Source organism: Paroedura picta, chromosome 1, assembly GCF_049243985.1.
Source record: "Paroedura picta isolate Pp20150507F chromosome 1, Ppicta_v3.0, whole genome shotgun sequence".
In the NCBI taxonomy this organism is placed as follows: domain Eukaryota; kingdom Metazoa; phylum Chordata; class Lepidosauria; order Squamata; family Gekkonidae; genus Paroedura; species Paroedura picta.
In genome coordinates this window covers 86,626,437-86,696,967 of record NC_135369.1, presented here as the reverse complement: position 1 = coordinate 86,696,967, position 70,531 = coordinate 86,626,437, and the positions used below count along the sequence as shown (strand labels likewise).

The 70,531-nt window shown below is 43.4% G+C and overlaps 2 protein-coding genes across 7 annotated transcripts; one reads left to right on the top strand and one right to left on the bottom strand.

Moving 5' to 3' along the window:
• The first annotated feature begins 9,827 nt into the window (after positions 1 to 9,827).
• On the top strand, positions 9,828 to 19,688 carry CCSAP (centriole, cilia and spindle associated protein). Of its 5 annotated transcripts, none has more exons than XR_013232800.1 (4): positions 9,828 to 10,729; positions 14,329 to 14,615; positions 16,348 to 18,108; positions 18,566 to 18,706. XR_013232800.1 is itself a non-coding variant. In XM_077346408.1 (3 exons), exons 1-3 carry the CDS (start codon positions 10,384 to 10,386, stop codon positions 18,737 to 18,739), a joined length of 804 nt encoding a protein of 267 aa, XP_077202523.1. In that variant the 5' UTR covers positions 9,839 to 10,383; the 3' UTR covers positions 18,740 to 19,688. The 5 variants fall into 5 exon arrangements, 2 of the variants coding, with proteins under 2 accessions (XP_077202523.1, XP_077202522.1); XR_013232807.1 differs by lacking the exon at positions 16,348 to 18,108 and adding an exon at positions 15,586 to 15,774 and having other exon boundaries at positions 9,836 to 10,729; positions 18,566 to 19,688; XR_013232811.1 differs by lacking the exon at positions 16,348 to 18,108 and adding an exon at positions 15,586 to 15,739 and having other exon boundaries at positions 9,836 to 10,729; positions 18,566 to 18,700.
• Positions 19,689 to 26,638: 6,950 nt separating this feature from the next.
• RAB4A (RAB4A, member RAS oncogene family) lies at positions 26,639 to 48,680 on the bottom strand. 2 transcript variants are annotated; one of them, XM_077346412.1, is made up of 8 exons: positions 48,429 to 48,679; positions 41,772 to 41,852; positions 39,477 to 39,591; positions 39,068 to 39,130; positions 37,547 to 37,701; positions 36,603 to 36,698; positions 32,488 to 32,632; positions 26,639 to 29,808 (listed from the first exon to the last, which is right to left on the bottom strand). In XM_077346412.1, exons 1-7 carry the CDS (start codon positions 48,457 to 48,459, stop codon positions 32,517 to 32,519), a joined length of 657 nt encoding a protein of 218 aa, XP_077202527.1. In that variant the 5' UTR covers positions 48,460 to 48,679; the 3' UTR covers positions 26,639 to 29,808; positions 32,488 to 32,516. The 2 variants fall into 2 exon arrangements, with proteins under 2 accessions (XP_077202527.1, XP_077202528.1); XM_077346413.1 differs by lacking the exon at positions 36,603 to 36,698 and having other exon boundaries at positions 48,429 to 48,680.
• Positions 48,681 to 70,531: the final 21,851 nt, after the last annotated feature.

The following is a 70,531-nucleotide window of genomic DNA, read 5'->3' as shown; positions in this document are numbered from 1 at the left end:
AACCTCCTGTTGTGGTGAAATATCAAGGGGCTGTAATGAACATTACACATTCATAGTTTAACTGAATGTATATCCAATTATTAAAATAACAGAATCTTAAATTTCAGGGTTCTGTGTATGGGGGGGGGGGGGAGAGAGAGCTCAAAGTTTTGCAAACCCATTATTGTGTTTGAAGGGTGTTGGGGGAGGGGGGAATTGCCTGTTTTTTGTTTTTCCAGAGGCCTGGGCACGGTGGAGGAACCGTTAAGACACACACCCTGCTTTTTCTCCGAGGGATCGCTTATCAATACTGAAACAGATACAGGGGCCTCAGCCTATTCCCACCCCATCTCCTTACACATCCGCTAAAATAACGGAATCTTATGTTCCCCCCCAACCCTACTTTGTTCTAAAGCAACCCAAAGTGCAATTGAAAAAGCATTTTTAGAAAGCACCCTGTTGTACAGAGAGCTGTCTGTCCACACCTGCTTGCACTGAACATTCCCTTAGAATATTTAAAAGGCATGAAAATTTAAAACCTATGTTGGAAACCTCTATACCAAATTGACAGACTGAGTTGCCCTAACTTTGTATATCTGAACAAACTTCTGTTCAGATTGCTGACAGGAGGTTTTCAGAACGTGTAGGAACATTGCTGTTATCGGGTATAACTTTGTTTAAACATTGTATAAAAATCCAAATAAATAAATAAAATTCTTGATTAAACACGCTGTGTTGAGAATATTTTGTGGAAGGTGGAGGGGGGGTGTCTGTGTTCTTTTACACTCTGTCTATGTTCTGGTATTTATTATTTGGTGAATTTCACCAGTATGAGATGTGGCATTAACACAAGACTATAAAACAAAAGTACACATATGGGAGGGGGGGGAGCCTGCTTTTGTGGGGAGGCAAGAGATGACCCAGGAATAGCATCTAGGAAACAGACACAGAGCAGAAAACTGAGCATGTAATTCGGCCCTAGATAGAAGTAGAGTGTGTGTGACTAGATTGGTGTTGTGGTAATGAGGAACTTTCTCCTTTCCATCCGTTATTTCCCCCATTGGAAATTTTCCTCCCTTCCCTAGGTCCATTATGTCCTGGTATAGGAAAAATACAGGAATCAGTATTATGCTCAACTCCCTCCCACACGCACACACAGGCTTGGGGAAGGCCTTTTTTTTTGTTTTAATTAGTGAAACAACTTTGGGACAAGTTTTCCACGGCTCAAGTCCACATCAGTTTCCCCCCCCCCTTTAGCAGTTTTTGAGAGCCAAATTATTGAGTTTGTGTTCCAATGACAAGACCTTCCCTAGTATGTAGATCAAATTCTTCTCAGTGAGATGGGGATCTGCCTTACCATGGCAGACAGCAAGTGAGAGCTCACACGTCTGAAGGCTTCCTTGTACATCTGTACCACATGTTTAAAAGCAGTTTGTAGATCTGAAGGAGTAACATCTTAAAGAGAAACTGTCATGGGTGAATATTTCCCCACATGTCCTTTCCTTTCTTAGCATACTTTTATATATATATTATGTATTTTCTTTATATTGTGAATCTCCTTGGGCACCCACCCTCCAAAATAAATCAGTCAACTCAGAGGCTCTCACATCGTTGACTGTATAGCAGCCAGCTGCTCTGTCTATCAGGGGGGAAAGGCCTGCCACTTTGAAATTAACAAGAATAAAAAACTTCATGTTGGTCAGTTTTAAGAGTGCACTCAGAAATTCCTATATTCTATTCCACGAATGATCAGATATCCCCCCCACAATAGAAGGAAAAAAAACATTAGTCGTACCCCACCCTTCTACTAATCACATCGAAACACACTCGCCAGACACCCAAGCTCCAGCAAGCCACAATCAACACTCCCTGATGTTTCAGGGGGGGGGGGGAGAGCCTAACCAGCCTTTTCCTTTCTGACATATGTGAGGTATTCAGTAGGCAAACTGGCTGAGCAATTCCTTAGAAAGCCAGATCATATAGGCTGAGAGCTATGCGTTTGAACTGAAATGGATGACCATGTGGCTGAGCCCGACCCCCTAACCCGAGAGGTGTGTTGCTTGCCAGGGGCAAAAATTAAAGATGTTTCAGAAAGGCTGCCCAAACTCCTCAAATCTACGGATCGCTACCCATTTGTGATGGTCCATGTGGGAACGAATGACATGTCCCTGAATACCATCGCTCCTATTAAAAAAGACTATCAAGATCTGGGGGGGGAAGCTCAAGCAAATGGGGGCACAAGTGGTATTCTCTTCAATCTTGCCTGTCAAGGGAAGAGGAATGCATTGGGAGAGGAAGATAATGGAGTTGAATCACTGGCTGCGTAATTGGTGCCGGCAGGAGAGATTTGGTTTCTGGGACCATGGGATAGGCTTTCTTGAGAAGGCCTACTAGCACCTGATGGACTGCACTTATCGAAACTGGGGAAGAATGTGTTTGGCAGGAACCTGGGAAGATTCATCAGGAGAGCTTTAAACTAAAGCCACTAGGGGAAGGAGACGATCAACATAGGGAGTGTATGGAAGGAAAACTATCGGAGGCAGCCCAACCGGCAAGGCCAGCTTATAGGGAACCAAAAGTAAAAGGATTCAGATGTCTTTATACTAACGCCCGAAGCATGGGCAATAAAAAGGAAGAGCTGGAACTTCTCATGCTGATGGAAAGGTATGATCTAGTAGGCATCACAGAAACTTGGTGGAATGATTCTCATGACTGGAATGTAATGGTGGATGGATATGAACTGTTCAGAAAAAACAGAATAGATCGAAGAGGTGGAGGAGTGGCACTGTATGTGAGGAAAGGGCTTACCTGTCAGGAAATTCTAGTGAAGGAGAACATATCTACACTGGAAAGCATCTGGGTGAAAATAAGCGAGGGGAAAACAAACAGTGTGGTGGTTGGTGTCTGCTACCGACCGCCTGACCAACGAGAGGATGTGGATGCTGCACTTTGTGAGCAGCTTGAGAAAATATCCAAGCGGCAGGACCTTGTCATCATGGGTGACTTCAATTTCCCAGATGTGTGCTGGGAAACAAACTCTGTGAAGCGTCCTCAGTCATGCAACTTTCTGACCTGCCTGGCTGACAATTTCATTTATCAAATGGTAGATGAACCCACAAGAGGTTCAGCCATACTGGACTTAATACTGACCAACAGGCAAGAGTTGGTGGATGAAGTGAAGGAGGTGGGGACCCTAGGGGGAAGTGACCATGTCCTCATAGAATTCCTTTTGAGATGGGGAGCCAAGGAAGCTTGTAGCCAGACGCAGATGTTTGATTTTCGTAGGGCAAACTTTAATAAACTCAGAGACATGATGAGTGTCATACCATGGACGAGAATGCTGGAAGGGAAGGGAGCATGTGAAGGGTGGGCGCTACTCAAACAAGAGCTATTGCATGCTCAATCAATGACTATCCCAGAAAGACGAAAACACTGCAGGAGCTCTAAGAAGCCTATTTGGATGAACAGAACTTCAAGAGGAACAAAGAAAGAAAAGGAAAATGTTCAGGAAATGGAGGGAAGGACAGAGCTCTAAAGAAGAGTACCTACAGGTTACTAGGCACTGTAGATCAATCATCAGAAAGACCAAAGCTGAGAGTGAGCTAAGATTGGCCAGGGAAGCCCATTGTAACAAGAAAAGATTTTTCAGTTATGTGAGGAGCAAACGTAAAGTAAAGGAGGCAATAGGCCCGCTGTTGAGTGCGGATGGACAAACTCTAACGAAAGATGCAGAGAAAGCAGAAAGGCTTAGTGCCTATTTTACATCTGTTTTTTCCCACAGGTCAAAGTGTTTAGGCACATCTAGAGATGGCTGTAGCCAAAGGATAGTGTCTGGGTGGCAGGTTAACATGGATAGAGAGGTTGTCGAGAGGCATTTAGCTGCACTGGATGAGTTCAAATCCCCTGGTCTGGATGAAATGCACCCGAGAGTACTCAAAGAACTTTCCAGAGAACTTGCACAGCCCTTGTCCATCATCTTTGGAACCTCTTTAAGGACTGGAGATGTCCCGGAGGACTGGAAAAGAGCAAACGTTATTCCTTCAAAAAAGGGAGGAAGGATGACCCAGGAAACTACAGGCCAGTGAGTCTGACCTCTGTTGTGGGGAAGATAATGGAGCAGATATTAAAGGGAGCGATCTGCAAACATCTGGAGGACAATTTGGTGATCCAAGGAAGTCAGCATGGATTTGTCTCCAGCAGGTCCTGCCAGACCAACCTAGTTTCCGTTTTTGACCAAGTAACAGGTTTGCTGGATCGTGGAAATTCAGTTGATGTCATTTACTTGTATTTTAGTAAAGCTTTTGACAAGGTTCCCCATGATGTTCTGATGGATAAGTTGAAGGACTGCAATCTGGATTTTCAGATAGTTAGGTGGATAGGGAATTGGTTAGAGAACTGCACTCAAAGAGTTGTTGTCAATGGTGTTTCATCAGACTGGACAGAGGTGAGTAGCGGGGTACCTCAGGGCTCGGTGCTCGGCCCGGTACTTTTTAACATATTTATTAATGATCTAGATGAGGGGGTGGAGGGACTACTCATCAAGTTTGCAGATGACACCAAATTGGGAGGACTGGCAAATACTCCGGAAGATAAAGACAGAGTTCAACGAGATCTGAACACAATGGAAAAATGGGCAAATGAGAACAAGATGCAATTTAATAAAGATAAGTGTAAAGTTCTGCATCTGGGTCAGAAAAATGAAAAGCATGCCTACTGGATGGGGGATACGCTTCTAGGTAACACTGTGTGTGAACGAGACCTTGGGGTACTTGTGGATTGTAAACTAAACATGAGCAGGCAGTGTGATGCAGCGGTAAAAAAGGCAAATGCCATTTTGGGCTGTATCAACAGGGGCATCACATCAAAATCACAAGATGTCATAGTCCCATTGTATATGGCACTGGTCAGACCACACCTGGAGTACTGTGTGCAGTTCCGGAGGCCTCACTTCAAGAAGGACGTAGATAAAATTGAAAGGGTACAGAGGAGAGCAACGAAGATGATCTGGGACCAAGGGACGAAGATGATCTGGGACCAAGGGACCTATGAAGCTAGGTTGAGGAACTTGGGAATGTTCAGCCTGGAGAAAAGGAGGTTGAGAGGGGACATGATAGCCCTCTTTAAGTATTTGAAAGGTTGTCACTTGGAGGAGAGCAGGATGCTGTTTCTGCTGGCTGCAGAGGAGAGGACACGCAGTAATGGGTTTAAACTTCAAGTACAATGATATAGGCTAGCCCCACATGCTCGTTAGCACAGTTAAATGCTTGTAGCATGCGCGCTCCTGGAGCTCCAAAAAAACCCTTCCTAGCACCCCTGGCACACTCTCTGAGACTTTTTCCAGCCACACAGAGAACCCCTTTGGAGTCCCAGAGCACTCCCTATGTGTAAAACTGTACAACAGCCCGCTCTGCAGGGCTGGCTTTTAGCGCCAAATATCCAAAATTAATTCATTTTGTTATTTTAATCAGGCCATGGTTGGATACTGAGTGTAGAAGGGAAGAAATGCACCCCCTGAGCCCCCCCAAAAACCCCACCTACCATCCCCTGCCACACTCTCTGAAACTTCTTCCAGTCACACAGAGAACCCTTTTGGAGTCCCAGAGCATTCCCTATGTATAAAACTGTACAACAGCCCGCTCTGCAGGGCTGGCTTTTAGCATCAAAGATCCAAAATTAACCTGATTATTTTAATTAAACCATAATACGGTTGAAATTAACAAGGATAAAAAACTTTGGGCTATGTCCAAGAACCAAATTGGGACATCATGATTGCTTTTCGCCCTATGTGCTTCTGCAGGGAGACTCTTCTTGTAAATCCTTACAAGGGCCCACCCTGCAGGATTGTTTTTTTAGCATCAAAGATCCAAAATTAATCTGCTTATTTTAATTAAACCATGACTCAAGCTACAACACTCCACCAACCAGCCCCTGTGGCACACTCTCTGAGACTTCTTCCAGCCACACAGAGAACCCCCTTTGGAGACCCAGGGTACTCCCTATGTGTAAAACTGTACAGCAGGCAACACTGTTGTGGGATGTTTTTGTTTTGTTTTTTAGCATCAAAGATCCAAAATTAATCTGCTTATTTTATGCAGGCTATGATACTTTTGAAATTAACAAGGATAAAAACTTTGAGCAATGTCCAAGTACCAACTATGGGACATCATGATTGCTTTTTCGCCCTATGTTCTTCTGCAGGGAAGACTCTTCTTATAAATCCTTACAAGAGCCTGCCCTGCAGGGTTGGTTTTTAGCATCAAAGATCCAAAATCATTCTGCCTATTTTTTAAGCAGGCTATGATACTTTGAAATTAACAAGGATAAAAAATACAGCACCATCTACAGGGGCATTCTGATCGGCTTTTCTCTCATGTGCTTTTGCTAGGAGACTCTGCTTGTAAAATCCTTACACCTACCTGCCCCGCAGGGGTGGTTTTTCAGTATCAAAGATTCAAAATTAATCTGCTTATTTTAATTAAACCAAGACTCAGGCTACAACAAGACATAATTCCAACCCCTCCCATTTCAGGGGGAGGGGCCAACCTGACCATGTGGGCAGGACCTTACACCCGCCTTAGTCCCGCCTCCTCTGAGCTCTCATTGGTCAGAAAATACTGCACGCTCATTGGCTGGGGCACCTGTCATGATGAATGGTGCAGTGTCTGAAATGCCTCAATGCGTGGGGCAGTTCTAGTCGAAATAGGAAACCTTAAGTATGGAGGACATGTGCGAGCAACTTCAAAATGTTTTATTGAAGCTGGTAAATGAGCAATTGAAGTGTCATTTCAGTCTAACTTCTGTTATGGTTACCTTTAAAATGCTTTATTAAAGCATTCTTGCTAATATATCTAGACGTGCTTCAACATCATTAAAGGTATAAATAAAGTATGATTTGTTGATTTTGGCTAAGTGGATTATTTCATAAAGTTGATGGAAGAGAAACAGATGCCAGACAAAGGCTGCCCAAGCAACACTAAGTACTCTTCATGCAGAGGCCATTAGAGGAAGTCCCTAGAGGACCTCATGTGGGCAACTTTGGAAATGATCTTGACAGAAATTATTCCTTCACGCTGGAAGTTTTAGGAGGCATTAAACATTTGCTTTGTGTGTAAGAAAGTCATGTAATTTCCAAAGATTCCCAGATTCTTTGTTTTTACAGTAGCAAGAAACATCAAACAAGCTTCAACTGATATTTGATAGCAGGTGAAGAAAATAACTAGCCAATCTGGCCAAACTATGGAGTCAGGTAAAATACCATGCAATCCTGAACAGAGGTACAGTCTTCTAAATCCATTGACTTCATGTGATGTCCACAACTTTTACACCAGGCAGGCAAGTCACCATGTGGTCAGAATGCCTGTCACAGACCCCACTCTTTATATTCCTAATGATCGAATCATCAACTACTAGAAGGCCATCTCCCCCCAGGCCGCCAGGTCCATCACTTCTAAAGGATCATATCCCTCCTCAGACTGACTCCCTCTGATCTTGAGCCTCTCCTCTCATCCAGAAGAGTGGGACTGTTCTGGTAAGTTCTTCAGTGTCTCTTTCCCAAACCACTCTCTCTGTCTCCACTTCTCGAGATCTGCAATTCTCCAGGGAATGAACCTGCTGCTGTCTAAGAGCCACAAGCTCCAAATAGTGATCACACACTCATGATCACCACCCAGTGGTAGTTAATCATACATGTCGCAGCCTCTGCAAAACACTGGATAGCCCCAGATCCCCTGCTGAATTCCATCTTCATACTTCGTTTTTCTTGATAGCTGGTAGCCTGATCTTAATTGCTCAGCTTTAGTATCAAACATGGCATGATGAAGCTTGAGAAATCACTTGTGGGGTGACAGGAAACAGCAGCACAGTATGCCATGTGCAAAATATTGTAGGCACCATAGAGAACAGCAAAGTGTGTGTGTGTGTGTGTGGGGGGGGAGAATGCATATTGTTCTGCTGGTTATAAGGAAAGCAGGATAGGCACAGAAAGGAAAGATGGGGGAGAGGGTTGGAGACAATGGTGGGCAGCTTTCTTTAGCCCAGATATGAATAAAACCGCACGACTTGCTGACAGCTGGACAAAGATGTGTTCATTCTCTCTGTATGAAATCAAGACCACCTTGATAGGGAGAAAGGAGGATTTTGTGGGTAAGAGAAAGCAAAATACTCATGGATGTCATAATGAATGCTCTCACATTATGATCCCAATATTTTTGGCAGCACAATACTTTAATCAGGCCCATTCCAGAAATTGCTTCTCCCCTTCCTTCCAGCTCTTGTGATCTGATGAGGGGTGACCTTCTCCCCCCCCCCAACCTTCTTCTTTGTCCTTGACAGGGTGGAGGTTTTTCTCATCACCTTGATCCAGGTTGAATATAAACCAGGTAGGATGAAGACCTCAGCACCAGGAGTAGAGTTTACAGGTAACATTGGGCTTCAAAATCCTAAATGGCCTGGGCCCAGTATGGTTAATGGGCATGCCTGTCCAAAAAGATCTTTTTCAGCGGTGCCTTATATAATTGTTGTACTAAATTACTTGTTGAATTTCCTTCTGCCTGTGCTGTACCTCCTCCAACATCAATTTCATTCAGAGCCTTGGAGTTCCAGTAGGAAAAAAGCCTCCCTCTGTCCACTTTCTCTATCCAATGCATAATTCTATAGACTACTACAATGTCCCAGACTCTTTGGCTTCCCTGGTAGGAAAAGCGCCCCATCCCCTTATCAACTTGGTTGCCCTGACATCCTTTGCATGCTCAGCATTCTTTGAACATGACCCCCAGATGTCTGAGAAAATATCCAAGCGTCAGGACTTTGTCATCATGGGTGACTTCAATTTCCCAGATGTATGCTGGGATTGTAAACTAAACATGAGTAGGCAGTGTGATGCAGCGGTAAAAAAGGCAAATGCCATTTTGGGCTGTATCAACAGGGGCATCACATCAAAATCACAAGATGTCATAGTCCCATTGTATACGGCACTGGTCAGACCACACCTGGAGTATTGTGTGCAGTTCTGGAGGCCTCACTTCAAGAAGGACGTAGATAAATTTGAAAGGGTACAGAGGAGAGCGACGAGGAGGATCTGGGGCCAAGGGACCAAGCCCTATGAAGATAGGTTGAGGGAATTGGGAATGTTCAGCCTGGAGAAAAGGAGGTTGAGAGGGGACATGATAGCCCTCTTTAAGTATTTGGAGGAGGGCAGGATGCTGTTTCCGTTGCCTGCAGAGGAGAGGACATGCAGTAATGGGTTTAAACTACAAGTACAACGATATAGGCTAGATATCAGGAAAAAAATTTTCACAGCCAGAGTAGTTCAGCAGTGGAATCGGCTGCCTAAGGAGGTGGTGAGCTCCCGCTCACTGGCAGTCTTCAAGCAAAGGCTGAATACACACTTTTCTTAGATGCTTTAGGATAGCGGTCCCCAATCTTCTTCTGGTCGGGGACCGCCTCCAGGGGTGGGGGAGAGCCAGTGGCCTGGCTGCCGCAGTTGCTCATAAACGCGCATACCCAATTGCTGCGCATGCGGTGTTTTGGCCACCAGGGGGCGCAAATGCGCATGCGCGGCAGTTCCACGCGTGCGCGTTTGCGTAGCTGCCTGCTCATGTTTAGTTTACAATCCACAAGTACCCCAAGGTCTCGTTCACACACAGTGTTACCTCTCGCTGCAGGGGGGGGAGGCAAGTGAGGCTGCTGGCGGCCCGGTAAGATGGCCTTTGCGGCCTGGTACCAGGCCGCGGACTGGCGGTTGGGGACCCCTGCTTTAGGCTGATCCTGTGTAGAGCAGGGGGTTGGACTAGATGGCCTGCATGGCCCCTTCCAACTCTATGATTCTATGATTCTATGTCTCATGGTCAGGAGTGAGGCTGCATTGTGCCTTTTTAGTTTTAAATTAAATTGCTGCTCCGCTGCTGATATGACCTATTTATTTGTTATTTTAGTCTTTGAACGAAAGGAGAACTAAGATGGAAGTGTTTTTTAAATTAAAGGCTACCAGGCTGGATAGAAGGAAATGTAGGTAGCCACGCAGAGAATCGCGCCTTCTGCGATCACGTGGAAAGGCGGTTTGCTGAGCCGCTGAGTTGGTGGGTGACAACTTTAGTGTATGACTAAGGGCTCTGCAGAAGGCGCATCACCCACGCGGAGCTTTTTGGTTTCGTTTTTTAACTAAATAAATCCCGGCTCAAACCCCACAAACACACATGACACCCAAGCAGGAAAAGGTGAGCGGGACCACTCGAGAGACGTTTTAAAGCGCTTCAAAGGCGGGCTTCTTCCGACGTCACAACGGGACCCCTTGTTCGCTCGCCGATTGGCTAGCGAGGGAGGAGGCGGCCACGGGACGTCGCTGTTTGTGTTTAAACGTTCCAGCGGGAGGGTGGGGCGCCGAGCGATCCCGGGGTTCGGGCCGCCATGGTGCCCGCGCAGTGCGTGAAGAGCGAGTACATGAAGCGCTACAAGGAGCCCCAGTGGGAGGCGTGCGGCCCCTGCTACCAGGAGCTGCTGCGCTACCGCCTGAGTCGCCGCCTGCTGGAGCAAGCGCACCGGCCCTGGTTTTGGGACGACTGGGAGCAGAGCAGCGCCAGCGCCAGCGGAGGGTCCCCGTCGCCTCCGGGCACATCCAGCCCGCCGGCTGCCCAGCAGCGGGAGGAGGAAGCGGCCGGGACAGCCGAAGTGCCCCGCGAGCCTCCGCCTGGCGGACTCCAGGGAGTCGGGGAGCCCCGCAGGGCCAGCCCGGCAGAACCGCAGCGGGGAGTCGGTACGCTCCGGGAGGGAGGGAGGGAGGGAGGGAGGGAGGGGGCCGCGGAGAGCCTGGCTGGAGGCTCCTGCTGCTGGCGTGACCTTGAGCGCGTCGCTCGCTCGCTGGCTGGCGGCACGCGGGGCGGTGGGGGAGGGGGGAGGGGGGAGGGGGGAGGCTGCGGCGTCCATCTGTCCCCGGCCTCCTCGGGCAACCGGGAACAGCTGGTCGAGGCTGCGTGGCCAGCGCGCTCCTCTCCGTCGCGAAGAAGCAGGAGGGCGCAGGGACCCGGTAGGCGCTCCGCCACCAGCCGCCGAGGGGGCTGAGTCGCTGGGACCATCTGCCAGGCAGGGAACAGGCGAGGGCGGGTCGGCCCTTATTTCCTCCACCGCCGGCAGTCGCTGGCTGCCCGAACACTCCCCCGCCCCGGAGCCTGCAAGGAAACGGGCAGCAAAACGCCCCCCCCCCCCCCCGTGGGATGCTCCGCCGCGCGCGAGGCCTGGCCCAGCGGCTGCTCCACTTCAACCCTTCCCTGCCGCTGAGCCTGACCCCGCGGCCTCAGCCACTCTCCCCAGCCTCCTGCGGGCTTTTGCCGGCCAGAAAAGCGACTCTTTCAACCTCCCCCCCCCCCCATGGCGGGTGGGTGCGCCTCAAAAGCGGGGCCTTGCTGACCAGGGACGGATCCATGGTTTGTGCTTTGGAGGGAGGGGCGGAAGAGAAGCTTCTACTAATAAATGCAGGATTAATTCAAAAGACCACTCATTCCACACAGGTTGCATGATGCATTTTCGGTGCACAAGAAGTATGTTTTCCTGTTTTGCACAGGAAAATCCAGCTGCAAAAACAGTTTGAAAGCACATTATCCAACCGGGGCAGAGTGAGATCTGTTAACATTTGTGTTCATAAACAAATGAAATTATGTGAGAGCATAACATTTGTTAGTACGACAGTCTCGAGGCCATGAAGTGGGCCATAGTAATATATGCAGCCAGCCTTGTTTTATTTTGTTAGCCATAAGCCGGCTTGGGGAAATCTAATACAATCCATTATAAAACAATATTAAAACTTTAAAAGCTCTGATTTCACCTGCTGCTTGATCAATCCGCTTCTTCCCTTGAATATTAGCAGCAGGAATGACCTGGAGATGACTGGAGGGAGCCCCCTAGGTTTCGATGGCTGTGCATGTTCTGGCCTCAACTGAAGGCCAAGCGAAGGAGTGCTGTTTTGCAGGCCCTGCAGATCTTGAGTAGATGGAGCTAGGTGTGTCAAATCCTTCATAAGACTGGGCTGCTGAATGTGTCCCTCAGGCCATCCTAGAATTTGGGGGGCGTGCAAAGTGCTGTCAAATGGCAGCCAGCTTGTGGTAGGGAGGTGTTTTTGAGGCAAGTGAGAAGCGGAGATGGGTTGCCATTGCCTTCACCTGCAGACTCTTCCCTGGTGGTCCCCCACTGGTCATTAGCTACTGAGATCTGGTGAGATCAGGCTATACCAAACCACCTTCCCTCCCATTCTAGAATTTAGCTGCCTTAAAAAGGAAGTTGAAAAGTAAGGAGTGTTTTTAGGCTGTGGAGCCTCCCCTGGTGAAGTTTTGCCCTGATGGCATAATTTGCTTTAGTTCTGTTGGCACAAGTGAGACCAGTTTTAGATAATGGTTTTTGGGACTTCAGCCAAAGTACCATGATTTTTCCTTAGCTTCGGAACACGTAATGGGAAGATGCCTCCCTCGATGTGAGCATATCAGTACCTTGAATGCGTGTCAGATCCTGGCATCATTACATGCTGAAGAATCTCGGCCTGCTCATTAGGCTTCTGAGTAGCCCTATTACAGCCAAAACAAAGTCTGAAAGACCAGTTTGCCATAAGGCCTTTTGTTTTCAATAATATCTTGAAAAAACACACCTTTAAAAATGGTGAAAATTACAGAAGTATTAAACCAATTTCGGCAAAGCTTCAGATTTTGCTTCCTTTACACCCATGGCTGCAAAATGTTGAAGGAATTTATTGACAGTATTTTATGTGGGGCAGAAAATCTAGAATATGTTTCCCACAACACAAAGTGGTAAACCTTCTATGGTCAGTGAGGAGCCATAGATCTTTGTTCTGCACATGCACACTTGAAAATGTAACGTGTAGTGATATTATAACACTGGTGGAGCCTGGTGCACCATTCACTTGTTTTGTATGTGAGGCTGGAATCTGTTCTTAATAGCTGGAGGTGCAATGCTTAGGGCACTGAGTGTGACTCACTTCCCACAAATAGTGAACATGAGCAAATGTCCGCAAATGAAAGCAACATGCAGAAGGTATGGCTGCTAAAATGTGGTGATGAAACATGGGAAAACACTACTAGACCAATTAGGATACAGTGTTTCATTTTGAAAAGTATTTGGAACAAAATGTTGACAGAAGTATGCTCCCAGTTGAGATAGCCTTTACCTCTGATGGGAAAGACATTTTTCCTGTATAAAACTTCAGTTTGTGCAGTACTGATATATATTTTTTGCCTTCTCTGTTGCTTCTCATTAGATGACAGTTGTAGTGGTATCATGTGCCATTGCCTTAAAAACGGCTGTTTGTGCAGTATGTTCAGGATTTCCTGGCAGCTCCTTAACTGTACTAGTGATTCTCACATGGATCCATAGCTGCTTATGTAAGTTGTTGCTATGGTTTCATGCATCTTAAAATCTGCATAAGCTTTTTGTTCTCCCCAGTTCCCAAAAAAAGGCATCAGGAAAGACTATTGCATGCCGGCTGCAGAACTTGCAGTACCAGCTAAATTGGTGGAAAGGGAGCTCCAGTCTTTGTACAAGTCACACCCCTGCTCTGACCTCTTGCACTGAGAAAGCAATGGACCTTGTGCTTCTCCTCTCCTGATTACCGATGTCCCTCCTTTACTGCTGTGCCCAAACCCAATCGGTTCCCTTGGTAAGGAAATGTTGCCCTTGCCAGCATTCACAGAAGATATAAAGGTAAAAGGTAAAGGTATCCCCTGTGCAAGCACCGAGTCATGTCTGACCCTTGGGGTGACGCCCTCTAGCGTTTTCATGGCAGACTCAATACGGGGTGGTTTGCCAGTGCCTTCCCCAGTCATTACCGTTTACCCCCCAGCAAGCTGGGTACTCATTTTACCGACCTCAGAAGGATGGATGGCTGAGTCAACCTTGAGCCGGCTGCTGGGATTGAACTCCCAGCCTCACGGGCAAAGCTTTCAGATGGCTGCATTACCACTCTGCGCCACAAGAGGCTCTACAGAAGATATACACCCAATCCAATGAATGCACTGGATCCTGTGTCAAGCAGCACTTAGACTCAGCTGCAGTGTGGATTGGTGAAGATAAGAGTTAAGTAACTGATAAATGTTAACTAGCTGTTCCCTGACCTGTATAGCTTGATCTTGACCAGGCTTAGTGGGGGGTGGGCCTAGTAGTCTGTAGTTGGAAGGGAGTTCACCAAGGAATACCAGGATTGTGATTCAGAGGCAGCAATGGCAAACCACCTCTGAACATCACTTGCCTTAAAAACTCCACCAGGGGCTGCCATAAACAAACAAACACCCCCCCCCCCCCATTTGCTGTCCTGTTTCATAGACTACCACTAAATCTGTTTCTGCCTCTCTCCAGAAGAAGAAGAGCATGAGAAAGCAGAAGAGAAAGTTGGAATCAAAGAAACGGAAAAGAAGCCTACAAGGAAAGAAGGGAATAATTCAACAAGTCGTCAATCCGGCAACTCTCCTAGTCACAGTGCCTTGACCAGCCAAGGGGTCAGGCGACAAGCAAAAAGCCCTCAACGGACAGAAACACCAAAGGGAACAAGACACCCATTTGCTTTGTATGGCTGGGGAGAAAAACAGACTGATACGGGCAGTCAGAAAACTCACAATGTCTGTGCATCTGCTTCAGCAAGTGAAGTAAGGCAACTTCAGCAATGTGCTTATGATTGATTTCTTGTCCAAAACCTCACCCTGATCCACATGGGTTCTCCCCACCATTCTAGGCCATTTCTAGTCTTTATATTTCCTCTCTTGGCCTGCATAGATTTTGCAGCCTAAAGCTAGAACTCCTCTTTTGTCTTTTTTTGTCATTATGATCTAGTTAAGCACATTATCTGATTGAGAACTGATTAGGCTGCTACTCTCAACTTTCATGATTTTGCTTCTGACTTCTGTCCCCTCGGCCTGCTGGTGGAGAGTCCTTCTCCTTAATTGCCTGCCGCAGCATACCCCTTATGGTCATTCTGAATTCATGTTCTACAGCTTGCTGCCATTTTTGTCATTCTCCATAATGGGATCCATGTTAGAAAGGAGCTTAGTGTTACCCACTGAGGCACTTGTATATATAAGGCCATAGCTGAATGCTGTGAAATATCATAGTTCTGCCTTTGAAATCAGAATGATGTTAGTCCATATGTAACTACACTTCTGTGTTGACCATAACTGAAGAAGCGTGCATGCACATGAAAGCTTATTCCTTGAATTTGGGAGCTTGGGATCAGCTGGAATTATAACTTGTCTCCAAACTGAAGAGATCAATTCCCCCCTGGAGAAAACAACTGCTTTGGAGAGTAGACTCTGTAGTATTATACTCCACTGAGGTCCCACTCTGCCCCAAATCCCACCCACTCCTGGGTCCACCCCCAAAATCTCCACAGGTTTCGCAAACCAGAGGTGGCAAACATAACCTTGAATAAAATTGTGTTGGTCTTAAGGGTGCCACTGGATTCAAACTTTGTTCTCTTTCATACCAACAGGGCTACCCACCTGACTAATATTGAATAAGATAAACTTAGTCTAGTCTTCTTTTTACAGATTACATTGAATTGTGTTTGCTGACACTGATTTAATGCAGGTGTTTTTTCTCTGTTTCTGGCTGCCATTTCAGTGCTGCTGTGGAAGGAAACATGGCCTATTCTTTATCTGAGGGAAAGAGTAATCTTTATAAAAACAGCAGGCAGTTAGCACCAAGTGCCCCAAGACAGAACAAGCTCGAATTTAGCAATGACCCAAAAGGTTGAAATACTGATGACTCCATCATGGTAGGCTCTTGGGACTTGAGTGACCTTGAAAAGCTGTAAGTTCTAACTAAATGCTGCTCATTTGATATGTTAGATTTGACAAAGTTTGTTCGTACACTTCTAGCAGAATTTTAGAAATCAGCTGGGCCTCTGATTAAGCCAAAGTGGATTTAGGCTGGCTTAGACCATTGAAACACTGGCCGGGATAGGTCAGGATAGCCCAACCTTTTTAGATCTCAGAGGCTGAGCAGGGTCAGCAACAGGTAATACCAGATCACTATGCAGAGGCAGGCAATGGCAAGTCACCACTGAACCTTTCTGATCACCACAGGTTGGCTGCAGCTTGATGGCAAAAAAATGACCACTAAAATATGTGACGCTAAACTTGTCCGAATAGACAATTGGTGTTCAGAGTGAACAGGGAAATAGGTGTCTGGCAATTGCTACAGAAGTCAAGAGAATGGCATCTATAATAAGGCTAGTGCAAGAGCTAGTTAATTACCCTGTCCCCCTGGAAGATTAATAGGTGAAGAAGGTTAAACATACACTTTGACGTAGCTTTTTGAGTGCTTCCAATTACCATGTGAAGTTAAGTAGAAGCACTGAAAGTTTACGATCTGCCCTCTCAGATTGCCAGTGGAGCCTCCTTCATGCTGACTTCATGCCATTGCCTGTATATGAAAGCTGCTTTGAAGCAGGCATACCAGTGACCAATACACATCACATTTGACTACTCTTCTGATCCTAGTTGACCTCAATTTGCTGATTCCTGCTGTATGCATGGGTATGGTTTCTAAATTCAAGGATACTCCCTCAGATTTTGGGTGATGACCAAATAAGTCCCTTTTGAGAAAGAGTGGAGGGAGGGGTGATTAAAGGTGATGGTTTAAATTGGTGATGGATTTTTTGTCTCACGTGATAGGGAACCAGTCTTGGTCGTATAAAAATATACATTAATGTGACTGCATGTGTTTGTTGTTGGTTATATAAGGGCAATCTGACTCCTCCCGTGCAACAAAGAATATACCCACCTGAATCTACTTGTAGTATACTAATTTTAAAATATGGGCTAAGCTTTGGTTACTGAAATGGTGTGCTTGCTAGTAACTGATCAAATCCGAGCACACTTGGCATTGTTGTTGGCTTTATTACCCTTAGCAGATGAAAGATACTGAATTTCTTTACAATCACTTAGAGTCTTGGCTTCTAAACCAGTAACCTAATGCAGTGGTCCCCAACCCCTGGTCTGCGGCCCGGTAGCGGGCTGCGAAGGCCTCGGCGCTGGGCCGCGGCTCCTGCTTCCCGCTCCCCCCCCACAGCGAGAAGCTTGCCAGGCTGTGAGCAAATCGGCTGCCGAAGCGGCCAATCAGCTTGCGGCCCAGCAAGCTTTTTGCTTTGGGAGGGGGCGGGAAGAGAAGCTTGCCGGGCCGCAAGCTAATCGGCCGCTTCGGCGGCCGATTTCCTTGCGGCCTGGAGGGGCAGGGAGAGGGAGCTGCGGCCGCCAGCATGCCGGCGGTGCAAACGCGCACGCGCAGACTTGCCGCGCGTGCGCGTTTGTGTCCGGGGGCACAAACACGCACGCACGGCAAGTCCGCGCATGCGAGTTTGCGCCGGGGCTGCCGTGAACACGCGGGGCCCCGGGTCGCCCTCTCCCCGCACCCCAGCGCAGCGGTCCGCAGCCTAAGAAAGGTTGCGGACCACTGACCTAAAGGAAAATTGCAGCGTGTGGTTTCAGCTGGATGTAGCTTTGGAGGCAATAGTTTTATATATGGATTGAAATGGAAATACCAGTGGTTATTGGTGACATATATCTTGCATCTTTAAAGTGTTGACCTCTTACATTTCTTTTTAAACAGAGGCATATGTCCTTGATATTAAATTTAATTGATGGCAGTGCCATTGTACAGTTTAGCAAGGGTACGGTCACATCCATGCTGTCTCACTAGTGATGCAAGAGGATTTTGCAGTAAGAAAACTCAGTTTATAGTGGAAATGAAAGTCTTTTGTTGTCCCTCCCTGCAACTACCTCCTCAAAGAACATCAGCATTTTATTTATTTGTTTGTTTTTGTTTTTTTTAGGCTTATATACCGCCGTTCCCCAGTTCACAATAAAACATTAAAATCACAATAAAACCCCATAATTCCCATGCATTTACAGAACAACAACGATGGCATTCTAACCTGTCCAGCCCTCCTTGTTCAGTCAGAGGCCATAACCATCAAATCCATGAGAGAGGGAGCCAGACTGACGGATCTTGGGGATTCCAGGGATGGAACCTGGGTTCTGCCCTGGCCTCAACCGTACCCCTGGCAGAAGAGCTCCGTGTTGCAGGCCCTGCATTAAATTTTAAATTTTAACAACATTCTGATCCAATAAATTACCAAAGGAGGTAGGATATGTCCACTGCTTTACTATTCTTGTGCAGAGTCTTTTAATGTTCAGAATCATAATATATATAAAAGAGGTGTGGCAATCCAGCAAAGTTAATAGACCTCAGAAGGAATTCTTGGGCAGGCATATCTAAGGATAACTTCAGGGGTAACTCTCCCCTCCCCCAGTACAAAAATCAGATGAAAGTGTACTTGGCATATTGTTCATTTCTTGTTTATGGTAATAACGATAGACAATGTTATGGTAAAAGCTGCAGAGAATTATAGTAGAATGACTTGGGTTTAACTCTTTGCACTATAAAGGGTCTCTTATTGGGGAATGAGAGTTTTCAAGGAGGAAATCATAAGGCACCTTGAATCTTCAGACTGAGAGAATTTGCACGTGGATGCCCCTAGCAAATAGTTTGTGAGTTGAATAGTCTAGAAAACCACTTAACATTTAAATATCTCTGGCAGATTCATGAATCGGCATTAAGAGCCAAGAACAGAAGGCAAGTAGAAAAACGGAAGTTGTCTCAGAGGCGGATTCACTCGGCAGAAGTAGAAAGAACCTGGAAAGCAAAATCCTCTGGCCCAGACAATCCCTGGATGACTGAATACATGAGGTGTTACTCGGCTCGAACTCGGTGATTCACCACTTGATTGGACTTCTTTGTTTTTTATTCAGAAAATGTTCTCCAATGTTTTCAGGATACTGGTGCAAAGCCCCAAACGACTTATGCAAGGCTTTTACAAAAGGATTTTCTAGCCGTTTGTTTTATTATTTATATTTTGGTTGTTTCTTTCCGCAGTAAGCAGAACAGTTGGATTCCTACCGATGGGAGCTGTATTTGCCAATGTAGCTTCCTGACAACTTCTTTTAAAAGAATGTCTTGCAAGAGGTATTTCTATTGACTGCCAATTGACTTCTAATACACTCTCCCCTTACATCGATATCCTTCAAATCTGATCCAGGCAAAAAGTGATCTTTAAGTCACACAAAAATGTTTGGGAAGAGAATTAAATCGTAACTAATGTAAACTTTCTATATTTGGTGGCTGCTAGACTGTACAAAGAAGTTGCTGTAAAAATCCTTTGAGGGGCATTAATGCCGTATCTGTTATGTGATGTGGTTCACCCTGGAACAGGGTACATCTGGCCTTGTGATCTCTCGAGCACTGCAGGGTGGCTTTCCAAAGGCCATGGTCAAGGAAGGTGCCATCCACTTGGTTTGGAGGGTCATGGATTATACAGGCCAGTGTGAATAGCCAAGGTTCCCTTGTAGTTAGTTGTTGGGGACTGTGGGTTTGAAATACTACAGGTGTTTTACGAATATTGAAACTTTCCACAACTTTTGATAGTGACTACACTTACGTTCCACTTTTGAGTTTTGTGACCATTTGGACTTGTCAGTGTCAGTGAGATAGATTATATTGTGCTGTGACTGTATTTTAAATTGTATTTCTTTGCTGTCATAAACCCACTGTACCAAATGACCGGTATCGACAATCATTAGCCAGTAGTGATGGTCTGTTCAGCGACTGACAGTAATATGTACTTGTTGCCACTGAACTGGAATATGATACTTTTTTTTTTTTAATGCTTTGTCTGGATGGACTAAAATGCATTTCTTAAACACTTTCGTTACATAGTTTTCTGGAGGTTGACATTGTCAGCAGTTTCTAAAATTCTGAATTGGACTTTGCTATTAATCTGATGTAGCTGGTGTATGTTTCAAGTGGTACATATAAGACTCAAGTATACAGGGCAAATATGCTGTACTTTTCCAAAGCATATAACATATCTCGTGTTTTCCCTAAAAGCAGGTCTGTATAGGTCAGAGGAAGAAGCCATTGGTAATTACAGAATATGACAAATCTCAGTCAATGCTTAGTGTTTGTATCTTTACTGACTTTTTAGAAGTGTCAGACTCCAAACCAGCGATTTGCTTGAAATAAAAATGTAGTTTTAGTATATAGAACACACTTAAAGAATCGTTATGGCCTCAGTAGCAGAATCTTTTCCAAGAATGTTGCGAGTCAGTAAAGTGACATTGGAGAGGTAACCTTTGTTCACTTATATTTGGATTTATTCACTGCCACTCCCAAACCCAGCCAGCTTGTGGCAGTTTACAATAAAACCCCATAAAAACAGCAACAATACTTCTTGATGGCAGATAAAACTAATCTGTTTCCCTTCCCCTGTGTCATTGGTATTGATCCCGAAACGCACTTCAGTAATATTGTGAAATTTAAGCTGAGTTGTTGCTGTCTCTTAAGGATGTATCAGGTACTCTGCGTGATGTGGACAACTTGCCTCTTTTCTGGCTGTGGTAGAAAGTTTTTTGCTTTTACTGATTTAAACTTTTGCTGCATCTTCAGGTATTCCTACTGGTGGCTTTTCATGGAATGGTGGCATCTTGGCCCTTTGTCTGTCTTGCTCCATATCTCCAGTTAAGCTACAGAATTAAAGTGCTGATTTTGCTGGGGGATTTGTAACAGTTTGTTACATTGACAAAGAAGTTAGAGAGATGTATGATTTTCTTTTTGCCCTTGTCATGAAGATTTTTTTCATTTCTAAATGAAAGACAGTATTAGAAACTGGATAAGTGATTTTATTGTTGTTCTTTTAATCATCTAGCCCAGCCTTTCTCAACTTTCTTACCATTGAGGACCCCCTGAAACATTCTTCAGGCTTCAGGAAACCTCAGAAATGGTGCAATCGTGCACAATACGGTTGGGAAGCATAGCTGTGTATGTGCCCACCTGGGGTGCCTCCTCTTCCCACCCTCTCCAGATCCATCATTGGCCATTTTGGGACGGGTGGTCAACATGATATCACATGATAAATGTTTAAACATTTAATCTTCTTCTGAAACAGAGACAGTCTGCGTGCACTCCCTCTAGCGAGGCAGGAAGAAGACTGAGCAAGGAGGGTGTTTCCCATAGGGGAGACAGGAAGTTCTTCTTTGACCTGCCTCCCTCGGAGAGAGATGGGAAATCACCCACCAAGCTGTCCTCCTGAGCTAGAGGGAGAAAGCCTGATCTAGCCAACCAGTTTTCAGTTCCTAAAGTACAACAATCACGAGGTTTTCAACAGCATTGTAGCACCTTCCTCCTGATGAATACTTGCTGTATTTTAGGTTCCTTTGAAAATAAATAGAATACATGTACCTTGTATTAAAATTCAGCATATGGTTTTCTGAGAGAACATACTGTGTGGTTTTGAACATACAGCCATAGGTGGTTTAAAAAAAAAATGAAACCTTGACCATTTGTGGTTTTGGCTGAGCATCTTTAACGGGATTTACGTGTGCCATTCTGAGCACATTTAAGAGGGGCTCACTGAAGTCACTGTGACATATAAATAAACATGCTTAGGGCTGCCCTGTTAGCAGAGAATGGAAAAAAAAGCCATCCTGACTAATCAGTAAATAAGCAAATTTGGCAAACTGGTAGTTAATGAGACCCTGATAAAGATCTAAAGTTTGGGATTATTTGAAGTGTTCAGTAGAGAGTACATTTTTGTTCTTAATGCAACTGTAAAATTGAAACACTGGCAGTGGCATTTTTTAAATTGAGATATCTCCTTTTTTAAAATGTCAGTGTAAGTTTCACCATACATTTATCGGTCCCCTGCCTTCAGCACCTTTGATGTACATCCTTCAGTTGCTAAGTGCATGGAGCAGTACAGCTCAAAAATGTTTTACTAGTTGCAGTGAAGTAAAGTAACAAAGGCAGTTTTTTATCTTCACTTTGATAAATTGTCAAATTGGGCCACATTGGGAGTGCAAACTGAAACACTTGTAGAATATAGAAGTATGGTTGGGAATTTTTGTACTATTACATATTTATATGACAAGTCATGAATATTGAAATGTCAGATTTCTCTTATCACATAGCCACATTTATGAAGTCAGTTAGATCCAGCATGTAGATCATACAGGGACTGCTGGCTTGCATAGCTTTCCCTTCTCCCCAGAAGCCTTTTTATTTCTAAGGACACAGAATCCAAGTGCAATAATAGCTGTATGTGTGGGAGGTTGTGGCGGAGAGGGTTGGGGCAAAATTACTTTGTTCATTTGGTCTGTTAATCTCCACTTATGAAAGAGGAAAGAAGGAACACAGCGTATGCCCTATGGTCCCATAACCCTAGCAACTTTGTAGGGGAAGGGGAAAGCCAGAATTATTAGTGATTGTTGGCACTTTTTGCTGATGGATCATGGGATCCATATCCACTGCAATGACTAATTGTTCATGGCTACAAGTGACATTTTATTGAAATTGGTGTTGATCAAACTCTTTGTTCAAGCACTTCCTAAACTTTAAGCATCTTTTCATTAGGGGACCAAGCAGCTGCAGATTGGGAGGATGTGCTCTAGAGCACAAATTTTGACACTGGTATTAGAAGAAAGCATCTCAGTCTCTCTTAAACCGGCCCATGAAGAAGTCCAGAAACTCTCATGTGACATGTTCACTCCTTGCTGTTTCCATTATTAGCATGGATGTTTTTTCTAGCACTAATATATGTTCTCTGCTACTTAGAGGGAAGTGTCTGTGGCTCACTGTAGAATCCTCTCCCTCATCTTCTTAGAGATGTCATATGCCCCTGGGGAGCAGAGACCATCTCATGATTTGCAAACCACTTCCTGTAAGCAATAACTAATTCAACCTATTCCCAACTGCATTGGCACTTAAAAAATAGCTTCTTGGTGCTTCCATGTGTAGATAGCAAAAATATTGTTTTTGAGCCAGGATATACCTGGAGCATACAATATCTACTAGCTATATGTCAGAATTAATGTTTACATCTCTCCCCCCTCCAAAAAAAGTAAGTTGGGTTTTGACCCTGAAGTGAGCTGTGCCAGGTAAGATAGCATGAGAAACATCTGAATATATTTTTGGCTTTAACCTAGGGAAACCAAATTACAGGGTAGGGTCCATGGGCAGCAAAGTTCTATAGAAAGTTGAACTTTGTTCCTGTCTGCAAACCTAACAGAAAAGGTAAGAGGTAGTGGTGAAAGGAAACTCCCTCACTTAGCACTGAAATCACTTTAGAGAAAAGCTTGAGGAGGAAAATGAAGCTTGAAGCAATATGTGACTTAGAATGTTTTCAAGTAGTACTGTTTTTCTAATGTTTGTGTTATTTATATTGTACCTTCCCTAACTTTGTACATGTGAATAAAATGAAATCTTAACAGTACTCTTATGAGTTGAAGAATAAGTCTAATTACATGAGTTGATAAATAATTCATTTCAGAGTTATGGCCATTGAAACACTGGGAAGCTGATGACCAGGTATGGTCAGGCAAACAGGATTCTGAAGAGCAGAACATCTATATGCAAATATCCCAGCATGAGTAATATCTCCCACTAAGAATTTTAAAAAATCCTTCACTATAACAATGTAAAACAAAAACAAGCCCCAGCTGTCGTCTTCAGGAACATGGTGGAAGCCTGCATCCTTACTTCTTGTTAGGTGCAAAGTCCTGTCCGACCTATCGCGACCCCATGGACAATGATCCTCCAGGCCTTCCTGTCCTCTACCATTCCCCGGAGTCCATTTAAATCTTTACTAGCTTCTTCCTTTCACTTTAGCTTTACTTTGTCTTTCCTGCATACGACAGACCAAAAGACCATTAATTATAGAATCAGAACTGGGATGTCCAGGGTCATTTAGTCCAATCCCCTGCAGAATGCCCACCACAGTGACCCCAATTCCATGCCCGATGATGCCCCCCCCCCAAAAATCCAGAATCCCTGGCCAAGCTGGCCTAGAAATTTGCTTTCCAATCAGTGGGTGTGCAGGAAAGGGCCACAAGAGCCAAGCTCAGACACAATCCCTTCTGCCTGCCTCACAATCTGCTTAAGTTCACAGAATCAGCATTTTTGTCAGATGGCTATCTGGCCTCTGCTTAAAAACTTCCAAAGATGGAGAACCCACCACCTCCCAAGGATGCCTGTTCCACTGAGGAAATGCTATGTCAGGAATTTCTTCCTGATATTTAGCCAAAAGTTCTTTTGAATTAATTTCAGCCTCTTGGTTCTGGCCTGACCCTCTGGGGCAACAGAAAACTTTTCTGCTCCATCCTCTCTATGACAACCCTTCAAGTATGGCTATCATATCACCTCTTAGCCATCTTCTCTTCAGGGTAAACTATAGTTTTTTAAGGATAATTTTCAAGATGATGTACTTCCCACAGATTAATGACTCAGTATATTTGCAAGTTCACGGTGCTTCATTTTGATTTTCATATGCCAAAAATGATCCATTGTAAATCCTAGAAAAGCAGTTTTGATATTTGCAGGAGCATGTGAAGATCTATTAACTATTCTTTCTTGCATTTCTCAGAGATGTAGCTTTAAGAAAGTGAACCAATTACACATTTAAGAAGAAATAAGCATTCTGAATTAGACGAGCATCTGACCAGTGAGAAATTCTGAGTTATCTATGGAACAGCCTGCCTAATGAGGTCAGGAAAACTCCCACTTTCCTATGCAAATTTGAATTATCCAAGAGGGCTAATTTACACAAGTAATAGGGTGATGCCCTGACCTGAATAGCCCAGCATGTGTATGTGTGTAAAATGCCATCAAATAGCAGCTGACTTAATAGTAATCCCAAAGAGAATTCCAAAAAGAAAGATACACTTTTAACAAATAGTTTGCCATTGCCATCTGAGAGCCAGTTTGGTGTAGTGGTTAGGAGTGCGGACTTCTAATCTGGCAAGCCAGGTTTGATTCTGCACTCCCCCACATGCAGCCAGCTGGGTGACCGCAGCACTGATAAAGCTGTTCTGACTGAGCAGTAATCTCAGGGCTCTCTCAGCCTCACCTCCCTCACAGGGTGTCTGTTGCGGGGAGAGGAAAGGGAAGGTGACTGTAAGTGGCTTTGAGACTCCTTTGGGTAGAGAAAAGCAGCATATAAGAACCAACTCTTCTCCTTTATAGAGGAACCATCAAATGAACCTGGAGCCTTCTATAAGCCAAGCTCTGCTGCTGAGCTGTGGCTTCCCTGTGCACAAGGTGCTCATCTTCCACTCATGAGTGCCCAGAAAGTGTTTTCTGAATGGGAGGCACTCTGGTAGGCCTTTGGCATGTGCCCCTAGCAAACAAAAGCCTTTCATAGCACAAACACCCATTCAGCAGAGGGCGGAACTAGCAGTCAGCTTCTGATATGCCACTTCTCCCAGCTCCAAGTGCTGCTGCCTCTGGCAAGCAAGAGCCTTTTATAGTACAAAGGCCCACTCAACAGAGGGCGGAGCTAGCAGTCAGCTCCTGAGTCAGCTCCTGATATGCTACTTCCTTCTACTCCCAGCTCCAAGTGCTGAAAAGATAATTTAGGAGAAGGATATATGTAGCCAGAGTTCTATGTGTTCATCCTTGGACACTCTCTTTTACAAGCCGCTTTGAGACTCCTTCGGGCAGAGAAAAGCGGCATATGAGAACCAACTCTTCTTCTGCTGAGGAAGGCAATGGCAAACCATCTCTGAGTGTCTTGCCTGGAAAACCTCATGGGTTCACCACAACTCAACTATGACTGTGAGGAAAAGACAAGGTTGTAATGAAATAGTTAAGAACATACAAAAGAAAAATCCATGTTGGATCAGGACAATGGCCCCTCTAGTCCAACACTCTCTTGTCACGCAGGAGCCAAAACTCAGGTCTCATCTGGTCTACCAGTGGGGCCAGAGCTGAAGATTTTTGGTTCCAATGTGCATTACTTTGTACTTGCCTATGTTGACACCCATTTACCCAGCCTCAATAGATGCCCCTCAAGCACTGAGAATCATCACTGCCTTGGACATAGTGTTCCATCCATACCTTTGGTCTAATAGCCACTCCCTCCAGGAATTTATATCCAGGAATCACTGTAGACCACTGATTATCCTCATCCTACCTAATTTCTGAAATGCCCACAATATCTATGTTCTCCTCAGTCACAAGCCATTCCAGTTCCTCCATTTTAATCTGGATGTTTCTAGCATTTCATATAAACATCCATAATTCCCCACACACACTGGACCTGCAACCTTCCTCCTGTGGTCTTTAGACCTCACCGCACGGTCAATGTCACTCACTCAGTAGCCAGTACTAATCCACTTCTTTCTAGAAAAGTAACATCTACCCCTTCACTTCTTAGAAATGAACCTTCCTGAACCAGAGACATTTCATTTCCTGTTACCTTTCCCCCAGGATTGAGTTTTAAAAGTGTTCTGCCACCTTTTTGATTTTATGTGCCAGCAGCCTGGTTCCCTCTCAGGGCAAGTGATGGCCATCTCTTTCATACAGGTCTTGCTTGTTCCAAAAAGCATTGCAGGCTCTAACAAAATTAAACGCTTTCTCTCTGCACCACTATTTCACGATGGACTGAAACTCCTAATATGTCCCTGCCTAGCTGACTGTGCACGTGGAACAGGCAACACTTCTGAGATGGCTACTTTGGAGGTCCTGGCCTGAGCCCCCTGCCTGTCAGCCTGGATTTTTCCTCTATAACAAAGAATTCACTGTCCCTTCCCAAATCTGCTCAACTATTAAAAAGAGACTGCGATTTAATACAGTTAAATAAAACTTTATTTTTAAATAACATCTCAGATGACATTAAGCATATAGTAAAAAATTTTACAGCACTAAACTCATGCACACTAATACTGTGTAAATGCACTTTTGTTTTTAGATGCACTTAAATGCCAAGAGCAAGTACATACTGTCTTAAGGCTCAACTGTAACAACGCTCCTTAAGTTCCTGTAGTCCTTACTGGTGAAATGAAGCCACCAGTATTCCATCATGCTTAAGTTGCATTGAAATCATCCTCACAGTGCATGTAAACCATGTGATGAACTGGAACTACACCTGTACTTCTTGGACCCCCAGGAGTGGAAATACATGCTTCAAAGAAAACTCAAGGTATCCAGTCCATTGTTTCCTTTGTAACATTAAGTTAGGGAGAGCATCAGTTGCAAGATGGCACTAGTAGACAGGAGAATCCCAGCTCCTCTCCAAACTGGGCTCTAAGATGGAAAAAAAGCATCGGTATAGAAAATAAACTGAGAACTGGAGAGTATAAAACGGGTCAACAGTCCCATTGTCCTTTACAAGTTCTCTGGCCACCACAAATTTTTAATTCACATTAAGTGGCAGCTATAGTTGTAGTGGAACCAGCTGTGTCTACCATTAGTCTACAGTGAAATTAGCACAGGGAGATTTAATTTCTCTGCTGCATTGTGGGCATAGGCCATCAATGTTGCTTCTACCCTCTGCCCCATTACAGAGGAGACAGCCTCTTGCATTGCAGGTTCATTTCTTAGCAAATAAAGACAGCTGTGGAATTTGTTCAACATCAGTGTTGATGTTTGATAGTGTTACTGCAGAAAAAGATAAGAAAGTTAACAATTCTGGGACAAAGGGTAGAAAGACTAAAGTGAACATCTAAACATTTCATTTTTAAAATGTAGTATATTCCTTTTCCCATTGGCCTACCCAATTCAAGAGGAGACACTGTTAAATAGTTAAAAAGGGAGAGGGGGAAAGGGAACTTCAAGTGGCATGTAGCAGAAAAAGTCAGCATCCAGATAGACACTTACCTACTAAGTTTCTTTGGAATTGTTTTTGATGCTTGTTTATGAAGCATTCAAATGCACACCATTTTGAAACACATATACACAAAATATTCCTTGAAAGTATCTCTGAACCATTACTTAAGACATCCATGCTACATAGCCCATATATCCATGCTATGAACCAAATATACACAAATACCACATGCTAGTAGCCACTTGGTTTTCATTACTTAATTTTAAATTGAGGCTTACACAACTTCAGATTAAATTTTTCAAACACAATGAACTGTTGTGTGTTAATGAGTTTTCTTTAAATCTATACACTCTATTCTTAGGCATTGACTTTTATTTGAAACTGGCTGTGTACATGAAGGTCTACCTCAAAAAGCACTCGAGTGTCTAGTTTGTGTGTCAATTAGTATCCCCATCTGTAATGGAAATAACCTCCTTATCCCTTCACTATGAAACAAAAAACAATCCTTCCAAGTGGTAAAACTTGTCCAAATGCCATAATTTTAAATTGGCATAAAAAAGGAAACAGTAGACCGAAGAGCATGTTCCCCCTTCTCTTTTTAACTCAAAGGTGGGGTAGAACAGCTCCAGAAAGGAGGCTTAACCCTTTCCCTACATACTATTTTTATATCACAGATTGCCTACCAGGTGCTTCTTTCTTCTGAGTGGAAAAGCATCTGGATCTGTGTGACTTTGACCTAAAGATGGCCCACCTGAAAGTGCCACCCACTATTTTTAGAAGCTGCTCCAACCTGATTTGCACCTCCATGCAGCTCCTTTCAGCCCCCCTCCCCCATGTTGGAAAACTGCCTAGACTTAAACAGTTCTTTCCATTAATGTCTAACTTTGTGCTTTCATTCATGACTTGGTCAAAAAGTATCAACAATTTAGATCCACGATGAATGATACAAAATCTACATTTTTCCTTTCATAACACTTCAGATCTCCTGAAAATACCCTATATAGCTTCTTTGTTTCAGTATTAGCTGTGGGTCAAATAAACACATATATTCTTCCAGTACTTTAAAAGGTACTAGAAAGATTTCCAACAGACCAACTTTTCTACACATACAAAACACAAACATTTACAACCCCAGGATATGTCAAGGCTTCCAGATGAAGCTATTTACAAAATATAACAATTCCCTTATCATTAGATACCACAAAAGCAAACATTTTCCTTTCATACCAGGAAGATCTATATAAAAAGTAATTTTTGTGCACAGTTGCTGAAGTCCATCTGTAATATTGTAACGTTTAACTGCTACCAGTTACATTTCTAGATTATAGAAGCTAACTGAATGTTGTGAATGTTGTTTAGACCCTTTTCTGCTTACAATATACATTGTTTGTTACAGAGTATAACCTGAACAGTGTTACTTACAGAAATAGCTTTAATTTTAAAAAATCAGAATGGCAAGTCACAGCCTCAATCACTGCACTAGAATGACACCCAAAACATATTTTCCCTATGCTCTAGGATGTAAAAAATATGACACAAATAAGAATCTCCCAATAGGTCAGTTGAGACAGTAGTAAGCTCTCAGAGTTCATGACTGTATACATATAATAACTGTCAGGAAACAGGACAACTATACTTCCGTAAAAAAAAAGTTTCTTTTCAATATGGCAGATTAGTAGCCATTCCCCCCCCCCCAAAAAAAAATAAATCATGTAAACAGCTTGTAGAACGTGGCAAATAAAACACTGACAGCTAATGCCAGTAGCTTTCAACAACAACTCATAAATAGTAGCTATTGTACAAGAAAAAGAAACATGATAGTCTAGTACACAAAATATATTTTAGGTCTTAATGAGTTAAAAAAGCTGTTAGTGCAATATTATGTCAGTATGTCATGCCTTGGAAATTGAATGTTGACTTATATTTACAGGATACAGCAATGTTTTATCTAGAAATAAACAAAAATATGCAACACAAAACATTTACATACAGGTATCTCTTAATGTTTTCTGCTGAATTAGATTTTCTTTTTTGCAGTCTTGCTGTGCCACGTGTGCATTTCTGTATGCCATTCCACAGTATTATTTTTAAATACGATAATTGGTCTCTTTAACTGAATCAAAAAGTTCTAAAATTGCAGCTCTTTGAAGCCATGGCAGTTTCTCCAATCTCCACTTGCAACAAAGCTGGGGGTGGTGGGGGAACAGTAATTAATGTAAGGAAATTCAGGAGAGGTTAGAGAACAACGGTTAAGCAAGTGTTCACAAAATCATACAATACATATAACTTCTCTGCATTCCTATTTTGTTAATTGTTAATGCAGGTCTGAAACTACAATTCCAAACCATGCTAATTAGGTATAAAAAGTAAAGGAATTAAAATGTATTCAGATGTAACCAATGAATACAATGCTCTCATGCAAAAGTTGCATCAAGAATTCTGTTTTATTATTTTATTTTTTATTAAATCTTTACACCACCAGCTCCCAGACCAACTCACAAACATAAGACATCAAAGATTACCATCTTGCCAATACTACAATATAGTACAAGAAAATAACACCCTTTAAAAACAAAGATGGAAGGCATAACAGTTCCTATCAGACCCATATTCCTCACTCACCTATTCCCAGTGTCAACAAATGTAAACTGGGGCAATTGATGGCCCTAGGGGGATCCAGATGCCACAAGGGTGGGGGAGGACCCTATCTTATAGCCCAGTATGCAGCCTAGCCTCAACCGGAAGCCCGATAGAAGAGCTCCATCTTGCAGGCCCTGCAGAACCTAGGAAGCTCCGGCAGGGCCCTCAGGTCTTCTGGGAGCTCATTCCACCATGTAGGGGCCAGGAATGAAAAAGCCCTGGTCGAGGCCAGGCATGCTTCCTGGGGACCTAGGATCCTCAACAAATTCATACCCACAGAGTGTAATGCCTTGCAGGGGGGCATAAGGAAACAAGCGGCCCCGCAGGTAGGCAGGACCCACGCTACGTATAGTCTTAAAAGTCAAGACCAATACCTTGAACATGATTAGATAGCAAACCGACAACCAATGAAGCTGTCTCAGCAGCAGCTGGACATGGGCCCTCCAAGGTGACTTTGTGAGGGCCCAAGCAGCTGCATTTTGTACCACTTTCCGTTTCTGAGTCAAGGACAAAGGTAGACTTGTGTAGACCAAGTTACAGAAGTCTAATCTGGAAGTGACTGTTGCATGGATCACTGTGGCCACGTGTTCTGGGATCAGGTAGAGCACTAGTAGCTGTGCTTGGAGCAGATGGAAAAACGCCATCTGGGCTACCTTCGTGACCTGATCCTCCATTGACAAAGAGGCATCAAAAGTCACGCCCAAGTTCCTGGCCATGGGTGCAGATGTAAGTTGCACTCCATCTAGGCAAAGGAGACAAGCTCTCTGATCCTGTCCCCTTCTACCCAACCATAGGACCTCCATCTTGGAAGGGCTGAGTTTCAGACGACTCTGCCTGATCCATCCAGCCACTGCTTCCAAACAGCTGGCATATGTATCTGGGGGAGATCCGTCCATCCATCAGGAGATAGAGCTTGGTGTCACCCGCATACTGGTAACACTCCAGCCCATAACTCTGGGCCAGTTGGACCAGAGGGTGCACACAGATGTTAAAAAGTGTGGGGGAGAGTATCACCCCTTGTGGCACCCTACAAGGGAATACAAAGGGGTTTGATAACTCTTCTCCCACTGCAACCTACTGTAACCGGTTCATAAGAATGGAGGTCAGCCATTTCAAAGCCATTCCTCCAATCTCTGTGTCCCCGAGGCGGTGTACCAATAACTTGTGATCGACCACATCAAATGCGGCCAATAGATCTAATAACACGATAATGGCCGATCCGCCCCAGTCCAAATGGTGTTGATCATCAATCAGAGCGACCAGCATGGTTTCCACCCCATGGCCAGGACGGAAGCCAGCCTGGTCCGGATCTAGGGCCAAAGTTTCCTCCAAAAAATGTATAACAGGGGCAAGCCTAGCAATTGTGGCTAATTAAAAAAAATATCCCCCACACTAAATTTGAAAAGAGGTGAAGTATAACAAATATGAAAGCCACACTATTAAGATCTAATAAGTGTGGCAGTATGAAACAGTGTAACATATCTAATTCATAGCAGAAAAGCCATAACTGGAAAGACTGAGTTGGATTCTAGAGCTTTTCCACTAAATATGATATTTTCTTCATAGCAAAGATAGACTCGTGACAACAGTAGAGACCCTTGTGCCAGAGGCAAACACTAGTTAACTATCAAAGAAATACCTAGGATGCGGGACGATAAAAATCAGAATAAAACCTTCCCATCAAGGGTTCATCAACTGGCAAAATAAAAATGTTTTCACTCGATATCCAAAACTCAAGAGTGTTGCCAGGTACACGACTCTGGTGCTTAAGACACAGTTGGAAAGGTGAGGTGCCACAACTGAGAATGCACTCTCTCTAGCTGTTACCCACCTAACTTTGGATTATGGAAGCACACAGATACAAGGCGGAAGAGCCTTCTGAGCAGGCTCCCAGTCCCACAGAGCAGGGGTCCCCAACCTTTTTTAGACTGGGGACCGGCAGGGCAACTGCCCCGCCCGCGCATCGCACATGCGCGGCCGTGCACATACGCCATGCACGGCCGAAATCGAGCATGCGCGAAAGTGGCCCGCAGGTTGGGGACCACTGCCACAGAGGACCACAGCTGCGAGACACTTTCACCCCCCACCCAGGTTGATAAGATTTCCGAAAGATCTTACAAGTCTATTCTACCTGAAAAGTAAATTTGAAACTCCTTACATTCAGCACATTTAACCACCATAGAAACAGTATGTGAACTGAGGTGTCTATAATTGCTATCACTCACCTTTTGTCTTTGTAGTTTAATCAGTCAGTCTAACAGCCACATTCTTGAACACTTTGTGCTTGTGCTCTTCTTGGAGATCTCAGTTGTCTCAAGGCAGCATCCCCATACTGAATACCTGAACCCATCCTTTCGGGATCTAGTTCACCTGATTAAAGCAAAAGTCATTCATTATGATCTAAATCATTTCCTGCACACATTTAGTTTAAATTCCAGATGGTTCCAACTTTAATGGCTATATTCCTGGTGATCAAAGTACCAGTGTCCATTTAGTCATTTTAGCTTCTCGAGAGAGTTCAGGCTTGATTTGACAAGAACCCACCCATTTGTCTTTTGGGTGGTCCATACTATTCAATAAAATTCACCTCCAACCTTTCAACTTTCTTCATTTTCCAATTTTCACACCCATACTATAATATGAATTATCTTGACCTTGGTCACCAGCAACACAGCCTTACACTTAAGGATCTTTTCTAGCTCCTTCAAGCCTTCCCGTCCCAGGCTCTCTTTTTATTGATGACACCAAGGTATAGAAAAATCTCCAACAATTTCAATTTCTTCATTTTAAACCTTAAAAGTTGTCTAATTCCTGAGTTCTTATTATTCTTGTCTTTTTAATGTTCAACTGTAATCCTGCTTTGATGCTTACTGCTTTAAATTTCAGCTGCTGCTGATTTGTCTTTACTATTTTCTGTCAGTAATGTGGTGTGATGGGCATACCTCAAATTGTTAATGTCCCTTCAACCAATTTTCATTCCATCTATATTTGACCCATCTTTCTTTATGGTACGTTCTGCTCAACAGACTGATGAGACAGGGAGATAGAAGACACCCTTGTCTAACAGCCTTGCCAACTGTTTCTCCATATTCTGTTCTCATTAGCCTCTTGTCCAGAGTAAAGGTTACACATCATAACTACCATATATTTGGCATACCGATTTCTTTTAAAACCAGCCACTGCTTTTCATTATCTACACTGTCAAAAGCTTTCCTGTAATCTATGAAACACAAGCGTATTTTCTTCTGAAATTCTGAAATCAACATAGATTTGCAATATGATCTGTACTGCTACCATTTTGCTTTCCAAGTTTTCCCCTTCGTTGCTAAGCAGCCGCTCCCTCCACCCTTTTCCTTTGTTTTTCTCTGGCTGTCCCACCTAGTCATTTGAATGTGTACTGTTACATGCTGACCTAACTAGACTAGTGTCTAGGGCAGGGGTAGTCAAACTGCGGCCCTCCAGATGTCCATGGACTACAATTCCCAGGAGCCCTTGCCAGCATTCGCCAGCGAATGCTGTCAAGGGCTCCTGGGAATTGTAGTCCATGGACATCTGGAGGGCCGCAGTTTGACTACCCCTGGTCTAGGGAACTAGACTAAAGTCTAGGGAACTAGACAAAAATTCTTCCTTTTGTCCGGGTTTGATTATGGCATACAAGGCTGATGTAAAACCAATAATGTCACAAACAAGTAATTGTTTCTGTTATTCAATAAGGTCTTTAACACTTGAGATAATTTTCTTGGTATTTTTTCTTACATAAACTAGCATAAGCTTCTTGGTTTAACAGATACTGACGTTGGTGAAGGCAGGAATGTTCACAGGCATTCCCATTTCTTTCCTTATCTAGAGATCACCTGCATCTTCTAGGAGCTATTTCCCTCACACTTGTTAGAGATGAGCTACTCTTCTCACTTCCCTAACTCGGGGTCCTCTCCCAGTCTGCTTTGCTCTCTCACTGTTAACTGTAAACTCCCAATACCTCTAACACTCTCAACTGAAGACTTCTGCTTGAATCCTCTTATCACTCAAGGTTCTCAGATTGGGTACAGCATTAACCATTTTCTGTCCACCACAACTGTCTCTTCCATTTCTGAATTTAGCTCATTCCATATATGGGAACAATCTTTGGGATCATCACTTTACTTACCTGAGAAATTAATGTGATGGTTTGATAATTGTTGCAAGCTCTGCTGTCTTTTTTCAGAACTGGAACATAGATTGAGTGTTTCTAGTTTGTGGGCCACTGTATTGTCTTCCATATTTGTTGGCATATTTATTTTATTTATTATTCGATTTCTATAATTGCCCCTCTTGGCAGAGCCGTCTTGGGGCAGTTTACAACAATTCAATAAAACAATGCACTTTAATAGTAACAATAAAACAATTTAGAAGTTTAAATCCTTAAAAATAATTCTGTTCACTGTAGCTGCTAAACATAGCAATCAGTCAGTCTGCCCACTTATCAGTACAGGATGGGAGAGGAGTACAGAGGACGGACCCAATTAATGATGTTTGGTAGATTCATTGGCCTCAACCAAATGCTTGGCGGAAGAGTTCTGTCTTGCAGGCCCTTTGGAACTGTGACAGTTCTTGCAGAGCCTGCAGCTTTTCTGAGAGGTCATTCCACCAGGTCGGTGCCAGGACTGAGAAGGCCCTGGCTGAGGCCAAATGTACATCTGTTGGGCCAGGGATCACCAACCAATATGTATTGGTGGAGTGAACTTTGGGGGGTATAATCAGTTAGGCGGTCCCTAAGGTATGTTGGGCCCAGATTGTGGATAGCCTTAAAGGTTAGTACCAATACCTTGAACCTGGTCCAGAATTCAACTGGAAGCCAGTGCAGCTGCCTGAGTACAAGCTGGATATGGGCTGTCTGTGGTGTTCTAGTGAGGACCCATGCCACCGCATTTTGGACTAGCTGCAATTTCCAGGTCAGGGACAAGGGCATGCCTGCATACAATGAGTTACACTAATCTAACCTGGAGGTGACTATAGCATGAATCACTGTAGCTAGGTGTTCTGGGACCAAGCTTAGCTTGGCGGAGGTGGTGCTACTCTGCTGGTTTAAGCCCCACAGTTAGGGAGGCATCAAAAATCATGCCTTAGTTCCTAGCAGTTTGTGCAGTTATCAGTTGCATGCTGTCAAGGCAGGGCAGTCACGCTTCCTCTCCTGGCCCTTTCCTAACCAGCCATAGGACCTCTGTCTTGAAAGGGTTAAGTTTCAGGAGGCTCTGCTTGATCCAAGATGCCTCTGCTTCCAAACATCTGGCGAATGTTTCTGGGGGTGAGTCTGGATGGCCATCCATCAAGAGACAGAGTTGGATGTCATCTGCATATTGATGGCAGTCAAGTCCAAATCCCTGGACTAGCTGAGCAAGAGGGGGCATAAAGATGTTAAATAACATGGGGGACAGCAGCACATCAAGGGGAACTCCACAAGGGAGTTAAAAGCAGCATGATTGCCTATAACCCACCCTGACCTGGAGAGAGGATTTCAACCAATGCAGGGTCGTCTCCCATATTCCAGTGTCAGTGAGGCTGTGAGCAAGGAACTTGTGGTCTACCACAGTGGTCTCCAACCTTTTTTAGGCTGGGGACCGGCAGGGCAACTGCCCTGCCCGTGCATCACGCATGCGCGGCCGCGCACATGCACCATGCACGGCCACGCATGCATGATTTCGGTCGCACATGTGCAATGCGCGGGCGCGGCTCTGATTCCCTCTCCCCCCCCACAGTAAGAAGCTTCCCGGGCCGCAAGCTTGTGGCCCGGAAAGTTTTTTACTGCTGGGGGGGCGGGAAGAGGGAACCGTGGCCTGGCGCCATGTCCTTCGCGGCCCGGCACCGGGCTGCGGTCCGCAGGTTGGGGACCACTGGTCTACCATGTTGAACACTGCTGTGAGGTCTAACAAGCAGCACTCACCCACCTTGGTCCAGCTGGCCTCAAAGATCATCCATCAGGGTGAGAGCCGTCTCATCCCCATGGCCAGGTTAGAAGCTAAACTGGAAAGGCTTGAAGACTGAAGCTTCTTCTAGGTATGCTAAGAAGCTGGTCCACATCTGCTTTTTCACCCAGCTTCCCCAGAAACGCAATATGTAAGATGGGGCTATAGTTGGTTGATCCAGGGATTGTTTATTCTTATGATTTTGTTGTATTCAAGTTTCTGGTGCTTGGAAGACCTCTATGATGTCCCAGTATTCCTGATTATTTGATTCTTCCAATTACTTTCGCTTTCTAAAATTTCAGGTTTTAGGGCTACCTTGATAGCATTGTGTTATTCCACAAATCCTGAGGTCTAACATTATAGCTGACAATACTCAAATTCAGATTATGATGACTTGCCTGACTCAATTTTATTTAGTATTTTTCTTGCACATTGTACAAAGGCCTCTTCAACGTTCTCTCCTGTCAATGCACTTGTTTCCAAAAACATCATCTCTGCAACAGATGAAATAAACCTGTCAATGTAGAATGGTCAAAAGGCATCTGATGCAGTTCTACTGTGAAGCTAAACACCATTGACGTCAAAAATTTCCATGATGGGAAACCAATTGTCAACCACATAATAAACCTCTTTGAGAGTTAGCTCTGGTAGACACATAATAAACCCCTCTGAGATTTAGCTACTATATTATATAACTATTTATTAACCTGTAAAATCTTTTTTTTACTGCATAAAGTCTAGTATAGTGGGAACTGTGTTGAATATACATAGTTTTTCAGAATATCAAGATTAAGTAGCCTAGAATTTCATTTCTTCCACTATTCATGCTGTTAAATTTGAATTGTACATTAATGTGACCGTGGATGACTATTAGGAAAGGCAGGCAGCATGATATACACTAATGTCAGTACTTGAAAGGGAGACCACCAAGGCAGACCCTGCAGAGGAAGCCAATGGCAAATCACCTCTACTTCTCAGTTGTCTTGAAAGTAGGGTTGTGCACTTGGGCTGCTGAAGCACCCGTTTGAAGCAGCCAGTGCCGCGGCACAGGGGGGAGGAGGGGTGGCGCCAGCACAACAGTTGGCGCAAGCACCCAGGTGCAGAACTCTGTGCCTGCGTGTGGGTGCCGGGTTGTGCACCGCTACCAGCACCAGCCCCCCCCCCCCCCCCGCACCGCTGGCTGCTTTGAGCGCGAATGGCTGCTTTGGCGGTCGAAGTGCACAACCCTACTTGAAAGCTCTTTGCTTGGGTTCCCAACAGCTGGCTGTGACTTGAAGGCACTTTACACAAACAAAATGACTATGGGGAAGAATAAAAATGAGAAGCCACGAACAATACTTACCATTTTCTTGGGCAAATCTGGATGCTTCTAAGAAAGTAACTTCCCGGTCTCCATCAAGATCCTTTTTATTCCCACACAGTATTATTACAATATTCTGACTTGCTAACATTCTTGCATCTGTCAACCAGTTAGTAAGTGCATTGTAGGTTTCTCGGCTGAATCATAAAGGACAAATTATTAGCTGTGAATAACTACACTCTTTTGACCCACAATAATATCTTTTAAATAATTATTAGTTGACAGTTGCTATTATTTTTAGAGGAAAGACTGTTTATATTTTAAAAAGGATTAATTAAAAAAAAAACAATATGAACAATTTTCCTGTGCTTTCTTCTCTTGCTTATGGCAAGAACCTGTACATGACAAGACAGTGAGACCTTGGGCTACTTAATACCTGCAGTCTCACTCAAAGACTGGCTGCATAGCTTGGCAAACACAAGAGGAAGAAGCATCATTTCCATTTTTTTGAACAGGGACAGCACATTCAGGTGCTGCAGCTGAGACTAAATATATGCAACTGGCAATGTTGCTCCTATGATTATCTGAAGCTTACTAAAGGCTCAAATATTGCTATAAGGCGATTGGTATCCTAGGTGCCATCAACATGTAAGGGATTAACTGAGATGATGCAGCAGTGATTTGGTCAAGAAACATGTATTCCAACAATGCATTTGTTTTATGCTGCCTCTGAGACTAGTGTGCTAGCCAATTCCCACAGCCAAGAGATTTTCTGAGAAGTAATGGAAACATGGTCTCCATAAATAGTTGGTTGGATCCCACAGCTGTAAAAGTAGATCCCCCCCCAATCTTCTCCTTCCCACGGTAGGCATCTACAAACCTCTCCCTAAGGACTGCAGGTTCCCTGAGGAAAAAAATGCTAACATGCACAGGAGGCTGAAGTATGATATTGGGGGGGGGGGGGTCAAGAAAAATCACTTCTACATCAGTTTTTTTCCCAACAGAAAACCTGTTAGAAGAACTGTTATCAGAATAAACACTTTGCTTAAGCACAGGAAGTAGGTAGGAGTGATTTTCCTCATCTCCCCTCAGAAGGTCCCTTTGCCTGGTGGGATTTTGGTCATGGAGGGAGGGGACGTCCTGCAATCTTCTCAAAATCTTTTTTGGAGTCAGAGGGCTTTTATGAAAAATAGAGTAAGACACAGGATTAAACTCCTGTATTCATAAATAGCCAAATAAGTGGCTGTTCTCATAGCCCTTGATATCCCATAAGATGCAGAAATGCCAAGGTCCCGGACATACTTTTTATGTATGAGCAGGTGGTCTATAAGACAAATTTCTTTCCCCTGAAAAGAGATACTGGCACTTATAAACTCTCAAAAGCAATGTTTCTAAAAAACACTTGAGTTTTATTATCTTACTGCAGGTATACAATAAAGGCTGAATAATTCCCAACAGCTGTTTTTATGCAGAGACTGCATCTTAGTTGTGAATCAAGAAAACCTTATTATCAAACTTCACAAATTATTTGTATTTAAGACTGAAATACTAGTCTCTTTTTACCTAGTGATGTCATACACAAGCAAGGCACCTGCAGCACCTCTGTAATAACTTCGTGTTACAGACCTGTAAAAAAAAAATCCCATCATTGTATTTTCTCATTTGATTAAGACAAGCAGAAGAAGGGCTCTACTTAAAATAACACAGAAGTAAGTGCTTATTTAGTGACAGTATGGGCACACCTAGTCAAAATTAAGCCCTATCAACTTCAAGCAGGAAATTTTTTTAACTATGCCCACATTAAATCAACACAACTTACTGGACCAAGTCTAGTACTTATGACATAGCTACAACATCAGAGACTATAGTGAAGTAATGAAATGATTAAAATTATCTAAGCCAACAGTTACATTTTACCGTATTCCTCTGATATGCTATCAAATTTCAGTACCAATTATATGAAAATATATACCTGAATCGTTCTTGTCCAGCTGTATCCCATATCTGTAATTTTACGTATTTACCTCCAACATTTATAATCTTTGAACCAAACTCCACTCCTATTGTATGATTTGAGTCATCCTTGACTAGAAAAGAAAAATCTTCAGTTAACATTTAAGTACAATTAAGGAGAAAAATGACATTATGATATATGGTGGCAGTCTGGCCTTTTCAATTTTACCTGTCCATGCTGAAGCACATATTACATGATTGAAGAAACTTATACAAAGCAGACTATTATCTAAATGATATTTGATTTGTCTGTTCTTTAAGAACGTTCTTCTCTGAATACTTGCTTTTGAATACCCTGAACAAGTTACGGTATGTCAAAATGAAATCCATGACCAAAGCCAAAAAAGGAACACAACCCAACCTTTACTCATAAGTTGAGCTGCACAATAAAATAATGTAAAAATTGTAATTATTTAATAAATAATTACAATTTTTACATTATTTTATTGTACAGCTCAACTTCTGAGTTCCTAAAATGAGATCCATGAACAGAAACCCATTACACTGTATATTTATTTATTTTATTTATTTACTTTTGTATTTGTATACCACCACTCTCCATTCAAACTCACGGTGTTTCACAATAAAAAAATAAAAACCAGTACAACTCCCTAAAAACCCCTTGAAATATTAAACATTGAACATTAAAAGATGCCAATACAGAGTTCTAATCTCCACCCTCTCCCTCTGTCCAACTGGGGGCCAAGAGCTCTCTCATATTAGGAGTGAGGGTCCTGATTTAACCAATGCTAGGGGATCCACCAATGGTAACTCTGGGACCCACCATGGCCTCAACCATATACCTGGCAGAAGAGCTCTGTCTTACAGGCCCCGCAGAAAGCTGACAAATCTGACAGGGCCCGTAACTCTTCAGGGAGCTCATTCTACCAGGTTGGGGCCAGGGTCAAAAAAGCCGTGGCCCTGGTTGAGGCCAGGCAAATGTACTGGGACTGGGACAGCAAGCAAATTCATACCTGCAGAGTGAAGTGCCCTACAGGGGGCATGAGATAAGTGGTCCTGCAGATAAGTAGGGCCCAAGCTGCGTATACCTTGAGATTTATCCGGAAACAGACTGGTAACCAATGAAGATGACGAAGTACCGCTGAATATAGGCCCTCCAAGGTGTCCTAGTGAGGACCCTTGTGGCTGCATTTTGTACCAGCTGTAATTTATGCATCAAAGCCAAAGGTAGGCTCGCATAGAGCGAGTTACAGAAGTCTAACCTGGAAGTGACTGTTGCATGGATCACAGTAGCCAACTGTTCAGAGGACAGTTAGGGCGCTAGTAGCTGTGCGTGGCTCAGATAGAAAAACAACGCCCAGGCTACCTTTGTGACCTGAGCCTCAACTGAAAGGGAGGCATCAAAGGTCACTCCCAATTTCCCAGTGGTTGGTGCAGGTTTTAGTTGCACCTCGTCCAGGCATGGGAGGCGCGCTTCCTGATCCTGCCCTTGTCTGCCCAGCCACAGGACCTCCATCTTGCAGGGGTTGAGTTTCAGGCAGCTCTGCCTGAGCCATCCAGCCACTGCTTCCAAGCAACCGGCAAATGTATGCCTTATATGCAAGCATACTACAGTGGGTTGCCCTTACATGAATAGCCCAGGCTAGTCCAATCTCATCAGATTTTGGAAGTTAAGCAGGGGCACCCTGGTTAATATTTGGATGGGAGCCTACCAAGGGAGCTCAGGATTGTTATGCAGAGGCAGGCAACAGCAAACCATTCTGAACATCTCTTGCCTTAAAAATCCTACACGGTAACAATAAATTGGCTGCAACTTGATGGAATTTTCCACCAACATGATGGGCAAATACAAGATACATATATCAGTCAAGGAAGTTCTTTCTTGTTCATGGGCCACTTATTGCTTTCCTCTTGTGACAAATACTCTCTATCCCAAGTCTGTAAACTATTATCCTGCACCACTGTCACCTCAATGGAACCTGGACAGTCACTTAATTTGTGTTTCATTATAATTAACTTTGGCCATTCTTCCTATAGTAATCAGAGGATCACAGCATATCATACTAGCCATGGTTCTATAGCACAATTACTGATCTTTACAGACATTTATGGAAAACTATTTAGGGTGAACTATACTTTGAAGTTCTCTAATTACTAACAGCAGCTGACTTGAAAAAGGAACAAGTTATCTAATTCAGAAAAATACTACTAGGCAGTTTTTGGAAAATGAAATACAGACTGGGACCTTTAACTCTTGAAGGAGAAACAGTGGCAGTCTCTACATTATACTCACACTTCTTCTCAATAAATTGGTGAAGTAAACAGGATTTGCCAGTTCCAGCATTTCCAATGACCAAAAACTTAAACAGGAAATCTGAAAATGTTAAGACACACAAATGAGTAGTATACTTCTTTAACATTTAAAGGTATTACTTCTATTTATATCTGCCTGAAGGACACAGGGAATGGACAAATTGTGTGGATGATGTTTAATGGCTCACTCTAGAAAACTGTGCAACAGAAAAAAGTATGTATGTATGTATGTATGTATATATATATATATGTATATATATATATTATATATATCTATATATCTATCTATATCTATCTATATATCTATATCTATCTCTATCTCTATCTCTCTATCTATATATGGTTATCTGCATTCTGTGATGGATGCCATAAGAATCTGATCTCCAATACAAAATACAACATTGAGGTCTTAAGTAACATTTTTTTCCTTCTTGTAGGTCAATTTCTGGTGAAAAACAAGAACTGACAGATTATTAGAAGGGTTAATTTTTTCTTTAACTGAATCACATTGGAATTTTTAATTAAAATTTACTAACAGCTTTGAACTGTATGGCGCTTTCTATAAAGTGCAAGTTGTTAATGGGGGGGGGGGAGAACAGTGCCACCTGAACTGGCATGATTTCTTTTGGTTTGCTATTTATTGGTTGATATTTTAATTGTACATCAACTACTATTTTACTGATAAAATGTTCATATTTGCTTTAACTGCTGATTGTTTTAGTTTTTATCATATGCCTTGGAGTTCACTGACTGAGAGGCAAGATAAATGCAATCCTTATCCACTGTTTCTCTTAATATTTGTGAAACAGCCTGGGGGTTGGAATGAGTCCAGGGTGTCAGAGTTGGAATAGAGCCAATCAGGGTGCGGCCACTGATTAGCCCTGCCCCTACAGCTCCTGCCCTCCTTCCCTGGACGCTAGTCACTTTGCTCTCAGACGCCTGAGAGAGAGACACGGAGAGCCCTGCCAAACCACAAACGAGCTCTGATTCCCTGCTATGGCTCCTGCTGCAAGGGAGAGACAAACTTCAAACGAGCCCCAAACTGCAAACGAGCCTTGATTCCTTGCTACGGTCCTAGCACCCATTGCATTCCTGATTGCAATGGGCTTTCTTGCTAGTATATATATAAGTTTTGAATTCAGAAGGGTTTAACTTTGGGATTAATTTATGGCCCAAGAGCCACTATTAAATACATCAGTTAATTTGCAACGTTTACACTTGGAAATAACATTTTAATTGCTGGATCTTAACAAGTAGGTAACATATGGCTGTTAATTGTTTCCAAGCAAGTAGGCAGAATTCACAATTCTCCAAATACCTTTCAAATGGGCAGTGCAGAACTGTGGAACTTAAGAATCTAATAACCTGAGTTTCCACAGAATATCTACAGTTTAAGTGAAAGTGTGAGATTTGCCAGCCCTCATGTTTCATTCTTAACTATCATGAACAGTTTAGAAGAGTTGATTACTTTATTCCAGGGTCCTCACTGTAGTGCCCATGGGAGCCACAGTGCCCACTGACACCTTTCCTGGTGTCTATAAATTTATAGAAAGTGGGCAGGGCCAGGCAGGGTTTTTGCTCAGCAAATCTTCTCAATACAGTGGAGATTTGCGCAGATTTTAAAAGCAAACATTCTCTCGGTGACTAAAGGTAAGTTTTTTTGCAGCCATTTTTTGGAAGCTGTTTTGTGGCTGTACCCATCATGCTGTGTAAGAAGTCTAAAGGTGCTCACAGGCTGAAAAGCGTTGGGGACTCCTACATTACATTCAGAATTGGTCTGAATATACAATTCTTGTTTGCTATAAACCTACAACGACTCAGATCAACAACCATTTCTGTATGTAGATGCATATGAAATTTACTACATTCACCATATGAACTAAGGTTGGCTTAATAGTGCAGTTTTGATAAAAAATAAGTGGGTGGTCCAAGTAAAACAATCTCTAATAAGAACTAGCAAAAGTCATCCAATTCAAAAGGAATGCAACTAAACAGCAATTTTTATTATAGTAAAAGAAGCACACAAAATCTCACTATGCCTGTTTATGCCATTGACACATATTTCCTTTGACAAGTTATATACTATATAAACTCTTACATCTCTGGTAGATTCAGTATTATATCTCAATGATTTTAAGCTACATTTTTTCAGAACCAACATGTCCATCAATTTTGGGACCTAGAAAACGGATTGGTTTTGCAAATGTTGCCATTTTCACTCGTCTATTAAAAGATTTTCCCCCTGTCCTTCCGTCCATATTTTGAAACAGTAATTTAGCTCCACTAATCTAATTTTTTTTTAAATCATTCTTTCAAATGACCTTGCCTAGCTTTCATGATAAACTTTCTTCCTATTGTGGAATGCAGAATACTGGGAAGTTGTAGTGCAACCTCTACTGTATAGATGTTAATCTAAGATAACCATCGTTCTGACTAGGGCTGAAGGAAGATCTCATTCAGTCTTGGTTTCAGATACTTTGTTTCAGCATATAATTCAAGTTAGAGTTTTTTGTTCTCGTATATATTTATTCAGTTTTATTTATACACTGCTCTCCCTTGCAGCTCAAGGTGGTTTACATTTAAACTTGTGATACAATGCAGGAAACATCATACACTCACCAACACTGGACATCATTTGACATATTGTTGCCTACTCGCAATTTTGATAGATTTTCCTGTAGTTCTTCACAATCAACTTTTGTACCTTATGCAAATATGACTACTGCACTGCTTGCTCCCCATTCCAAATTATTTATGAATACATAAAACAACACTCATTATGACCGTCCACTAATAAAACTGTCCATTTATTCCTACTTTCTGCTTTAAGCCAAGGGAACAGGCATGCATATAAATTTGAAAACACATCATCATTAGTAATAATGGCAGGTATGTTCAAGTCCTCCCAAACATTACTGTGATATAGTAGTTAGGCTCTGGGAGACACAGGCTCAATTCCCCACTCTGCTACTGAGGTTTACTGTGTATCCTTAGGTTAGTTGCACTCTTTTAGCCCAACCTACCTCACAGGGTTGTGATGAGAATAAAATGGAAGACAGGAGAATGATGTAAGCCATTTTGGGTTCACACAAGGGAGAAGGCTGGGCATAAATGAAATAAATGAGTAAATAAATTACTCTCCCCTTAAAACTCGACAAAGTCCTTCCCTGAACATAAAAAAGTACATACAAGAATTGTACCCAACTACTGTAATATATTTTTTAAAAGCATGTTACAAAACTTTATGGGATCACACAGATCCTAAATTAGTCTAAAACTAGTTCTTAAGCAAATCACCATGGGAAAAATAATCCTAAATTTTACTTTTTCCCAGTGAAGCAAATGGAATTTATGTCTTTGGTTGTTTAAACGCCTCAGCTTTGCTCAGTTTCTGCCTTGAGGGGGGAGAGAACTCTGAAATACACAAAGATTGAAAAGCCACTTCATTACAGAGCTTATTTTCTCTTTCTTTGGCACTGACAAAGAAGCTTTGAGCTCCAAGGTTCTGTAAAGCTGTCTGGCTTCTCAACATAGAGAGGCATGTTACTAGGAAAGGCTGAAGACAAAAGTATGCAGCCAAGGAAAAACTCCCAAATCACCACCGCTATCAGAGCCCATTCTGAAACTTTGAGGTAACAGTATTTTAGTATAGATATATGCAATAAAGAGCCTCTTGTGGCGCAGAGTGTTAAGGCAGCTGTCTGAAAGCTTTGCCCATGAGGCTGGGAGTTCGATCCCAGCAGCCGGCTCAAGGTTGACTCAGCCTTCCATCCTTCTGAGGTCGGTAAAATGAGTACCCAGCTTGCTGGGGGGTAAACGGTAATGACTGGGGAAGGCACTGGCAAACCACCCCGTATTGAGTCTGCCATGAAAACGCTGGAGGGCGTCACCCCAAGGGTCAGACATGACTCGGTGCTTGCACAGGGGATACCTTTACCTATATGCAATAAAATTACTGGCAAAGTTCTCAATCCACTAGACTCTAAATAGTCAAAGTTAATCATAGCAACCAATTTGAAACGAACTATGAGTTATGTACCTTATTCCTGGCTGTATTATTTCCTAATATTTTCATTAAGATACTATCAATATATTTCAACACCTAGAATACTTCAAAGAGAACTAAGAAAAATAACACAATGTACTGTTATGATAGCGTGCTGTAATTCTAGCTCAAGACCACTGATTATAGGGTTTAGATTGGAATGCTAACACAGGATTATATAACAAAATGTACAACAAAATCTTTCATATAATTAAGATAGAATGCAATCTTCATGTAGATAGCAGATGGTAATCCAAATAACGTACCAAGTAGACAAAACATCTCTAACAGTCTTCTGTCCTATAATGTTTTCATATTGCCCTAAATTTCTTCCCTCCACTCAATGCCTCAAATTTTCATTGAATGTATGTGGGCTATAGTGATTGTTATGGAAGTCTGCCACCAGATAATGGATCACGCATAACAGGAATTTTTTTTAATTTCAGATTTTTAAAAAGTACACTTGTCCCCCCCAGTAAATTCAGCCAGATAAAGAAGAAATGGACATCTTAAGTCTCAGCAGGTGCAAGGAAATAACAATCTCTGAATGAACTAACATGGCAGTCACATTAGCATAATCTACCTCAAACCTAGTCACATTTTTTCTGCTTGTGTTCATGTTTATTATACATGTTTGCTGCATGAATCCATACTTTCTGCATTGAGAGGCAAATGGGTAAAGTATTTAGAGTGTCACACAATGAGCAGGGAGACATGAGTGCACATCTCCCATGCTCCCACAAAGGTCACTAGGTGACCAATTATTCTCTTTGAACCTAACTTAGAGGTTGGCTATGGGAGAAATCACACATGCCACTGAGCTCTGTCAAGGAAGAATAAGACAGATATTGAATAAAGGTACAGTCGACATTACCATTATTAAAGCAATATTCTAGGTATCACCAGCATCCATTTTTTTTTTTGCTTGAGAAAATCATTCTTTCTTACTTTTAGCAGCAAAGTCATGGCCAAGTACTATGTTGATCCAATTCCAGACACTTGGGGGATTTTAATTTTTGTATGTGCAAATAAAAGAAGTAATTCTAATATGAACAGAGAGGTGGCTGAGCATACTCAGTTCTAACTAATATTTATTTAAACAGTTTCTATGAAGCTGGAAATTATTATGTTTAATAAAGATGCAGCTAATGCTCATTTGTTCTTAGGTAGCCTTGGTCTCCGTTTTTGACTGTGTATTTTATGCATACCAAGCAAATGTTCATTTATTGCTGATAATGTAATTTGATACAGTGCTATATATACAAAGCATCACTACTCCCAGTGGTGAATGCTAAGGCAATCACACTTGGCACAACAGAAACATAGAGAACTGTAATGAGTATCGTAACTCACTTTGGAAAGAGGTATACTGAACATAATTAGCAGAAATTCTTTGCTCAAGGAGTTCTGACCCTTACCCTCATTTAGTGCTTTGTTCTTGATTTTCTATATACAATCACCATTTCCATTCATATCTGTGTGCCAGGAGATCTCATTTATTTGAAATAACTGTGTGATGCTTCTAAAGAGGCCTCATTTTTACGTATGCAGTTTGCAGACAAAATATGGAAAATCTTTCAATGAGTTTCACTTTCTTAAGCTCAAAGTTATCTTCAGTGGGCTCTATGTTCTATCCAAGCTGCAACTCCTCAAGCACAAAATGAAGATAATACTGACCTTTACATATGCAACATTGTAAACAGTTATTAAGATACTGCAGAGGAGGGCAAGAAAAGATGACCTAACTCAACCTTTCCTCACAAATGGTGGCTAGACTTCTTGCTTTCCAGAAAAAAAAGAGCTTGGGGGGGACACAACATGCTAATTTTTTTTTTAAATCATTGTCGTTCTCCCATGACACTACAACTTATGAACACCCAGTGAAGTTGATGGAGATAGATTCAAGCCAGACAAAAAGTACTCCTTTATTCAAATAAGTAAGTATAATGCCTGTGGATGCAGTGATAACAAGTAGTTATGATGATTAAAGGGGTCCCATATCCAGAAGTAGTAAACCTCTGAATGTCTTAAGAGGAGGCCTTGGGGTCACAGCTATGTTCAACAGGATGGCCAGTCCACTAGTCTGATCCAGCAGCCCATCCCTCATATACTAAACTACCTCATAGGGTTGTTCCAAGGAACAACAAGACATAGTGTTAAGTATTATTACTATCAATAAGATAGAAACGAATTAGCAGAGACTCATTTGAAACAGAGCCCACTGGCCTGCCCCAAACACCACCCGCATGCTGAGAAGATCAAGATGGGTATCCCGTGCTAGTCTGCGTGTAGGAGCAGCAGGGCGCAAGAGTCCAGTAGCACCTTAAAGACTAACAAGATTTGTGGCAGGGACGACCATCACCAGTATAACCTGCTTGGTCATGCCTATCTAGACGTCTGTGGGGGGGGGGGGAGGGAAGCCTCCCCAGGGCTTGGACACCCCTGCGTGGGAGACCGGCTGGGCTCTCGGCGGATTCCTCCCCCGCACACGAAGGGTCCGCGTAGCGATGATGAAGGCACCTCCGGCGCTGTCCGCGACCCCTCCGTCCCGGCCCCAAAGCCGAGTCCCGCCCCCGATCAGCCCCTCCCTACCGTAGGTCTCGGACATGGCCGTCTGCGACATTTCGGGAGCGACGCGAGGGCAGGCGCCCCTTTTCCGCCGCCGCCGCCGCCCCCCCGAGGAACGGCACCTCGAGACGCGCCTGCCGGGCCGCCCAAGGCGAAAAGCACAGAAAGCCTCCCGCGCCCTCCCCCCTCCCTCCCCGACCACAGAGAATGGGGCTGGGGGCGAAGAGTGGCGGCGGAGGCACCTCAACCAGCCAACGGCCCCAAAGCGCGCCTGCGCATGCAGCTCCTCCCACCTCGCCCGGCCTTTCGGGGCGCGGCCTGCAGGTTTACGCAAACGCGCGTGCGCGCCAACGGCTCTCCTTTTTCTCACCAAAACAAAGCGCACGTGCGCGGGGTCTTTAAAATCTGAGTCGTTCGCGCGGACTTCCAGGGAGTGGATTGCGTGTGATTTGTTCGGGTATAAAGGAAGAATTCGGTGGTGGCCTCGTTGGAGTTGCTGGATGCTGATGAATTGTGTCGCTTGGCCATATTTAGCGTCAGGGATCTGGCGCGAGTCGGACTAGTCTGGGTCTCTCTACGTATTAGAAGACCTGATTTTATTATTTAGGATGGTAGATCATTTGTGGGCTGGCACTGATGGTTAAGTTTTGGTCTGCTGATTTGATCATGCGCATGATAGGGATGAGCAGCCCTGTTGGTCTGAAGCAACAGAACAACGTTTGAGCCCAGTGGCAACTTTTAAGATGAAGTTTTATGCACGCTCTGTTCACCATCTACTTGTTTGTGGAGTTTATTTGGACTTCCTCATGATGCTGCCTCCCTCTTGTGGCTTTCTCAGGGCTGGTGTGACTGCCTGGCCATTGCTCCATGATAAAGGAACACTGAGACAATGAGCAGCAAGGCGCAGCACAGATGCGAGGAAGGGAAAACTCATGCTGTCCCTTTCCTCACCCTCCCAACAACCCACCCACCTTGAGAGTCAATTCCATGAGTTTTTTTTTCAAATGATTTTTTCCAAAGCCCACTTGCAGTGTGGGCATGGGAGCCTGCTCCCTTTATCTGTGCTGCAGAGTCAATCTTATATATTTAATAGCAATGAAATTACACCCAATCCATTTCATGCATGCATTACTTGAGTCATGCTTAGGTGCAGCTCAGGGGGAGAGATGTGTTCTTTCTTCCTTTTTTTTTAAAGGGTCTGTAGCCTGACTATGTGGGAGAGAGCCAAGGCAGAGACCCAGGTCGCCTTGCTGCTTTTTCCTTTGCCACGCTGCTCCGCAGCCATGCTCTGGAGCCAAGGAAAAGCAGCTGCTTTCTCCTTCACCCCTCTGCAAATGGAACTCTCCTACAAAGGGTGGGAGGAGACAAGAAAACTCTGCTAACTTTAATAATTATATGTTGTAGCGGATCTGTGTTGCTACATGGATCTTGATTTTGTTAATTACATTTTCCCCTATTTTTGGGGAGGTTGGGGGGGGGCTACTAGCCTGCGAGAATATGGTGCTGAAGGGTGATTGGTGGCTGATGCCACGTCACAGTGATTGACAAGGCAAAAAAGGGGTGTGTGGATTTTCCTGACTTCCAGTCCGCCACCTGGCTTCTCAGGAAGCAAAATTCCAGGACAAGGCAGTCAGCAAACGTGGGTGAAGACTACTGTCCAAAAATGAACAACCATTAGCGGAGCACAGATTTCAAAGCAAGAGGTGGTGCACCATAGATGCTTCCATACAGAAAAGTCAAAGTGCAACAGGGTAATTAGGAGCATGTGCTAAACCCCTAGTGTAGAGCTATATAGTCAAAGCATACTTTCAGGGATACGGAACACTACAGTAGTGTAAGCCGCAATCCGTCTCCCTTTACTAATGTAACATTCTGAACCATTACATCCTAATACAGTCCTATTTAACCATCATTTTAAGTTTATAGACTGATAGGGGTTTTTACAGTCTTTTCTTTGGTTCAATATGCAGAAGGAAAGAGCTGTTTTATTATAATGCATACTATTATCACTTTGAATGAAATAGAGGTTAGTCACTGTGGCTAAATGCTTTTGTATTTGTTATGTTGTCTCCCCTAACGTGTTGTTCATAGCAGTTGACTTGCAACAACATTAATGGGGGGGGGGGGAAGAGAAGACTTTACAATAACAGCAGATTCTTCCACTTCCCGGCCAGAGTAGGGGAGCAGCAATCTCCTATGTAGATTCCAATAATCCATGATAAACAACAATAATAATTCTACTGCTTCCTTTATTAGGCATATCTCTAGCCTCTGCCACCCTAGCATGCAAAGTTGGAACAAGATTCTCAACATCTAGGCCACAGTTTCAGTATCTCTATGTTCATGTACTGTGGCTAGCCACAGTAATATTCAAGGTATAGTAGGATTTGTATCTGGAAAAAATAACTTTTAAGGTTTTTGTTTCTTTGATTCTATGTCTCTGTATACTACAGTTTTTCTGGACTTCAGAACATGAATTGTGCATGCAGGTAAAAGTTCATACCTTGAATAAAATTTTGTTGTCTACCCACATTAGAGCCAGTTTGGTGTAGTGGTTAGGAGTGCGGACTTCTAATCTGGCATGCAGGGTTCGATTCTGCGCTCCCCCACATGCAGCCAGCTGGGTGACCTTGGGCTCGCCACGACACTGATAAAACTGTTCTGACGAGCAGTGATATCAGCGCTCTCTCAGCCTCACCCACCCCACAGGGTGTCTGTTGTGGGGAGAGGAATGGGAAGGCGACTGTAAGCCGCTTTGAGCTTCCTTCGGGTAGGGAAAAGCGGCATATAAGAACCAACTCTTCTTTTTCTTCTTCTTCTTAATCATTCCTCAAAAGAATTATGCATGATATCTCTGGCTATCCTGTGGGTGGCACCAAAATGCTACTTCTGGAAGGCACTGAGAGAATTCAGCTGGAGCTTTCATTTCTGAAAATAGTAAAAATAGGTTATGATGGCTCTGAAAAAATACTGTGAATGAGTTACATTTTGATCATTTCATTGGAAATGACTGTCCAAGTCAGACTGAACTCAACATATATTTTTATCTGCTGTTATTTTTATGTTGACTTATTTGGTGTCAATTAATGAGGAATCAACCTTTCCAGAACTTCACATAGACCCACCATTTATTTATTTACTAGTAGTAAAGCCTATTGCATTCTGTAATGCAATGGGTGCTATCTCATGGTTTGGTGTGGGTTTAGTGCCCTACTTGGAAGATTCAAGCACACCTAGATAGTATGGAATTCCAGAACATGAACCTATATCTATTTGGCAACCGCACCTTCTCTCTGCAATGTTTTCTTGACCAGAAATAGGTCAGGGAGTGCTATGTGACTAGTTGGGTGGCTGTGGAGGCATTATTCACTGTTGAGGCCCCACATCCAAACCTTAAGGAATATTTTCAGATCAGGGACAGCCAACCTTCAGGTGGGGTCTGGAGATCTCCTGAAATTGCTGCTCATCTCCAGACTATAAAGATCAGCTCCCCAGGCAAAAATGGGTGCTTTGGAGGGGTGACTCTGTAGCATTGTACCCCACTGAGGTTGAGGGATGCCAGCCTCCAGGTGGGGGTCTGAGGATCCCCTGAAAGCACAGCTCATCTACAGGCAGTTGGGTTGAAGGGCAAGCTCTCTCCCCTCACATGTACCTCTTGAAAAGGAATGCACATGGCCCCTTGGCTAGCACAGTCTGTTGCTTGACTGGTGATGTCTGTCCTTCTCAAGCCTGAGGCCTACTGCTGGCAACTGGAGTCCCTGTTGTTGTTAGCAAGGCCAAGACATTGCCTCATAAAAGTGGATCACCTAGTTCCCCCCAAAGTCTCACTGTCTACTTTCCTGTAAAGCTAACTCAACTTGAAATTCTGGGCCATTTATACCTTTGATTTCATATGACCTTCCTGGCAAATACTGAGGCCCATTCCGCACAAGGATCAATGTTGCCAATTGGTTCCTGAAAGCGGAAACGTTATTTTTAGTAGTGTAATTCGGCGTTATGCATACATGCCTTTGTATTGGAATCCATTAGCGTTTCAATCGTTTCCCACAGGTTTCCGGTCTCGCAAAAATTTCTATATAGGAAGCGATTTTTTCTGTGCTTTGTCCTGCCCCTGGCCATCAATCAAACGAACAGCCAATGGGCGGCTGTTATCATGCTCCCGAAAAGCCCCTTTCCCTTTAAGAATAGGGTTTTTTTAAAAAAGAAAAACACACATTGCAACGAATATGCCTTGATTCCTCCTAACTTAGAGACCCATCTAGCTGGCGTGTGAGCTGGCAAGTCATTGGTACCACGCTGTCCCAAGTAAAAAAAAAATCCCCCCCCCCTGTGCACGGGTGCAATTTTCGGCTGAAAATATAGTGAACTTGCAAGTGGGGCTGTGTTGTGCTTGGTGACTTAGGGGAGCTTTAAAGCAGTTCTGTGGAGGGACTGAAGCTGGAGAAGCCTCGCTGGGTGAATGAAGGCTCGCCGGCTCATTGCTTTCTGCTTGCTCCGAGAAACAAAAAATGGCGATCGCTTCGCCAGAAGTTCGGAGAAGGGAGTCAGGGGGAGGGACTTGGCTGGAACCGCAACAATGGGAACGCACAAGTCTTTTTTGCTACTGTTGCAGATTGTTTGCAAGAGTGTAGCGCTTTTCAGAGGGTGAATCCACTTTTCTGGATTTCCCTTTAAGCGCTACAACGAATCGCTTTTTGCGGGACGGTTTCAGGAGTGTGGCAGATTGTGTGCGATGTCGTGCGTAACTGCAGATTAGTAGCGTTTACAATTTGCAAGCCTTTTGCAACACTGAAGTCGTGCGGAATGGACCTGATTTTTATTGACGAGGCCAAGCTTGAGAAAAGTCACTTCAGTTCCTATTTCTCTCCAGCTATTTACGTGTTCACCATTGACAGTTTAAGGCTGTATATATTCTTTATTTAGATCTTCCTGCACTTTCCAGACTCGCAGGACCCATGCTGGTCTGTCTGTGCCCCAAAATACAAACAGTTGCTGGCAAGGGCTGGCCAAAGCCCATAGTCCAGGCAGGACACATTTGTACCACTCCGTCCAAACTGTAATCTGCAAGCCTCTACCGTGTCTCTGCTATTGCTGCTTGTTTCTAGATTATAATGATCAGCTGGACAGGCAAAAATGGATACTTTGGAGGGTGGAATCTGGGGCATGGTATCATTTTGAAGTTCCACCTCCAGACCTCAAGGAATATTTCCAACCCAGGGTAGCCAACCTCCAGGTGGGGCCTGGACAGCTCCTGGAATTACAGCTCATCTCCAGAATATAAAGATCAGCTTCCCAGGCAGAAACGGCCACTTTGGAGAGTGCGCAGGGTTGTTGTGCAGAAGAAACATTTAAGGCCTCCCATGCAGATGGTTGTGGAGATGAAGCACCTGAGGCCTACTGCACAGGGTTGTACAGATGAAACAGGAGGAAAGAACCTCTGCAACAGCATCCATTTTCAACTGTCTCAAATGTTCAAAGAGTTGCAGAGATACATATGGCTTGGCTGCATCTGCCCTGAAGCGGAGAGACTGGCCACAGCAGTATTTTAAGTGAGAAGGGGTTTTTCTATAGCCTTCTTGTCAGCCAGCAGTTAGGCAGAAGGGGAAAACTTCCCCTCCTCAAAGGGAACACCCACAGACTTCTGATGTTCTTCTGGTCTTTTTTGCCGTTTTGGGATATCTGAAGGAACTCATTCAATAGCCTTTCTAATCAGTGTGGTGTGACCTAGAAGGAACTGGAATCTTGATATAGTTTGCATGTTCATATTCCTGAATATTCCTAAGTATTCTACCAAAAAAGCATTTAAGAAAAAGAGTTGGGTCTTATATGCCACTTTTCTCTACCCGAAGGAGTCTCAGAGTGGCTTACAATCTCCTTCCCTTTCTTCTCTCCACACTCTGTGAGGTGGGTGAGGCTGAGAGAGCCCTGATATCACTGCTTGGTCAGAACAGCTTTATCAGTGCCATGGCGAGCCCAAGGTCACCCAGCTGGCTGCACGTGGGGGAGTCGGGAATCAAACCCAGATCACCAGATTAGAAGCCTGCACTCCTAACCACTACACCAAGCTGGCTCTTTAACCTTAGTTTTTTTTTTAATTAAATGTCCTTGATTCTTTGTGGAAATGTATTTGGAGAGAAAATAATGAGCTCTCTTCCCCAACCCCCAACTGAACCCTCGGCACTAGTTCTAAGTCCATGATGTGGTTCAAGGAGAAGATCTTCCAAATCAGGTGCTCAGCAAAATATAAATATTCATTTGTAAAATAAAATAAATAAATATTCTTATAAATCCACCTTTCCCACAGAGTTCAGAGCTAGTAACTACGAGTATGTGTGTGTGTGTGTGTGTGTGTGTGTATGTGTATAGTCAATAAAATCATTCCAATTCCTCCACCAGTTGGTTCAGCGTGTTCTTCCCTTAATTCGTGTCAGCAAGGCCAGCACTTCTTGATGGTCTCCCTAAGCCTGAACCATAGGCCTTGTAGAACAGATCTTTCTTCCACGCTCTACAGAACTGGTTAAGGTTCCACAGGGCCCTTATCTCTTTTGGCAGGGCGTTCTACCAGGCTGAGGCCAAGATGAAGAAAGCCCTGTTCCTGGTCAAGACTAATTTCACCTTTGGGCAATGGGTCCTAAGCAGATTTTAGTCCACCAATCTTAACACTTTTGGAAGGATGTAAGGGAAGAGACGGTTTGGTGGATATGCTTGAGACATAGTGTTTGAGACATAGTCATTACTACTTAAGTTCTTCCTTAGTCATTTATTTGATTATGTGCAATAAACAATGTAACAGGACTAGAATTAAAAAATCAGACCACAAAACTCAAAACCTTCTAAGAAATGATATACTGCAAACAATGCAGAAAATGGATTACAAAAATAGAAGATAAGGCCAGGCTGGATTCTGAAGATTTTTGGTGAGGGGATCACTTGGGCATGAAATTGGGGTCACTGTGGGTGGGCAGTTCCTGCATTGTGCAGGGGGTTGGACTAGATGACCCTAGAGGTCCCTTCCAACTCTATTATTCTAAAATTAAGAGAATATATATAATGAACAGTACAATAGGATTTTATCCTATGCCCTTATATAAGCACCATTCTATTACATTGCATCCTGATTTCCTTCCCGAAAATCCCTTCCTGGACTCTTCTGTTTTATATAATCCATGGAATGATAGATGTGTACAAGCCTTCCTTCAAAAAGGCTACCTCTAAAGATGGGGGCTATAGTAGACAAAGTTTGGGTCTGGGCCCCTGTTGGTTTTTAATGTGCAAGTGCCACCTTCAGAAGGTTTTGCTCAGAGCATAACTGGGGAGTTGTCAATGGGTCTGCACATTCTCAACCATAGAGCAATGAAAGGCTTTGTTGGTGATAGCCAGTATCTTAACTTGAACCTGGAAACTGATCATTCATCAATAGAGTTACTGCAGAATCTGTATAATATACATATGCTACTACATATACATATATATAGATATGCTACTATTACCCCCGTACGGTAATGACTGGGGAAGGCACTGGCAAACCACCCTGTATTGAGTCTGCCATGAAAACGCTAGAGGGCGTCACCCCAAGGGTCAGACATGACTCAGTGCTTGCACAGGGGATACCTTTACCTTTACCTTTTTACTACATGTGTGCTCTATCTGTCCTCGGAACACCTGGCCACAGTGATCCATGCAACCGTCACTTCCAGATTAGACTTCTGTAACTCGCTCTATGCGGGCCTTCCCTTGTCTTTGACTTGGAAGTTACAGCTGGTCCAAAATGCAGCTGCCACAGCTTGGCTATTATTGGGAGCAAGATAGATGGAGCACACATATTACCGTACTTCCATTCCAGTTACTCCACTGGATGCCCATCAGTTATTGAGCTCAGTTTCAGATCCTGGCTATCTCATACAAAGCTTTCCAAGGCCTTGGCCTCTGTTATCTGTGAGACTGCTTCTCCCGCTATGCTCCACCATGTCAGCTTTGCCCATAAGAGCCATGCCTTCTGTGGGTACCAATAGTTCAATGAGTAAAATCCACACCTGCCCACATGCATGTGCCTTCTCCATTGTGGCTCCTACCTTGTGGGATGGCCTTCCTGAGGAGGTCAGGAAGGCTCCAACTCCCTTGGCTTTTGACACACTAGGCAAAACTAAATCATTCAGGAATGCTTTTCTACATAGCCAATAGAGTTGCATAGTACTAAATGATTCACAGAGCTACTTGGATAAAATGTTTGGGACTGACATCTATGCTACTTGTCTTTAACTTGCTGAAACTAGAACCCTAATACACAATTCTTCTCTCATTCAATATATCATGGTTCTACTGATTCCTCACTTTGGTTCTGTATTTAAGATTTCTGATTGGTTCTATAACCCGAATCCAATTGCATTGTTCACTGAATGGCCCCTCCTGTTGATTGTATTGACTCACTCAGTGAAATCCATCTTGCATCCAAGAAAGAAAGGCAAACTATAAATGATGTACATAAATAAAAAATTTAAAATCTAGAATGTTTGTGGGTATTTTCTCCCTTTGTACCCCATGTAGTTTGTTCTTTTGTCTCCTTATAAAGCAAGAGGCCGTACTGATAGGCTTATTGAGCTCCAGTGCATGAACCAGAGATAGTTATTATGAAGTAATGTCTGCACCATGGTACTCCCTTGAGCAACTCAGGATTAGCACAAATATTCTATTGACCTTTACACTGACATCAGCATATTTATCTACATTAGAGAAACAAAGGGCAAGTTGTTGGCTACATTTCAACCTTGACAGACTGCAGGCTATTATCAACTTTCAGCTGCTGCTTTTTTATGGGAAGGAAGGGAGACACATTATCTTTTTTATCTTTGCTTTTGGGGTTGCCCTGCTGGAAGTTTTTCTTTCTTTCTTTCTATGTTCATATGTATTGTCCCTATTCCAAGCCAAAATCTACCCTGGAGCTTTTGTGTTAGGCATTGCAGCATGCCAGAAGTTCAGTGATTTGACAGCCACATCTGTACTTTAAAGCAAAGGGTGGCCTGATTCTTATCTAAATCTGTAGAAACTCGACACACTTTTGGTGAGAGCATAAAATGGAAGTTCAGGCTTCCAAACATTGTAAACATTGATCCAGTTTGACAATGAAAGTATCAGGACAGGTCTTACTGGAGGATTTAAGATAGCCACAGCCTGCAACAAAGACATATAATTGGTACTTTATGAGCCTGATCTAGCACCAAAACAATTTTGTCTTGCCTTTGGTGTCCCACCCAGTTTTAGTCCATATACAGCAGAAGATTACCCACAATTTTATTTCAGGGGAAAATGTTTTTGGATTGTCAGTAATAAAAATAGTCCACATATTAATTTTCCTTTCTTTTTTGGCTTTTTACTACAACTTGAATGCATTTATACATAATGCTGTGGCTGAGTTTCACTGCAGTGAAACCCTTCATGCTAGACAGCAACAGTTTTACTGTGAAGACTGGCTATTCATGAGAGGTCAGTTTGTGTAGGAGAATATGTTTATCTCTCCCTTCCCCTCCCCTCCCCTCATCATTGGTGACCTTCAAGGAAACACAAGTCCACCTCTAGTCAAACATCATATCTATTTATCTTCTTATTACTATTTGAATAACAACCAACCCTTTCCTTCATAGTTGTTTGGACATGTAGCAATATGAGAGTTTATTTTAAAGAACACACGTTCCTTTCTTATTTTTCCCTAGGCATAGCAAAACATTTAAATTTTGAACAATTTTAGGTGATTTTTTTCTTAATGGGTCTGTGTAAGCCAAGTATAGTACTTATTATTGGAATTAGATTTTTAGATCTGAATATCTGAAAATGTTGGAGAATTTATATCCAATTTTGAAACAGGGCTTTATAATTCAAGGATGAAAATTTCTGGCAGGCCTTCCTTTCCCTATAGCAGACTCCCCATAAGGGAGGTGGGGTAGAGAGACTCACATGGAAGCTGGCAACCCTAAAAGGAAGTCTCTCTGTGCACAGTAGTCTTGACCTTAGTAAGGTTTTTTATAATGTTTTTTTTATTTGCCAGGCCAAGGTTGGAAAAAGTCACTTCAGTTCCCATGTCTCTCCAGCTATTTACTTGTTCACTATTTACTGTTTCAGGCTGTAAATATTCTTTATTTAGATCTTCCTGCACTTTCCAGACTCACAGGACTGATGCTGATCTGTCTGTCTGTGCCCCAAAATACAAACAGTTGCTGGTAAGGGCTGGCCATAGCCCATAGCCCAGGAGGGGCACACCTGCACCACTCACTCCCAACTGCAGCCTGCAAGAACCTACCTTAATATCTAGAGCAGTGGTCCCCAACCTGCGGGCCGCGGCCCGGCGCCGGGCCGCGGCTCCCTCTCCCCGCCCCCCCCACCACAGTAAAAAACTTCCCAGGCCGCAAGATTGCGGCCCGGGAAGCTTCTTACTGTGGGGAGGGCGGGGAGAGGGAATCAGGGCCGGGCCGCGCCCGTGCAGGCCGCGCCCGCGTGGCCCGATCCGGGGGTGTGGCCCGCGGGCGCGGCCCGATTCGGGGGCGTGGCCCGCGGGCGCGGCCCGATCCGGGGGCGTGGCTCACGGGCGCGGCTCGATCCGCGGGTGCGGCTCGCGAGCGCGGCCCGATGCGCGGGCGCGACCCGCGGGCGCGGCCCGATGCGTGGGCGTGGCCCGCGCGGGCGCGGTCCCCGCGGGCGCGGCCCGATGCCCTGCCGGTCCCCAGCCTAATAAAGGTTGGGGACCACTGATCTAGAGTATAATGATCAGTTCTGCAGGCAGAAATGGCTCCTTTGAAGGCTGGATTCTGAGGCATTGTATGATTTTGAAATCCCACCTCCAGGAATATTGCCAACCCAGGGGTAGCCATCCGCCAGGTGGGACTTGGAAAGCTGCTGGAATTACAGCTCATCTCCAGAATATAAAGCTCAGCTCCCCAGGCAGAAAGGGCTACCTTGGACAGGGTTGTGGTGGAGAAGAAACATTTACGGTCTCCCACACAGGTTGTTGTTGAATTTAAAGTCTTGAGGCCTACTGCACAGGGTTGTTGTGCAGATGAAACAGGAGACAAAAGAACCTCTGCAACAGCATCCAGTTTCATCTGCAGAATAATACTGTGCTGTAGACCTCAAATCTGCAGAGAGTTGTAAATAAGAAATACACATGGTTGGCTGTGTCCAACCCCCAGCCAGAGCAGTATTTTAAGTGAGAAGGGGATTTTCTGTGGCTTCCCTGTCAGCCAACTGTTTGGCAGAAGGGGAAAATTCCCCGCATTAAAAGGAATGCCCTCACCCATGCCCTCAGATTCCACTGCTCTTGGAAATACCTCCCTCTGCTCAGTGGGGGGCTGTCAGAGGCTCCTTCCCAGCAGGCCTAAAGGGAGGGGGAGGGAGGGGGAGCACTCACCAGCTTCCTGCCAGCTCTGTCAGTGTTCTAAGGCAAGTTACAGTTGGACTTGACAGGACAGCCTTGGGGTGAAAAGGGCTGGCGCAGCCTGTCCAAGCCTCTGTTCTCATCCCTCTTGGCAGCCCTACTGACCTCCTCTCCTTGCGGTGGTCAGGAGCAGACTGGCAGTGATGTCTCCAGATTGTCCCTGGGTGGGCGTGCCTGTCAGAACTTTGGCCCAATGATTGGGCCAAAGTCCTGAGTGGGCGTGACCTGTCTGAGGCAGGGCCCAATCGGGATGCACTTTGCGCATCCTGATTGGGCACTGCCTCTGACAGGCCATGCCCACTCTCCGCCCACTTAGCCCTTAGCGTTTTATTAATAACAGCTCCCGCTGTTACAGATATACTGCTTTTATAGAGCTCTAAGTAAAATATATATGCTGTCTTTGATGTGTGGTGCCATGGTGCTCTCCAACACCTTTCCTGGCACCTGCCAAGTCTTTTTAGAAAGTGGGGAAGGCCAGGTAAGGATTTTGCCCAGCAGGGCTTCTGACTGGATGTTGGAGATTGGCTGTGCAGATTTTAATAAGTTACTTTGGCAGCAGCTGCCAGCACCACCACCACATAAAGATCTTCACTGCATGACTGATGGTAGGATCTGTGTATGTAAGAAAATAGTTTAAATATATGTCCATTTTAAAAGGAACCCCTGTGCTCTAACATCCACATGCACCTTCTGGCTCACCTAGACTGGATTTTTGGGCTGGATTGTCACCAATACGTGGACAATACCCAGCTCTGTCTCCTGATGGATGGATACTTGGACTACCCTCTGGAAACATTTGCCAGATGTTTGAAAGCCATAGCTGGAGGCCTGAAACTCAACCCCTACAAGACAGAGGTCCTGTGGTTGGGTAAGCAGGGGCCAGACCAGGAAGCGCTTCTTCCCAGCTTGGCCAGGGTGCAACTTAAGATCTTGCCCTCAGCCAGGAATCCGGGAGTAATCCTTGATGCTTCTTTATCAGTGGAGGCACAGGTCACCAGAGTAGCCCACACAGCATTTTTCCATCTAGGCCAGGCAAGGCTAGTAGTGCCCTATCTCTCCTCAGAGCATTTAGCCACAGTGATTCATGTGACGGTCACCTCTAGGCTTGGTTTCTGTAACTCGCTCTATGTGGGCCTTCCCTTATCCTTGACCTGGAAATTACAACTGTTACAAAACACGGCTGGTAGGGTCCTCACCGGAACATTTCGGGAGGCCCATATCCAGCCAGTGCTGAGGCAGCTGCTCTGGTTAACCAGATCAAGTTTAAGGTCCTGGTATTGACTCTCAGGGCCATCTGTGGTCTGGGCTCCACATACCAGAGGGATCCCCCATCCCCTTAAGCTCCCCCCCCTGCAGGGCTCTTCACTCCTCAGGTGAAAATTTGTTGGTGGTTTTTGGTCCTGGACCCAACCTGGTGGAATGAGCTCCTAGAAGAGCCCTGCAAGAACTTCATCAGTTCCTCAGGGCCTGCAAGATAGAGCTCTTCTGCTAGGTATCCAGTTGAAGCTAGGGCAACTAAGATCTATGGGCCCTTCCTCTCTATAGCGAGAGCATCTGGCTGATTCCCCATCGCATATCTTCCCAGGATATTAAAACCAACTCCTCCTTCTCAGGCAGGGGTGTTTCTCAGCTGCCTTCTCTGGGACCCTTCTGACTGGTAATACCAGGGGCAGAATCTGAGATCTTGTATATGGAAAACATGTGCTCTACTGTGTCACAAATTTATGACAGCCTAGCCTCTTGTAAACTTTCCATGCCTTTCCTCTGAATCTGGAGAAACACTTTTGGTAGTATACCTGCCTGGTTTCTGTATGTGCCGTGCCACGCAGGTTTACATTTCAGATGCTCTCTATCTTTCTCCACATCTATTTCTGTCCAGCTTGAGTTAGCTCAGAATGTAGCAGTCAATAAAATACAGCCCTGTTCTCTCTTTCAATGATCCTTGTGGGGAAATGAACCACACTCAGAGTCTTGACTGTTATACTTCTATTATCTAACAGCCTGCAGGGCTCAAAGATATTTAATGAACATTTATTTCATTTAATAATTTATTTGTTTTCCATGTCACATGGCTTCTTCTATGTTTTGAATCTTATCCAAGGCCATTGGCATCTTTTCTCTGAACTACATGGCAGTTAAAGAGGGGCTGTGGGAAATGCGTTTCCCATTTATCTCCTTAGATCTTTGGTTATGTTTCTCCCAAATGACTGAAAGCGAACTGGGTTGGAAAAAGAACTGTTTGTCTCTTAGGCTGGTTACTCCTTCATGTTTTTAAAGAATTTATATCACATCTTCTTCCCATACTGAACTAGTACATTTAGGAAACATACCAGTTCCTGACAGAAGGCTCTCTCTCACACAACTCCCAACATTCCTAGAATAAAGGAACTGGGTAATGGATGCAAATTCTCCCAACACATTAAGTTTAGCAATACTAATGCCTGCTCTTGGAATTTGTATTAACCTTTTATTAATCTTTCTAGCACAGGCTAGACAACCCATTCCTGAAGAGAATCTAAAACATAATTAAACTGAAGTGTTAGCAAAAGCTGCGTAAGGAGAAAGGAAAAATATTTTCCATTTATCTGCAGTGCTTTGGTAGATGATCAGCTTACAACTCAATAAATATTGATTAGTTTTTCACAAAAGGCATTTTCTTGAGGAGGCATTTCTGTTACAAGCATGCTGCCTTTCCCCAACAGAAGCATAATTTTGTTGCTGGGAGAATGCAGTTCTTCCCCTAATTAGAATGTCAGTTACAAACTAGTATACGTAGGGCGGAATTTATTTGTGCAGCCATCTTGGATCCCTAATTGGCCAGTGTCTGAGACATCATGACAGAAATGACACCATTCAGTCATGGCACTTTTAAAAAGTTTTCTTTACAGTCTCAGTGTTCCTTAACCACAAGCACACTTGTGTAGTGCTTTCAAATTAAAAGCAGCAAACAACAATTATCTGTCACATGTTGCCTTTATTCCATCTATTATTAAACACAACTCTTTCTTAGGGTTGTTAACTGCCTCGGGAAAAAGAGTTCTGTCCCTTGAACAAAAGCTTCATTTGTGGAAATGGACAGATGAAGCTTTTCATAGCAACATCCCATCCCTTACGCCTGTATTAAAGGGACAGGATGTTTTTCCTCCAGTCATTGGCAGCCCTACTTGGCAGTGGTGGTGTTGATCAGGAAAACAGTCCACAGAAAAAGAATTAAGCATGTTCACCCCTCACTCTGCTCCAATTGAATTTGGAGCCCCTCCTGGCCGCAGTGACATTAAATAAAATCCATTGGGAGATATTCCACACATCACCTATAATACAGTCAGTGCGGCCTGGCAAAACAAATTGATGACATAAACTGATGAGATAAGAGCTGAAAGAGACATGTGAAAAGGCTGCTGATGTGGCTTAATTACTGTATATATGGAGAAGGAAACTGGATGAACACTGGGAATCAAACAAAATTATTATTTTAAAAGGACATACTTCCCCTGCTCCATGCCCTTATGTCAGCATTGTGTGCTGATCTTGTTTGAAAGTGTCCTTTCCTCTTCCTGGTCACATGCCACAGCTGTGCTGTTACCATTATTTTGCTGTTGTGCATCTGCTTGGTGAAACTGAAGGTGTGCAAAATGGCAAATGAGGAGGTTTTATGGTGTGTTCCTTTTTGGCATGCAGTGACCAGAACAGATGGCTCACAGCTTTTCAATAGCATACTGGTTTGCATGATTTGATCTTCACAGCTTGCTTCATAATCATCGTGCCTCTTGAGATATTCTGAGCAGGCCTCTGGGGCTTGCGCTCATACATTTGAGAGTATTCCTTTTTAGAACTGGAGGCTGAACTTCGACACCCTTCCTGTTTGGGGCAGGTGGGAATGGTTTATTCTCTGCAGAGACAGGCAGAGGGATATGTTGACAGACAATACTGGTGATAAATGACTGTCACAAGACTCAGTTAAAGTAAGCCTTTCAGCAACTTGGTGTACTCTTCCTTTCCCCCCTACTGTGGAGGTTGATTCAATAAATTACCTATTTGTAAATGTTTTGTGCCTGGTAAAATTTAACATTTTCCTCTGCTGTAAGAGTGATCATTTTACATGTTACAACATCACTAGTATGGAACATATAAATAAGACTTCAATGAATCAGCAGATGTGTACAAGTGATCAGAACTGTTTTTGGTTCTCTTTGACAAAGAGCAAGGCAATACATTTAATTTCAGTATTTTACTTGAGAAAGGTTTGATATACAGCACTATGCAACATCCCAGTATTAGAAAGTCAGGCATTTGAAAGCACCCAGAAACTGAACACTGTGAAAATAAAATTTAGGAAATTAATTTTGCAGAATATTTGAGGGTAGGTTGAGCACTTGCATCCTTTTAGGATTAAAGAAAGAGAATGAGAATATTAAGGATTCCTTCACCCCCACTTTTTTTTTTGCTTTGTCACTAATTTGCTGTGTGAAATATATCAAGATGGATAGTCAGTGCAAGATCAGTGAGAATGGGGCCCTAATGGAACTCTTCCGTCGGGCGTATGGCTGAGACTATTCGGGAACTACATTGTAACATCTAATTGGATCTCCCTCCCCATCATCCCACCCCTCCTCCCCTGCCTCTTACCTCCTTATACTATAATATTGATGTCAGTGATACCCATCACCGGTGCTGCTTTTATTATAATTTTAACTTTTATGCTGTTTTAATGTTTATTCCTGTTGGAATGTTTGTAAGACTAATGTTGTTATCCAAAAAGCAACAATGTTTTGAAAGGGGGTGAGTGGATGAAAGGAAAACTGGTGAGTATTTTAGGAGTCTCAGTAGTTGGAGAGACTTGAGTTGAGCACAAACTAGGAAAAAGCTGTTCATTTTAGTTCATGGTTTATTGCATGCCCATTTTATGAGCCACAGACTATCATACCTTTTAGGTGGCAACAAACTGGTGAGGTTCATGATTTGGTAGAATAGCCCCCCCAAATATGCTATGAGAAATTAAATTCACAGGGGATCTCTGGCTGACTCTTCTCTACCTGTCCTCCAAGTTTGGTGAGTATTAGATTTATGAAGTCTGAGTTATGGTCCCACCCCCAAGATGCTCCCAGGAAAGTGCTTTCTGGGGAAATGACAGGAGTGTATAGAATGGATCCTATGCAAGATAGATGTTCCTCTGCATCCCCTCCAAGTTATTTTGCTTTGAGGTTTGGTAAACATTTTGATTCTACACATGGACATCACCAGACGGTCAGCACAGAAATCAGATTGACTATGTGCTCTGCAGCCAAAGATGGAGAAGTTCTATCCAGTCAATAAAAACAAGACCAGGAGTTGATTGTGGTTCAGATCATCAGCTTCTTGTTGCAAAATTTAGGCTTAAATTGAAGAAAGTAGGGAAAAGCACTAGGCCACTCAGGTATGAACTAAATTATATCCCCAACGAATATACAGTAGAGGTGACAAATAGATTTAAGGAATTAGATCTGATAGACAGAGTGCCAGAAGAACTATGGACGTAAGTTCGCAACATTGTACAAGAGGTAGCAACTGAAATTATCCCAAAGAAAAAGAAATGCAAGAAATCAAAATGGCTGTCTGAGGAAGCTTTACAAATAGCTAAGGAGAGAAGTGAAGTGAAAGGCAAGGGAGAAAGAGAAAGATACACCCAACTGAATGCAGAATTCCAGAGAAGAGATAATAATGTCTTCTTAAATGAACAGTACAAACAAATAGAAGAAAACAATAGAATGGGGAGGACCAGAGATCTTTTCAAGAAAATTGGAGATATGAAGAGAACGTTTCACGCAAATATGGGTATGATAAGGGACCAAAATGTTAGGGACCTCACAGAAGCAGAAGAGATTTTAAAAAGGTGGCATAATTATACAGAAGAGCGAGCTTAACATCCCTGATAACCACAATGGGGTAGTTACTGACCTGGAACCAGGCATCCTGGAATGTGAAGTCAAATGGGCCTTAGGAAGTCTGAGCAACAATAAAGCAAGTGGTGGTGACAACATTCCAGTTGAACTATTCAAAATCTTAAAAGACGATGCAGTAAAAGTGCTACACTCAATATGCCAGCAAATTTGGAAAACTCAACAATGGCCACAGGATTGGAAAAGGTCAGTTTACATTCCAATCTCAAAGAAGGGCAATGCCAAAGAATGTTCAAACTACCGCACCATTGTACTCATTTCTCACGCTAGCAAAGTTATGCTCAAAATTTTACAAGCTAAGCTCCAGCAATATGTGAACCAAGAACTTCCAGAAGTACAGGCAGGATTTCGAAGAGGCAGAGGAATTAGAGATCATATTGCCAACATACGCTGGATCATGGAGAAAGTTAGGGAGTTCTAGAAGAACATCTGATTCTGCTTCATTGACTATGCTAAAGCCTTTGATTGTGTGGAGCACAACAAATTGTGGCAAGTTCTTAAAGAGATGGGAATACCAGAGCATCTTATTTGTCTCTTGAGAAACTTATATGCAACAGTGAGAACTGAACATGGAATCACTGATTGGTTCAAAATTGAGAAAGGAGTTCTTGTATGTGGAGCACATCATGAGAAAGGCGGGATTAGAGGAGTCACAAATTGGGATCAAGATTGCAGGGAGAAATATCAACAACCTCAGATATGCAGATGATACAGCTCTAATGGCAGAAAGTGAAGAGGAACTAAAGAGCCTGTTGATGCGGGTGAAGGAGGAGAGTGCAAAAGTTGGCTTGAAACTCAACATCAAGAAAACAAAGATCATGGCATCCGGCCCTCTCAATTCCTGGCAAATAGATGGGGAAGAAATGGAGATAGTGACAGATTTTATTTTCCTGGGCTCCAAGATCATTGCAGATGGGGACTGCAGCAAAGAGGATCATTGTCCATGGTGTCGCGATGGGTCGGACTCGACTTCGCACCTAACAAAAACAACAACAAAAAAAACATTTTGATTGAGCAGAAACAGTCTGGAAAGTTTGTGCTGGTTGACCTGCCATGAATTTCAATTTGTGAACCATTAACTGGCCAAAATTCATAACAAACGTCAGTGTGTGAGCTGGTTCATACCTATTCTAACTATGATGGGGAGCAGGTTGTGGAGCAGTCTCACAGGCTCTGTAAAATCAGTGAGGATGATAGGTACATATTATCTCATATTCAAAATATATTTAAGATTATAGTACTAAGCATAATATTATTAGGAACATATTGAAAATCCCTGCTAAGGTCCATGGATCTTTCTCCAGAATAAATATATTTAGGGGGGCCAGCACATTGGGAAATGTGCTCATATGAATATTACTTATGATACAGACTGGATATATCCTGAAAGAACATTTTAGGAGAAATAACTGGTTAAAGGACAGTGGAGTATTTTGTGTTTTTACTGAAGCTACGTGAAAATCTTCACCAAGTAATATTCAAAGAAATTGATCACAGGAGTTGAGAGAGAACAAGGTAATGGAAAAGGGAGGCCTCATTAAAATCACTGAATGCTTCCAAAACGTAAAAAACATTAGTAATGGAAAAGCTGGCACACAGAGTAAGTGTCCACATGGGAGGAAAGAAAAACATAAAGACTTGAAAATCCAGGGAAAGGTCTGTTTGCTAATTATTTATAATGAACCTGGAACCAATTTTGTACCCAAAATCAGAGAGAAAGGGGAGAGAACAGAATCTTAAGCAGATCCTATACTCTTCCAAAGTCAATAAGCTTAGAAGGGTATAACTCTATATAGGATTGCAGTGGCCATGCTCAATTTGCAGAGTTAACAGAGAGCTGAATTACAGATGGAAAGGAGGAAATGTCTAAACTTTTGCTATGAATGGGGAAAAGTTAGACAGTAGGCAGAGTGGAGAAAGCGAGAGAGGGGCAACTGCGAACCAATACAAACACATACAGTTGTATGGGTTTAGATCAGGGCGACTTGCTCTAAGGTGATATTAGTGGGGAGAGACTGTCTTCTTGGCAATTTCATTCCACAAAGGTTGAAATAAGCAATTTTAAAAAGAACATTTGTTCTCCTATACATCATGAATGCACCTCATGTTCCTTCTCTCTTAGCGGCAATAATTGTACCTGCCATGAGCACAGAACATCATTAAAGGCAAAGGGGGATACTTCCTGCTGCACCCTAGGATATTACCACAGTTCACTGACACCATTATAAAGCTGCCAAAACAGCACACTATCCCAACGCTGCTTCTTAAACTGCTGCAAAAAGAATGGGGAGGAGGGGGTGGGGCTATGCAGATTAAGCAGGCGGATTCTACAAGAGGAATTTTTTTGCATACCACTAGGTGGCGAAGTCCAACTATGTTGAAAGTTAAAGGGTTGAAAGCTCATTTTTCTCTTTGTAACTTTGTGCATCTAATGAAATGAGCTCTTCCTTACAAAAAATGTATGCAGGAATAAATTATGTTAGTCTCTCCTATGCTGCAACTGTTTTATTTGCTAGACTGAAAGATGCTCAAATTTAGCTCATTTGGACTGAGTGATCCTGGATAGGATAACATTTGACTGTTGTTAAATGATAATGGAGCTGATTTACCACAGAATGATGTCCTAATTTACCAAATATTTTGTCCCTCTTCTGTCATTTCCAGACTACTATGGAGGGAATCTTTGACAAGCTTCTAAGCAATTTATGTGTAATGCAGTGCTATGTTTCCTTACAAAAATCTCTATTATAATAAAATATCTGTAACACATGTGCTTTGAAGCAGAGTTCTTTTCTACCAATTATTTAAATTGATAAGCATTCAGTTATTTGTTACATTTCCATTGTATACATTTATTTTTGTATAGGGTACAAGAACTATCACACCAAAGTAAACTCCATGCAATTAGATGTACTTTACCGCTTAGGTTGCAAAAGTTTTCCAGAGTATCATAAACTTTTCCCTTGTAGATGAGAATCAGAAAACTTCCTTAGGATTCACTAAATATTTAGCTGTGGTGACTGCCTATAAGAAGCAGTAAAATAAGTATACTAAACAGAGATTCATTGTACAAGGGTACATTCATGAAAGAGAACAACCATAAAATATTGTGAAGAAAACCTCAACTTGTGGTAAGGTTATCATAAAATGCTGTGCGAACTGAGTCTTAGTAGAGTAGTTAATAGGCAACATCACTACTTAGCACAGTGATTCTGTGCCCCCTCCCAACCCTCCTCTATAGTTTCTACACTCTCCAGCCAACACACAAGAGACTGCTAGGAGGGCAGTAAGATGGCTGCAAGGCAAGAGCAGAAGCATCCCCATGGCTTCCCCTCAGCAGGAGAGGAAGATGGCCACAGTCGGCGTTGGTAATTTTATTTCCCTTTCTCCAGTCCTCCAGGTACTTTGGCCATCTTACTCCTTCACCTGTGCTACTGTGCTTCATGCTGAGGAAAAAGTGAGAAAGCAGAGAGGGGAGCTATTCTCTTCAGGTTCACAGATTCATGGTGGGGAGAGCCAACCCTACATGTTCAGGTTCTCTAGTTGAGTGTTAACTGGAACAAGTCATTTACAGAAGTGAGATCATCGTAAGCCACTGGAGGGTATTTCCCAGTATGAACAATACTAAAATTGGTTGGCCTGAATGTATCTTAATTCAGATAGAGGGGATATGTCAGGGTATTTGGGTGATGTGGGTGGACTAGTCTTACATATCAACTTCAGAATTTGATGATTTAATTTGAAGGACAGGAGTATGTCTGAGAAATTTAGCTAAATTTCTGGGTATTGGAATTTATTCTTTTGTTATTAATGGAATAAAGAAAATACAATTTTATTACAGCTAAGGAACAAACTCTTGTCAGCTGCATGAGCTGGAAGCAAAACTGCATAAGGGTAAGCAAACAAAACAAAACATCACCTTTGAGTCACGCTCAAGCCCCGAGCACAGAGCAGAAAAACAGAAGCCAGAGACAATTCAGAAACTCAGCTTAGATCAGAATTAATTTCAGTTTGATGAGAGACTAATGTGTCTTCTTGATGGTAGTGAATGGATGGCTTTTACAATAAATAGATTTACAGAACCACACTTCCCACAAGGTCTTGTTGTTCATTGGTCAGCCAGTTGCTTTGCATGCAGAGGGTCCCAAATTCAGTGAAAAGCTAGATGAGTCGCAGAGACCTGTGTTTGTATTTCCCAGGATGAATGGGATGCATGTACTAATGTACACGCAGAACCACCCCCTGGGGTAAATAGTAACTACCCGGGGTTTTAGTAAAAAAGCACAAGGGAGCAGTTGAAGTTCTCCCTTATCCCCTCCCCCCACCCCTGGGCCACAATCTCAGTCTGGTTTGGGGGCCCATGTACTTGGGAAATCAGATTCCCTTGTAGCTGGTGTGTGGCCTTCTGAGTCAAAGTCAAATTGTGGGGAAATCAGCCACAACACATTGAAAGCTGTCATGTGCTAATTGACCCTTAAACAGAATTGCCAACCTCCAGGTGGGGTGCAGAGATCTCTCAGAATGACAATGTATTTTCAGACTACAGAGATCACTTCCCCTGGAGCAAATCGCAGGGTGGCCTCTATCCTTGCTGAGCTCCTTTCTGTCTACGAGCATGAAGCCAAACCTTTCAGCACCTCATGTTGGTTGACACCCAATTTGATATTTTTCAAGCACCAATTTATCTGTTTGCCCTAGTTTTAGGTGACTGATCTCCCATTCCCATGTGGATTTTAAGCCTCTGTTTTGAACTGATCTTGATGAACTGT

Excerpts from the sequence above, each read along its gene's own strand:
- CCSAP (XM_077346407.1), top strand. The coding sequence starts at position 10,384 with ATGGTGCCCGCGCAGTGCGTGAAGAGCGAGTACATGAAGCGCTACAAG. Across the intron at positions 10,730-14,328 it reads AGAACCGCAGCGGGGAGTCG|AAGAAGAAGAGCATGAGAAA; the intron begins GTACGCTCCGGG and ends GCCTCTCTCCAG. Across the intron at positions 14,616-18,565 it reads CATCTGCTTCAGCAAGTGAA|ATTCATGAATCGGCATTAAG; the intron begins GTAAGGCAACTT and ends TATCTCTGGCAG.
- RAB4A (XM_077346412.1), bottom strand. The coding sequence starts at position 48,459 with ATGTCGCAGACGGCCATGTCCGAGACCTACG. Across the intron at positions 41,853-48,428 it reads GGCCATGTCCGAGACCTACG|ATTTCCTGTTTAAGTTTTTG; the intron begins GTAGGGAGGGGC and ends TAACATTTTCAG. Across the intron at positions 37,702-39,067 it reads CTTGTGTATGACATCACTAG|CCGAGAAACCTACAATGCAC; the intron begins GTAAAAAGAGAC and ends TTTATGATTCAG.